The sequence below is a fragment of the Phoenix dactylifera genome, unplaced genomic scaffold, assembly GCF_009389715.1.
Source record: "Phoenix dactylifera cultivar Barhee BC4 unplaced genomic scaffold, palm_55x_up_171113_PBpolish2nd_filt_p 000138F, whole genome shotgun sequence".
NCBI lineage: Eukaryota > Viridiplantae > Streptophyta > Magnoliopsida > Arecales > Arecaceae > Phoenix > Phoenix dactylifera.
In genome coordinates, this window is record NW_024067694.1 from 283,352 (window position 1) to 355,223 (window position 71,872).

The 71,872-nt window shown below is 43.0% G+C and overlaps 3 protein-coding genes across 4 annotated transcripts; 2 read left to right on the top strand and 1 right to left on the bottom strand.

Moving 5' to 3' along the window:
* The first annotated feature begins 5,448 nt into the window (after positions 1-5,448).
* LOC103697051 (diacylglycerol kinase 1-like) lies at positions 5,449-11,532 on the top strand. Its single transcript, XM_026801112.2, is given in 2 exon segments — positions 5,449-5,652; positions 8,079-11,532. Coding segments are annotated over 2 exon segments (1,377 nt in total). The 5' UTR covers positions 5,449-5,508; the 3' UTR covers positions 9,312-11,532.
* Positions 11,533-17,958: 6,426 nt separating this feature from the next.
* Positions 17,959-38,784, top strand: LOC103697050. 2 transcript variants are annotated; one of them, XM_008778818.4, is made up of 9 exons: positions 17,959-19,101; positions 22,038-22,226; positions 26,991-27,083; positions 27,218-27,400; positions 27,476-27,578; positions 27,662-27,832; positions 32,339-34,764; positions 37,019-37,605; positions 38,126-38,784. In XM_008778818.4, exons 1-9 carry the CDS (start codon positions 18,871-18,873, stop codon positions 38,133-38,135), a joined length of 3,993 nt encoding a protein of 1,330 aa, XP_008777040.2. In that variant the 5' UTR covers positions 17,959-18,870; the 3' UTR covers positions 38,136-38,784. The 2 variants fall into 2 exon arrangements, with proteins under 2 accessions (XP_008777040.2, XP_008777039.2); XM_008778817.4 differs by having other exon boundaries at positions 38,148-38,784.
* A 1,039-nt stretch (positions 38,785-39,823) lies between these two features.
* Positions 39,824-43,849, bottom strand: LOC103697049 (flavin-containing monooxygenase FMO GS-OX-like 9). Its single transcript, XM_039116760.1, has 7 exons — positions 43,132-43,849; positions 42,601-42,671; positions 42,217-42,375; positions 41,925-42,007; positions 41,646-41,781; positions 41,272-41,445; positions 39,824-40,202 (listed from the first exon to the last, which is right to left on the bottom strand). Exons 1-7 carry the CDS (start codon positions 43,682-43,684, stop codon positions 39,999-40,001), a joined length of 1,380 nt encoding a protein of 459 aa, XP_038972688.1. The 5' UTR covers positions 43,685-43,849; the 3' UTR covers positions 39,824-39,998.
* Between the last annotated feature and the right edge of the window lie 28,023 nt (positions 43,850-71,872).

Consider the following 71,872-nt stretch of genomic DNA (forward strand, 5'->3'; position numbering starts at 1 on the left):
CCCTTTGTCCTGGGGGTGGCCACTCAGGCTGTAGAACTCCCAAAAAACATTCAGAGTGGCGGGAATCTCGTGCATGCGGCAGAGAACCTGGAAGACCGTCAGGGCACGCCACGAGTTCGGCACCAGTTGCGTCGGCGCAACTCTTAAACCCCGGAGTACCTGCACGACTAAGTCCGAAGGGGGAAAGCGGAACCCGGCCTGGAGAATGCCCTCATTGATGGCGATCTTCCCTGGAGGAGGATGGGACATCCTCTCCTCAGGCCCCGGGAGCGTAACGTTGCAGGCCTCGGGAAGGTGGTACCGAGCCACGAGTTTGTCTAAGTCTTCGGCGACCAGCTCCGACTTAATGTGGTCTGCTCTCACTTCGCCCATTCCTAATGGCCAATAAACCTACGGTTAGGACGGGGACAAGAAGGGGGGAAAGACCGGGACGACTGGGGTACACTAGTACAAAAGGAGAAAGTATGGAGAGCCCTAAGTAGAAGAATGGGGTAACTCACCGGAAGAGAAGGAAGAACGGCTCCGAGAGCGTCAAAGGAGAAGCAAGCGAACAGTCCGACGGCAACAACGGCAGCGCAAAGGGGAAACTCGAAAATGTCTGTAAAGAGGAAGACGGACGGGGGAGGGCCCCCGGTTAAATAGGCGGAAAGGCGGGTGATGCCTCGATGACGCCAGAGGACGCCTGGCCGCCGAAGGGTCGCTCGCGCCCCAAAGGCGAATCGACACCATTAAGGAAGGATGTCCGCCGAAATCCTCAGACTGCCAGGTCAGCAACAACCGCCATACGCCATAAGGAAGGCGGGGAGCTCGAAGCGCGCGCGCCTATCCGAGGGATGGCGGCAATCTCGAAGCATCACTCCCTTCACCCGTTCCCCTTCTGGTTCCAGGCTCGGAAGTGGGGGGCTACTGTTACGGGGGAACTAAGCCGCCATGCTCCACGTGACCGGCACGCGCGCCCATGAAGACTACGGCTGTCCTTTGATCCAGCAATCCGACCCCGAGTCGGACATCTTCGGCTCCACAGCCCGACCTCGAGTCGGCTGCCCTTCGATCCAGCAGTCTGGCCCCGAGTCGGACATCTTCGGCTTCGCAGCCCGACCCCGAGTCGGCTGCCCCTTAATCTAGCAATCCGACCCCAAGTCGGATATCCTCAGCACCGCAGCCCGACCCCGAGTCGGCTGCCCCCTGATCCAGCACTCCGACCCCGAGTCGGAGATCTCTTGATAACGACAGGCTGCTTCCCAGAGGCACGCCGAGGCCTCCTGCTCCACTACTCCCTGCAACGGCTGTATCCGATGCTGTTCCACGATCTCCTGTATCAGCCGTACAAAGCGGAACTCCACTACGCCCTGTCATGGCCGTACCCAGCGCTGTTCCACGACGCCCTGTAACGGCCATGTCAGTGGCCACTCCATCGCGCCCCATGATGACAAACCCCCCTGAGAGACCCCCCAGCCAGGTATATATGCGGCTGGGGGGAGAAGGGGGGGTAAGCAATATCTTCCAGAGCACTCTCTTGCTTGCTATTATCATCTCTCCTCCTCCTCCAATCTCCTCTGACTTGATCGTCGGAGGGCCCCTACTACCCCAGTGGTGGTGCGAGGCTTGCCTGCAGGTTTTCCGGTGGAAAGTGGAGCACAATCAACATCAACCAAGGCAGCTCAGACGGAATCCCGTTCACACCGCTGTGCCAATCGTCCTCGGTTTGGACCACCAGCAACAGGACCCAAATCAATTTGGGCCTAATTTGGTTCGGATTTGACCCAATTTGCAGTTTGGGCTCGTCCAGACTTAGCACAATCTGATTGAGCTCGGATTTAAACTTGCCCAGTCTAATTGGGCTTAGGTTAGTCAAATTTGGCTAAACCCCCTCTTTTTATATTTTCTTTCTTTCTTTCTTTTTCTTTTTCTTTCCCTTTTTCTTCCCTTTTTCTTCTCTTCTCCTTCTTCTTTTCTTCTCCTTCCCGAAGCTTCCTCTCCTCCCTTCTCTTTCATCCCGATCTCCCCCTTCCTCTCTTCTCCGACGATGGGAGCACGACGAGTGGAAAGGCAGGACGGCGAGCGGAGGGGGACGGGCCACGACCGGCGGCGTCCGCAGCCAAGCCCCGCGGCATCCCCGGCCGAGCCTGCGGCACTCTCGGCCGCGCCTGCGTCGACGGTGCTCGCGGCCGAAGCCGGCGGCCGCCGCACACGACGACGAGGATGAGTCCCCTCTTCCTCTCTTCTTTTCCCTCTTCCTTTCTTTCTTTCATTCTTCGTCTTTTCTTCAACCTCCCTTCACCAACCCCCCATATTCTCTCTCTCACTCCCAAACCCTCTCTCTTCCTCTCTTCATTCTTCCCCTGTGAAGGAAGAAGGGGGGTTTGGGAGGGCCGAGCCACAGTCGGCGGTGCCACGGCCGAGCTCGCGGCGTCCACAGCCGCGCCTGCGGCTGAGCCCACGGCCGCGCCTGCGGCGGCCTTCTCTTCTCCCACGGGGAAGAGATGCCGGGAGAAGCCGGCGGCACTGCGGGATGCCTGCGGCCGCTCCCTTGGTCTGCCAGCAGTCCCCTTCCTCCCTTCTTTCTTTGTTTCTTTGTTGTCTTGCACAAAACAGGGGGAGAGAAGGCAGGGGGCTTACCTGGCTTTTTGCTGGTTACCGTTGGGCAGTTCTTCCCCCTGGTAGTCCCTCCTTCCTCTTGGAGCTTTAGGGCTCCTTCGCCTTCGGCTCCAGGGCTTCCGCTCTCTCTCTCTCGTTCAGTGTTCTTGGGGGTCTGTGACTTAGGGTTGCCGGCAGAGGCTTAAACAATTGTTTAGAGGATGAGACCCCCCTCTGAGAGGTCCCATCCGCTCCATTCCTCCCCTCTCCGGGACTGGCCGCCGCCCCCCTGTCTCCGGTGCGCCGGCATCGGCTGCCAGCAGGGGTGAGGGTCACCCTTCCCTGTCGGTCTTATCCCTTCGTTTTTTTTTTTTTCCTGATAATAATTATGCTGGCTACAGTGAAATTTGGGCCCAACCCTTAACTGGGCCTATTTCTTATTGGGCCTAGTAGGTTCTGGGCCCGGACATTACATTTATTATGTGAACTTTAGAAATTTATGGTTCGGATTGAATTAGACTAACTTAATGAATTGAATTGAAAAAATCATGATCAATATCATCTAATTTAAATATATGAAGCCTGACACATAGTTCTATGGTAATTTTCTACAATCTGGACTCTGGAAAATCTGTCGCCGTAGATCCTTGATGACCCAAGTCTAAAACTTGAATCAAGTGTGGGCTTAAATGGAGCACAATTTAGATACACTGCACAATAAATTTTATATTTTCACTAGAAAGAGAGCATTATACATGATGAATGGATGTAATGTGCAACAGATATTTAGATTTGAGTTCAATCATCACTTTGAAAACCTTCTTTGCATGCACAAAATATGATTTCTACACTATGGCATGTATTGAATTTTAACTCTCATCCAAACTTGAGATAATGCTGCGTTTTGCATTCCCGCAATCGCTTATGGGAGAGAGAAGATCTACCACAAATCCGAACAACTCAAACATCTCCACCTGGTCATGTCTAGGTTGCACGTTGTTCATTTCAATGCACCATGCCATCAGGCCTAAGAGTGTTATAATGGGAGACCAAGTGGCTCCGCACACCCAAATAAGGCTGAGCTGCTATATATTGAACTTAACCGATAATTTATTTGGTTAGCCTTAGAAAATGTAAGGAGTGCTACAAGATCCATACATGGTAGAAACAATGAAAAATAAAATAAAAAAAAATCTATACCAAGTAGCATAAAGAGATTGGTGCGACTTATATATTTAAATATGTGTTCCTAATTCTTTTCTGACTTGACTTTTTGAAACCAATTGGTTGGTGCGACTTATATATTTAAATATGTGTTCCCAATTCTTTTCTGACTTGACTTTTTGAAACCAATTGGTTGGTGCGACTTATATATTTAAATATGTGTTCCCCGGAAGAGTCCCCCAATGAGACCGGGAGCAAACAAAGAGTCTCTCTCTCTCTCTCTCTCTCTCTCTCTCTCTCTCTCTCTCTCTCTCTCTCTATATATATATATATATATATATATATATATATATATATATATATATATATATATATATATATGTGTGTATATTTGGTACATCTGCATTTTATACTAAACATGTATGAGTACAACTGGCCGCATAAAAAAAATATAATTAAAAAAAAAGATCATAGAACTTTAAGTCCATAGAAACTCCCCAAAGTGATTAGCCAGCAATTTTGTTCATCTTACGATAAATATACACGGCTTAAAAGGTATTACACTTTCTCACGAGGTACCGTATATCGCTAAGGGTGTTCGGATTCCCCCACCCTGCCTTCTGTATTCATCATTCACCATAGCGGAGTCCCCCTTATATTCAGTTATCTTATAGTAAACTGTCCTGGTTACGGTTTAATTGAGGCTTACTTCATACACCAATACTTCTTTCTCAAAGGCGTTCGTCACCGAGAGTGGTAATCGAATCATCGAATTAATATAAGGAGCGTTTGGTATGGGGTGATCGTTCTAGGATCAAGAGTGATATGGGTGGAGGTGATGAGATCACCGCGTTTGGTTGCACCACGGTGATCCTATGTGGCAGTGATCTTAAATCACCTCCACTCCTCAAATCACCCCCCAACTCAGTGACGGGATACTCGTCCTTTAAGTCGGGAATCCAAGATCACCCCAGGACAATAATCCTGGGTTGAAAGTTAAAGACAAAAATACCCCTCAAATTAGCAAAAAAATTGATATATCAATATACCATCAATATATTATGTCAATGTTATATATATATATATATATATATATATATATATATATATATATTATGTTAATATTATATATTATATTAATGATATATATTATATTATAATATATTACTAATCATATTATTATCTTATTATTATTGAAGAATAATTTTAAATTCTAGTAGAAATATATTATTATATTTTATATTTATATAATGAAAATATTTAATATATTACCATATTACTTCTATTTATCTTATTTTTCTAATCAAAATAATTATTAGTATTAAAAAAATATTTTATAAGTATAAATAAAATATTAATTCTAAAATGAAAATAATATATTTTTATAAGATTAATAATTTATAGGAGTAATAAATATATTTTTATAGAATATATTAATAATTAATATATTGATAAATATATTAATATTTTATTATAATATATTTTATATGATTAATAAATATATGATAAAGGCTACTAAAAGTAGACTATGTGACAAAATTATGGAGGTATTATAAGAATTAGTATATTGACTTATATTTTTAATTCATGGGAATTAAAAATATATAAAAAATTTATCTAAGATATATCAAGGGTATTTGTAGTATTATGTAGTGATCTTGAATTCTTGTAGCCATGTAGAACATGGCTTACCAAACATATTGATATCACCGGGATCAAATCACCCCAGCATTCGGATGAGATCTTAGATCTCTTCCAAACGCCCCCATGAGAGCGAGAGAAAGAGGGCGGAGGGGGACGGGGGAAAGCTTGGGGTGTTTTATTTCCAACGATTTTGATTTCGATTTCGGGGACATTTCCGTCGAATCCATCTCCTCCAAAAGCCTTTCGGGGTTTTCTCCTATAGTTTTGGTAAGATCTCTTCCCTATTTCTCGCCGTACCCTTTTTTTGTTTTGTTGTTCCTTCAGTGAAGCCATTGATTTGTGCTGTTTTTGAGGTAGAAATCAGTGACAATGATTGGATTTAGTGATGGATCCAACTGGCTTGTTGCTTTCCTCGACCCTAATTAAAAAAAAAAAATCCAATACCCATTCCTTTATATGTGCTGTAGTCGCACTTACTAGTTAATAATTTGGTTTCAGATCAAATTACTGAAGTTTTGCAAATGTTATGATTATGGGAGTTATCTGCGTTACGGTTAATATCTTGATATACCAGTAGAAAATGTCTATAATGGTTTATAGGAGGAGATATCATTCTCATGGCTGTTAGATGCTTATATCTTCAGTTAGTGGAATCGGATAAAGGTTCTAGGCTTCTAGCTAAGAAAGAAGACATAGGTGTATGTAAGTCACTGTTTTAAGAAAGAGAGCTGTGGAGAGGCTTGGAGAGAATAGGAAGGATGACCCAGTGTTATGAAAATATTTTAATAGAGAGAATAGGAGAGGCTTGGAGAAGGTATGCTTGTTTGTTTTTGTGTGTGCTGTGGAAACATTGTGTGTTTCACTGAGCTTTTAGATAATCTCTCATCCGCAAGGGTCCTAGTGAATATAATCTTTGTGAAAGCCTACATGAAAATAATGACAGTGAGAAGGATACTCAAGAATGTAGAATACATTGTTTTAGAAGCTGCCAACTTGGTTGCCCAGGTGAGGCAGCCTAAGAACTGTATGGGTGCATGCCTTAAGGTGCTTCCATTAACTTCATACATCTTATTTGACATTCATTTTTTGGAGTATAAGCATTCCTTTTTTTGCATGTTTACGATATTTATTGGTTTTGGAATGTATTATTTTTGGCTACCTTGACCTTTGGGTGCCTGCTATCAACTGGGCTCTTGGCAGCCCCCTGGCAGCCTGGCCACTTGTCTATCACCTACATTGTCTTAAAATTTTGGTATCACAAAGGCAAAAGAATGTCCTGAGTGTCCCCTGATCCACCATTCTACATGTTGGAATCGTTTTTGGAGAGCCAATTGGTATTCTCGGGGATAATATAACCATTTTACCTTACAATGTTAACCAAACTTTTCTTGAACCTGTACAGACCACTTTATGCCTCTTGGACATGGTCTGGAGTTTTGCCTTTTCAAAATTCTGAAATTGAAACTAAAACATTTTAATTTTGATTTTCTCTGGAACCAGTCTAAAACTATTGCACTTTTCAAAAGTTGTGGCCAGAACTAACTTACGGGGCCAAATTTGTTGTTTACATCAGTTGTTTATGCTAATCATTGCCATTTTTCTAGATGCCAACATGCATTTTCTTCACATTAAATTTGAGGTTTGCATATTTTAACAAGATTTGGAAGTAATGACATTAGAACCTAAAGAGATTAGGTGGGGAATGTAAGATTTTGATAAAATATAAGATTTTTGATATAGTTTGGCTATTATAGATCTCAATGTCATAGGCATTTGTATCACCATAGACTACGTTAAACTAGAACAATATATTCCTTCTGAACATGATCTTTTAAACATTTAAAATTGAATTTATAATTGTTTTAGTGCAACACAAAGAAATGATACATCCACAAATATTAAACTATGATGTACTCTATAATGTTGTCAAGTTATCCTTTTTTTGACTTGTTTAATTTTCTTTATTTTTGATTTTTTTCCTAATTTTAATCAAAACTTTTTTATATTGAAACTGCTAAACTGTAATATATCTTTTGGTCCAGTCAAAATCAAAACTAAAAGCTTTAAGCTCCCACGAACGGCTCTTTTGGAATTTATAACAACTTCGCTCATAATTACCTTATTATGGAGGAGCGGAATTGTTAGTCCATATAGTTATTTAGAGTGTAGAAAGCTTCCATCCATCATGTTGATTTTGATCCTAGTTGGAGATATAAAGAAAGTACCCTGCATAATGGCTTAATGATTCTTTTCTTAATTCTCTTTTTTCTATCCCAAGTAGTTTTTAATTTCCTGGGAATGAAAATGAGATATCGTTTCATAAAATCGAATGATTTTTTAAATGTGTGATGTTGAATTTGGAATAGCTTTCATGTTGGCACACATACTTTAGAAGAAAAATTGTGTATCTTTAAATTCTACGGATTTAACCAACTAATGTGTATACGGTGGATAAAAAAATAATAGGAAGATAAATGGGAATTGATGGTTGATTAACTGTAATTTTATCAAAGCTGTTAATTTTGATTAAGACAGTTTCTGTATTATGCTTATATCTATAACTCATAAAAGAATTTGGCAATGATAATTTTGGCTTCATCTTCATCCTGGTTTACTATAGCTATGATCTTTGTCCTTTGATTCAGAAATTCTTCAGCATTTCTCAAGCACAATTACTTTCTATATCATTTCAGCTGGTGATTCTCTTGCCTCTGAGTTTTCTGAGGAATGACCATGGAGAAAAATATAGGATGTCGCATCATAAATGGAACATCATCCCATCTGATGCAGCAGAATCTTGGATCTTCTTTTTTGCTTGCCTTATTGCTGCCTTAGTTGGAATTTTAACGATTTTCTACAGTATCAATCAACTGAAGCGAAATTTTACTTTAAGCTTGATGAAAGCTATTAAAGCAAGGTCTAGAAGGAATCTGAAATCAAAACATAAAGCTCTTGTTGCCACCCATTTCTGGAAAATAGAGTCTGCTTCTTGCGTAAAAGGTCTAAAGTGCTGTGCATGTCTAGAGACCATTTCACCATCACCATTGCCTGGGCAGAGCATTCACCGCTGCGATGTTTGTGGTGCAGCTGTGCACTTGAATTGCTCTTCAAATTCACATAAGGATTGTAAATGTGTGTCTATGGCTGGTCTTGAACATGTCATCCATCAATGGGCTGTGCAGTGGATAGAAATAGCTGACTGCCCTGAAGAAATTTCATTTTGTAGTTATTGTGAAGAACCTTGTACTGGATCTTTCCTTGGTAGCTTTCCAATTTGGTCTTGTATGTGGTGTCAACAGCTAGTACATGTCGATTGCCATGCCAGCTTTACAAAAGAAACAGGTGACATTTGTGATTTGGGTCCATTTAAATGGCTTATCTTATCACCTCTTTTTGTAAAGGACTTGAACAGAACTGGAACTGGTGGGCTTTTGAGCTCTATAACGCATGGTGCAAATGAGTTGGCATTAACAGTACGGGAACGTACCAGGAGTCATAGTAAAATGTATAAGCAAAGCTCTGAATTGACTATTGACTCAGCTCACAGTACTGGTGCCACAGACTCATCCATGGAGAGCGGAGGAGATGGTCATCAAACACTAAAGGGCTCTCATGAAAATGATGAGCACTATGATGATGTAACATAATCTATACATTAAAGAGGTGAAAGTGATGGCAATGTGCATGTAAGATCAATTACAGGGAAAAACACATCATTCACTCAATGCAATGACGCTCGGGTAGGAAGCAATCAGAGATATGAACTGAGTGAGTTGCCTCCTGATGCTAGGCCATTACTTGTTTTCATCAACAAGAGAAGTGGTGCCCAACGTGGAGATTCAGTAAGGCTCCATTTAAACATTCTTCTAAATCCTGTACAGTTTGGTGTTCCTAACAATCTTCTTCATCTACTTGCAGAGTCATGACATTTTCTTTCAACATTGGGACATTCATTAGTGTATAGATGTAAATTACTTTCTTATGCATATGTTCCAGTGGTGGCTGGTGAGTTGATTTCCAGTTCTGTAAATATGCTACTTACATTTTTGGACGGATTCTAGAACCAATTGTGTATAATTGCCTCTTGGAGGTATATAAGTTTTTTTTTCCCTCATAATTCGTGTGTTATGTTGTCTTTTGGTTTAAATTAACTATTTAATTGCATGATTGTTGACTTTCCAAGCAAAAAAAAATTATAATCAAATTTTAGTTCAATTAATGAAAAAAAATTACTTTGCAAAGCATTTTTTGCTACTTTTTAATTTATATTTTCTTACTTATGTATCTGTATGTTTTTATGCATGTAGAATTTAGCCAGAATTTACCAGTATAATTTAGATTGAATTCTGAAATGCAAATTCAATGATGTCAAATTAAAGTGAAAATTGACACCATGGCATGATCTCCAACATATATAATGCTTAGAAAAATCAGAAATTCAAAATTCCTCCTTTGCAGGTTTTCTACATAAGCATTGATTGGTCATAGAAAAGATAAGGCTTTTAGGTTAAGATACTATATTTGATGTAATTTTTGGTTTAGGAGCATAGATACCTGTTGAATTGTTTTATGGATGAGTTTATTTATTAGAGCATGATCAGTTGTTTGGATGCTTGATTTTTTTTTTTTTGCCTACTATCTAGTTTTTTGCCTAACGCAAAAATCATTATCCATTTTATGATCATTCGGTGCATGCGCAAGAAACTTGAGCAATGTATCATTCTTAGTTCATGGGTATTTTAAATATTATAGAGCATGGTCATAGGAGTGGATTCTCAGTTTGAATAATGCAACATTGAGAAAAATCTAGTTTCAAATTCTCCCAGTAGGATATTAGCTCAACACCCCTCCTTCAGCATTTTTCCTTTCTACTTTTCTCTGTATGTGTGTGTAGGTGGGATATGTATATTAAGAATCTGCAACATTTGTTAAATTGTATGAAGTTCTTTATGGGTCAGTCAGACATAAAATCGACCATTTAAATTAAGAATCCACAGAATTGATCATGATTTAAATCTTAAATACATAAACTGGAATTTTTGTAGGATGCTTTTGACTATAAATCAAAATCAAAACATTGTATGCCATACATATTTTTGCTGACTCTCGGTCTGCGTGTCTCTCTCGATATGTATTATGGTAGAAAAAGGTCATTCATTTGCCTTTCAGTGGCTTTGTAAAGAATTTATTAAGGTATCCTCTTACCTATGCTCAAAACAACTCAGCTCAAAGCAAGTCAACCTAGAAATTGGAGTTTGAACTTTTCACTGACGAGCTCCTATTAGCAGATACGTGGGAACCTCACTTTCTAATAAAGATCTGAGATTTGAGTTTGATAGTATGAAACCCTGCCAGCCTGAACTGATTCAATCAAGTCTTTCTGTCATTGACTTCTTTTTCTTTCAGGTATTTGAGTTGAGTAGGGATCAGGGACCGGAGATGGGTGTCTCTTTCTTCAGAAAGGTACCTTGTTTCAGGGTTCTTGTTTGTGGTGGAGATGGCACGGTGCGTTAGGTTCTAGATGCGATTGACAAGCAAAAATTTGTATGCCCACCCCCTGTTGCAATTCTTCCAGCTGGTACTGGCAATGATCTTGCAAGAGTGTTATCTTGGGGTGGTGGTCTTGGTTCCATTGAGAGGCAGGGAGGTTTATACACAGCTTTGAACCATATAGAACATGCTGCAGTCACCATTCTTGATAGATGGAACATAACAATTGAAAGCATGCATTATGACTTGAATCTTCATTATGAAGCTGGAATGTTGCTTAACGACCCAAACATGAGGTAGTGGTTCGGTGGCTAGATTAAAAAAAGCAGTTGATTCAATGTACTTCATTCTTTTGTGAAAACTGGATTGCCATCAACTGGAATATCACTTCAGTTATCCTTGTTGTGGTAGTAAATCTGATACCCATGTTGAAGAGAAGGTGACACTGTTAATGACCTCAGTGCAATTGTAGTCTTTAACTTTGCTCAGCTTAATTTGCAGTGAGATACAATTGTCATTTTTATTAGAGTTAAGGTGAATTAATGTTTGTTATTTCATGAGTTGTTTTAAGTATTTGAACCCTTTGGAACCAACAGATTGTACACATATTAGGAGCTTATAAGATAACCACGGCACTGAGTGATGTTCTTGTTCTCATTGCATTGGTTGGCACCGTGTGGATTTGATGGATGAAATAGAAAATCTTTTTCGTTTATGCTAAGGTGTAGTTAATTTTTTCATTGGATTGGTTTGCACCTTGTGCACTGGTGTACTTTGAGGGTTAAGTGGAAGCTCTGCTTAGCTTTATGCTCTTTATGTGCAACAAAGAAGAGGAACCTAATGCATGCTTTTTTGTGCATCCATGAATTCATTGCTTTATGGCTCCCAAGTATGTAGTTAAAAATATCAAACTGTTAGTGGATATCTTTTAGCTGACCTAAAACAGAGCTGGACACACATCTACCTTTTCTTGAGAAATATAATGGCGAAAGAAATGGAACGCCAAATTCTCCTCCATTTGGAAATTTTAGGTAGTCGACCTCTCTCTCTCGCCTCTTGCATGTTGATGGTGGATCATTCTAGGGCTAAACTTTGGTTGAGTTAGTGCATGCAGATAATATCGCTCTTCATTCAATGCCAAGATATCCCTCTTCCCTGGCCTCATCCTTAATTGCTTGAGTTGGCGCACGTAGATAATATCGTTCTTCACTCAATGCCAAGGTATCCTTCTTCTCTAGCTACATCGTTAGCCTCATTCCTACTCCTTCTCCTTTTGCCGCTTCCTCAGTTGTCTCTCTGTCCGATATCAAACTCTTCCTTATCCGTGATCATGTCAGCGGCCCTACCCCCCTCCCTCTTCCTTGATGCCGGCCCTTATTTTCTTTTGAAAAAAGAAAAAAAATTGAACCAAACATTTTTTTTCTATTGTTAGAAATTTTAAAAAAATAGAAATAGAATTTTTATTTTCAATTTTTTTTCCTAAAAAAAGTGACAACAATGTCAAACACAACTTTAGCAGGTATATTACACGCTTTAAAACTTAACAAGTGAGCAAGTGAGGGGGCACAACTTCAAAACACCAGAATTTTGGCAATTGAAAATCATGAATTAGCTGAATAAATTGGGTTAATAGGATGATGCATTTATCGGAGAAACTTCTCCCATCCAAGCTTGATATGCGCGTTACAAATATTCAAAATAAAATCCTCTCTCTCTCTTATACTTTAAAATTTTTTAGACCGTGGATTTTTATGCAACATTTTAGTAGGATAGATCACTGCAAGTAAATGGTTCGGTTGGCCAGGAAGTTTCGCTTCAAAGATCATCTATATACTAATCCAAATTTTTGAAATTTATTAGCTGTCCAGAAAGTATGTAACGTAATGCGAAAAGCGCATTGTAGCCGGTGTCGAAGGAAAAGGCCAGGAGACCCAAACAACTTGACAAACTCCATATAGGGGTGGCAAAATATGACCCGACCCACCAACCCGACCCGTGTTCGACCCGCCATAAACAGGTTTGGGTTTGGCTTAAACGGGTTCGGGTCATAAACAGGTTGACCCATTTAACCTATTTATTAATTGGGTCGGATACAGATTTAAGATGTCTAACCCGTTTAACCTGTATAACCCGTTTAATAACCTGTTTAATATATGGGTCAGATTGGATAAAGGCCACAGCCCACAAAGACCCATCAGTCACCCATTTAAAACCTTCTCTGAGTTCTCTCTAAGTTCACTGTTCACCTGGGCACCGCTGCCCTTTTTTTTTCGGTTCAGTTCAACCTGAACCCCACCCTCGAGCCCGCCGCCTCCGACCACTCCGACGGCGCCGACGACCCCTCCCGCCTCCCCGACCTCCTCTTCCGCCCCCGCAAGCCGGCTTCCAACCTCCTCCCTCCCCTCGGCATTTCCTTTTCGGCTTTTCCGTTCCGCGTGGGGATTGGGGATCGAACCCTAGAGGCCTAGATGCATTCTCCGCTCTGCGATGGCCGATGGGGATCCATCTCTTCGACAACTCCGCGGCCTCGCCGGCAACTCCGACGACTCCGACGAGGATGAATCCTCGTCCGACGACAGCAACGACGATCCCATCGACTCCGGTAAGAGGGACCTCTAGTTCTTTTGTTTTTATTGCCAAAAGGGGAACTTCTAGTTCCGGCTCTCCCCCACCCCCCACCATCGTCCTTCCCCTCCACCCATCGTGTCTGCCCCTTTCATCATCACCGACGCAACGCAAAATGGCGATGTGGCGGTGGCGCAGCACCGCACCCTTCCTGGAGGCCGCCGCCGCCGACCCCAGCGTCGCCATTCACGGCCGCGAGCGGCCCCTCCTGTCGGACCCCGGGCCAACCCCACCAGTTCCCTCTCCGTCCTCGAGCGCCTCCGCTCCCACGCTCGAATCCCTCCTCGCCACCCTCAAGACCGTCTCCTTCCTCCTCGACCAGCAAATTAATGGCAGATCCCGAGCTCAATCTAAGCCCCCGGTCGATAGCAAGGAGCAGGAGAAGGGCCTCAACTCTCAGTCAAGGCATTTCTGGAGGTGGCAGAAAAAGAGGAGGGCAAACTGCAAACAGGTTAGTAGGTTACCTGTTTAACGGGTCGGGTCGGGTTAAACATAATTCCTGACCTGTTTATTAAACAGGTTAAACGGGTCGGGTCGGGTTACCCGTTTAATAAACAGGTCAGGTTCAGATTGTAATTTCCTGACATGTTTAACAAACAGGTCGGGTTCAGGTTTATAATTTTCTGACCCGACCTGCATCTGACCCGACCTGTTTATGTCCAACCCGACCCGATTGCCACCCCTAACTCCATATGATATGTAGTTTGATGTGACATTACATCAATGAACCATCACCCTGCCGATCAAATCTATCCTCTCGTTTCGCAGCTATATTCTCTTGCCTTGCCAATTGGGAAACAATTATTGATACTTTTGGTTGAGATTTTTCACCCTTCCATTCCCCAGGATGCATAGCTAAACTTCTTTGTCCAGCATTGGAGGTTGGATGAAGTTCGGGGTACAACTTGAGCATGGTTCAGCATAGCTTAACTATGTGCTTTTATAGCTTTCTAATGCGGTTCTGGTATGGTTTGTCACAACCGGCCGAAGCATAACTTGAACTCTTTACCTAGTAAGCTCATGTAATTTTTCTTTTATACGATTGCATTGCACGGAAATCTAGAAAAAAGAAGAAAACTTGAAGAACTCCAAATTCCCACCACCCTCTCGATGATTTTTTTTTTTCTAACTAGTCACCAGTGTTATTTCTAGTATAGCTCAAATAATTTTCATATTGCATATTGAAAATAGAATTTTCGAAAAATCATTTGTTATCTTATGTAGCAAAGTCGCTATTATAATAAATCACTTTAATTTTCATACGTTCACCAACCTTCTTACCCTCCACTTTTCATTCCCCTTATTTTGTGGAAACAAAAATGAGCTATGTGAGAAGGATGATGGTGCACATCTTAGAAAGGTGAAGAGGGAAAGACACTTGCACAATTTAAAAACAAAAAGAAAGGAGACTGTGTAGGCTGGATAACTGAAACATAGCCTCCATCTTAATCAGTACATCTTATAGCTTATTTGGACTGGATAACAGCCATGGATTTGAGATAATGAAATGATAGCATGACAACCAGTATCTATTATATCGGTACCGAGCTCCGGATCAATTGCCTAACAGCAGGAGTCGATACAAGGCGCACCATGCTGTGCCGGGCCTATACTGACACAGTAGAAGAGGCAGGAGAGAGCAATAACGAGAGAGAGAAAAAGAGAGAGAAAAGAGGAGGTCGAGGGAGGACGGTAAAGAGCCAGCGGAGGGCCGAAAAGCCGCTACGCAAGAGGCAAAGGAGAAGTTCTGCTTTCGGTCCCTTGTTTTGTTCTAAACAAGGACCTGGAGTGGTTTTTTTTTATTTTATGATTTTTAAGTAAAAGTCAGCAAACCCATTGTTGACTTCACTAAATTTTTATTTTTTTTAAATAAAAAATTAAGTGGAGCCAGCAATGGATTTATCGACTTTCACTTAAAAATTGTAAAAATAAAAGAGACCACCACCCATGTTTCGAATGAAATAGGAGATGGGAAGGAGAGCCCCTCTTCCGTAGCTCAATGGCCTCCACCTCGTCCGTGCGGTGGCTCTCCGACCTCCACCTTTCTCTCTCTTACTGCCTCTTCTTCTCTCCCCCGCTCTTTATCTCTCTTTTTCTCTTTTTCCTTCTCCTTTTTTCTCTCCATTGCTGGTCTCGTTTTCATCGGAGCTGTCCCGGTCTGCAGCCGGTACGGCTCGGAATGCCTCCAATCAAGCAGTTCGGGATGGTTTTACCGACCATAATGACAACAAAATTAAAAGCTTAGAATGGGAGAGTTGCGTACCTATTATATTGATATTATATTTAAAGAGATTATCATTACAAAGAAGGTGGCCCTTTTAATGGCACGAAAGCCCACTTTTATAATGTCCATTCGTTAATAAGGATGCAAGAGGATGTATAGAAATTTCTGATCCTATGGTCTCCTCATATTCAACTTACCTAGATTGCTGTTGACCTTTTTGAGGCTATTACGCTTGCATATACTTACTAATATTGAATAAGATGATGATAAATGTGGTGGTAATGATAAGATTGTTGCCAACAACGGTAATTGCATTGCCATTTATGTGAAGAATGTTCCTATGACCCATATAATTGGTGGATACAACATAATCATATAATTAGGTTGCATTAAAAATAATAGGTCATGTGTTCAGATTGTAGACCTAAATAAAGACAATTTTTGTGGGAAACCATAGATTACTTACATAAGTTTCTTAAAAAAGTAACATGATAAAAAAAAAAAGTTGAAATAGAAATTTTGTATACATAAATCCGACCCGACCCAAATGATCCATTGGGTAAAAAACTTTAGCCGTAGACTCGATTCGATCCGACTCGATCTTCTATTGGATTGGATTTGAGTCTAACATTAGGATCTGAATGAAGATGGGGGTTACTCATGCCCCGATCCAATCCGACCCATCTTATTTTTGTATTTCTACGGTCTTATTAAAAAAACAAAAACTATTATTAAAACAATATATTTTTTAAAAAATGTGCAATATATTAAATAAGCATATAGCTCTTATAGTGCCATTTAAATTTTGCATTTCATCGCAATTACCGTGTTATTAGAAAGCGTTGGTTGTATATAAAAAATGTGTATAAACAAAAAGAGACAAAACATGGATTTAGACAACAAGTATGCTGGTCTCTGTCACATTATAGTTCATTTTCTAAATACAAGAATCTTTATTTACCATTGGTTTCTAGCATGCGTCATGCATGTAAGAGGGATATGGACCTTTAACAGTATAAAGAAAGGATAGACTTGATACGTATACTAATATATACAGACAGATGGATAGCTATGTAACCAAACAGATGAGTAATCAAAGATGGCAAAATTTAGACATCTGAGATTGAACAGCCATGACACATCATTTAACCTGTAAACCTTTTTTTTTTTTTTTTAACTTGGTAAACCTCGCAAATGGTTTGTAAGAGGAGCTTCTTATGGGGTGGTTCTATATACACCCCCCCTATTGCTCAGGACACCCCCCAAAAATTAAAAAAAAATTAAATACTCTCCACACCCCCCCATTTGCTAAGGACACCCCTAAAAAATTAAAAATTCCTAAATTACCCCCCACCCTCCCCACCCCCTCACCTAAATTGCTCTCTACACCCCCCAAACCCCCCCACCCCGCTCTTCCCCTCCAAAACACCTCGCCAACGCCCAAAACCCCCCCGTTCCCCCTTCTCCCTCTCGTCGCCGGCATTCTCCCGATCTCCGACCACCTCGCCGGCTTCTCCCGGAACCACCTCGCCGGCTTCTCCCGAAATTTTTTTTTCACGGTTCGTGCTCCGTTTGGCACTGGATCGCCGAACAAAAGGCTTCTGTTCGGCTGAACAGTGCCGGACAGAAGCCTTCTGTTCGGCACTGTGCAGCCGAACAGATCTGTTCGGTTGAGGGTTGCCGAACAGAAGGCTTCTGTTCGGCACTGTTCAGCCGAACAGAAGCCTTTTGTTCGGCGATCCAGTGCCGAACGGAGCACGAACCGTGAAAAAAAAAAATTTCGGGAGAAGCCGGCGAGGTGGTCGGAGATCGGGAGAATGCCGGCGACGAGAGGGAGAAGGGGGAACGGGGGAGGAGGGGTTTAAGGGGGGTTTGAGGGGTGTTTTTTTTTTTCTTTTCAAAACGAAACGGAGGAGGAGGAAGGGGGTGTATGAGAAAATTTCAAGGGCAATATGGTAATTACACTAAAGGTTAGTTTGGGTATTTTTTTTTTGGTTTTTGGGGGGTGTCCTGAGCAATAGGGGGGGTGTATATAGAACTACCCCTTCTTATGTGGGATTTTGTGGCCTTTTTTACAGATCTACCCCGAGTTGTCAGCCCGAGACCCGCTGCCGCTGCCCGATCCGACTCGGCCACCGACTCGGGCGTGCCGTTCGATAAGGCCCAAAAAGTCGAGGGGGGAAAATCGAAAGTTGTGTCACGTATATAGTTGTAATTTCTCAGTGAGATTTTACCCTAAACATTGGAAATCCTTTTCGCCCGTCTCTCCCGTTTCCACCGATTCCTCTTCTCCTTCCTCCCTTCGTTCTCTCCTCCTCCCTTTCTCTCGATCGCACCCCCAAATCCCAACGGCGGAAGAGAAAAAAAGGGAAAAACTTTTTCCCTCGGTTTCTAATATCGAGATTCTCTCGCGAGCCCCATCGCCTGGAGCTCGGATTCGTGCGCGAACTCGGGCGCTCTGAGGACCGAGACGCCGCGCTCTTTCTGGGGTTCTGTGCCCTTATTTTCTCTCTTATTTTTAGTTTTTTTTCTTCTTCTGATCGGTAGTTGCTTGCGTGTTTCTTGACCGGTTTACTCGAATCCTGGCGGCATTGGCGATATCTTGGTTGTCTCCGCGGTTCGCGAAACCGAGGGCTCGGATCGGGTGAGATCGATTGGATTGAAGGGCTTGGAGAAGAAAGACGGGGTCTTGATTCTTGGTCCCTTCGTCACGGTTTCTTTTTCATTGTTCCCTTGCTGCGCTTTATTTTCCCAGTTCAATCTCGCGGCAATCTGTTGAATTTCAAGAATATATGTTCCTTTAGTTAGTTTGGTTCGTTAGGATTAGGGTTTTGGTACCTGCAACCCGCACAAGAAAAAGATATCATTCTTGGGTTATAGCATTTGGGAGATTAATTGCCCTTGTAAATTTGACCACCTGTGGGCTTATTGAGAAGAAGGCGTAAAAAAATCTTTATAGGCTAAGGGTGGTTTTTGGTGTTAGAGGAAAAAGTAGCAATCCTCTTCTTCTTCTTCTTGTTAAAAAATTGAGATAGGAGGGGCTGATTTTCTTGGGAGAGAAACTGTTTGAGGTTGCTCTCATTAAAGAAGGGAAAGGAATCATTTTTTTGAGACAGAATAGGTTAGTTACTTTGCAGTAGCCTTGCATGGGCGATCATGGAGGACGGCCGCAGACAAGTGGCCTGTTGCCTAATGGCCTTTTGCCCAATGAAGTGGCCAGTGTGACCCGAGTTCTTGATGTGGAGAGGTGGTTGAAAGCCGAGGAAAGAACTGCGGAGCTTATTGCTTGCATTCAGCCCAACAGACCATCTGAGGATCGAAGGAATGCAGTTGCTAATCATGTACAGAGGCTTATAACAAAGTGTTTCTCCTGCCAGGTGAGTCTTCAAACCTTTTCATCAGAGATGACAGTTCTTCAAACCTTAAGATTTTCACTTATTCTGGTATTTGAAAACAATAGCTAGGTGTTGCCAATTTCCGTCTCTTAACCTCGTAATTTGTCTGAAGTTAGGCTTTTTCTTGTAGATTGAAATGACTTTTTAGCATCCTACTATTTATTGCAGACGTCTGAGTCATATGCTGCAACTATTATCTTTTGCTATTAAGTCATCAAATCTCGAGCAACCATTTCTATGGACTGTTCTGTCTAGTTTTTTTCTAGCCATTTTGATTTTACTTGCCAAAAATATCCTGAGTTGTTAAGCAGGATGCTTGCACTTTGTCATAAAAATATCTGGTTTTTTGCTAGGTTTTGTTTTCTGTTAGAAAGTTTTGTTTTCAATTGCATTTAAAGGTATTGAATTAAAATGGATTGGTTTCACATGAGGGCAGGATATATAAAAGTTGATTTTCAGATACTAGAAAGACCGGGTTACCAAAATGATTAACAAACACATTGATCATAAAGGGGCACAACCACATTCTTCTATTTATAAAGGACATAATGCTTATTAATGATGGTAAGAAGTAGCGACATCTTGTTGGGTTAATCGAAGGAAGCATGAGAGAATAGAGTTCTGAATTATTTGAAGGGAGCAACCAAGTTCAGGTGCCATATAACATTACATGTTGGCTTGGCATAGGCATGGTTCAAGCCATGCTGTTCTAGTGCTTGGTAGATGGTATGCACTAGCATGCATGGGTGTGCACTGGCATGGCCATGCTATGTGATGGTCTAGGCCTAGCATGGTACATGCCGAGCTACACACTTGCACAACCAACTTCTCAATCCTTGGGTAGCCAAAGTAATATATTCGTGGAATCTATTGAGTTTATATCTATTTTGTAGATGTTGGAAATGTTATTGATGACATTTTTAATAACAACAGAAGTGTTTATCGAGGTGGTGTTGTGCCTTTGAATGTTGTTTGTTGTGTGAGCAATACTTTCCTCTAGATAGTTAGGGCTAGCTTTTTTATGGACTAGAATATTCTCTGGTAAGGAAAGTCTAGGAGACTAATGAGTATGAGAAAATTGATGTGGTACATCAGGAAGGTAGAAAAGCACCAGGCTTGGGCGACCTTGATGTGAAGTGGGTTATGAATACAAGTTTAGTGATTGAAACAATAGGATGAGGCTAGAAAATACATAGATGGAAAGTGTTTTGAAATGATTTTAAGATTTTTTATTTTGTGGTAGCTTTGGATGGGTATTAATAACAAACTGCTTCTACGAACATGTAATGAAATAGTGAAATCAATATCTACGGAACCGTCTCAAATCGCCCAGTTCGGAGCATTTCGGGCTATATCGGCGGCGGGCTGGGACAGTTCTGCCATTGATATCGAGACGGCTTGCCGAAGGGGAAGAAGGAGAAGAGGAAAAGAGAGAGAGAAAGTGAAGAAGGGAGGGAGAGGAAGCAAGAGAGGTTGGCTGACTGCCCTCTCTCTTCTCTCCTTTCCCTCTCCCTCTCTCCCCTGCTCTCTCTCTCTTTTCCTCTCTCGCTCTTCCTCTCCCCCGTCGTAGAAGATGTGTTAGTACGGGCCGGCACAGCATGACACTGTATGGGCCCGTAGCGACTCGTCTCGCCGGGCAACCGGTACGCCCGGTACCGATTCTCCCATCCTTGAGTGAAATAGTAGCTTTGCTTTTTAATGTAAGGGCAATGATGTGGGTTCAAGTCCTAGGGCCGCCACTTTGTGCAAAATATTGTCAAAAATTAGGTCTGCCCCCATTCCACCCCTCTTGGATTGCCGAGACCATAACTGGATAATGGCTTCCCTTTTTTGGCTTTTGCTTTTTGTTAGCTAATGACAGATGAATGATTGAGTCATATTTGCTAATTTTTCTTGGTGTCATTAAACTCGCATTTTTCTTTCCTTGAAGGTTGGTCTAACCTAATAGCAGCTCAAAATGGATCTGACTTAGTCAACTAAAAACTGGGCATTAGAATCATTTTTATGTTTATTTTGTAGTTAGCATTTGGGTAAGGATAGAGTGTAGCTACTACTAAAATTTTATACCTTGGTAGGGTTATCTGGCTGGTTGGGCTGTTTTAGAGATGGTATTTCTGCTGGCACTGCCTAAGGCTTGGCCTAGCTCGCTCTCATCCCTGTACTTAGTGGTAATAGTATAGATAGTTACACTTTTAATGCCTATTATTTGGGGGTTTACTCATGTGACTTCCTTTAGATGAATTATGATTTCAGCAATCCATCAGGCTACCGTCATAGCCTCTCATAATATAATCAGTTATACCTTATCTGATTCCCCCATTGCCATCTTAGCATGTTTGTGGGTCTTTTTCACACAAACACTTTTGTTTAATTATTGTTTTGTTAATTCCTGACATGTTCGAGCTTGTGCCTTAATTGATAGTGTGGTTCCAACACCTTGTCCATTTCTTATTTATCCTCCTCGTTCTTTTGATAATGTATCTTAGATGCTTGCCTGGTGTTATACGTGACAGCTTAATGCATTCTATTGCATGTGGTGGGTTATTTTTAAGTTGTCATTATCACTAGGTGCCATGCAGATCTTGCTTTTTAATTTTTCACATTTGCAGTTAAGTTTTTTTCTGTTAGGTTAAGTTCTGTTTTTCTACCTCATTTTTTTTTAAAAATAAGTTGGTGAATGTAGCTTTTTGGAAAGCAGAGTAGAAATAGAAAGAATGAATTCTGCAAATGCCATGATATTCTTTTCCCAAAGCCATATAGTTTCTGTTTATTCTGTAACTAATCTTATTGATGTAAATATGCCAAATTTTATCGGTCACTTTATTTCTCTTTCTTTTATGATAATTTATTGGAATTAGGTAACATTTTGTTTAAATACTGTCACATGACTCAGTGTCTTCTGTCATGATGCTTGTTAGGTTTTCACATTTGGTTCTGTACCTCTGAAGACATACTTACCTGATGGAGATATTGACTTGACTGCATTTAGTAAAGATGAGAGTTTGAAGGATACATGGGCCAATGGAGTCCGTGAAGTGCTAGAGAATGAAGAGAAGAATGAGAATGCTGAATTTTATGTAAAAGAAGTTCAGTATATTCAAGCAGAAGTATGCCCTTCTAACCTCATGCATATTTATTTTGTGTCTTTTTGTTCATTTGCCTGAAGTATGCTCCAGTACACACTTTAGGCAGTGCAGTTTTTGTTTGTGGTAGTTGTCTCAAACATGGCATATCTTTTGCTGAATTTATTGGATAAAGTTAATTATGTTAACCATGCCAAAAGAATGGCAAATATGTGATTGGCTAAAATGTGGTTCATATTCTCCAGTACTTGCACTTGTAGAACATGTAATGTGGTAACAGAATGAGAATTTGTAATTTGTTAGGTTTGTCATGTAATGATTCATTATAGATGAAGTCTTTTTTTTTGTTGCTGGGAGAACTTGATTAATTATTTCGATTCTTATTGGAAAACCAAGGAATGAGATGTGTTAATGGCAGTAATTTTTATTTTGGGCAATATTTGGTCAGGCTGGTCCATATGAAAAGATATAATCATTGGTAATTTAAACAAGTATTGAGAAATTATGTAATTATTCAGATTATACAGATATTTCCCAGAAGTTCTTGGAGAATTCAACTTCTTAGGGCCTGACCAATAAATGCCAGGTTTGAATGCTATTTTAGGAATATTTTCTTGACGCAGTGGAGATTCAGGGTATTCAAAAGCTATGTTTGTATGTGGTAAAAGTCATGCAGGAAGTTTACCTGATGGGGCTGTTTGGTCAAAATTTATTTACTCATTTTTCTAAATCTATTTTTTGGTAAATTGAACCAAAATAGGTTCTGGTTTTGTCAGATGCAAATCAAAGTTTTATTGTTCAACTGGAAGGCTCTATCATGTTACAACACTATTTAGTGTGAACATAGTATTAAATGCTGTTTGGTGGGGAGTATTGTTGTGGATTTTGGAGGTATAATATGGTGAACTTCTGCTCAAAGTCACAAAAAAACAATGTGGAGTTAAGATAGGAGTGACAATTAAATAAATAACATTCTTGTAAACCAAATAAAGCCTGCCAAGACCCATGTGCTCATCACGGGGTTCAAATTTTTCTTTAAAAAAGAGTGAAAGGAGCATCAAAGGGGTAATGATCTGTTTTCAGTACTGTAGATGGCCTGCAACACATAGAAATAGTCAAATAGGGTAGAGATCAGCCAAAACCCCAAATTGATCATCTACAAGATTTGTAGCTAAGATCTAGAGAGGAAAAAAAGAAAAAAAGTGATCATATAATTTTGTCATGATCAAGGTTTTCCAGAGCGGTCACACTGTACTATATTGGGCGTACCTTACCGGTACCAAACTGGTGTGAAGGTTATACATTCCAATGCATAACTGGTATACACTAAATTTGCTTGTTATGGCACAACTGATACTATTTTGGTGTGAAAGTCATACCATTCTGATTAGAGTTGATCATGGGCTGGGCTTGGGCACAGAGAATGTCAAATTTTAAATAGGCCCGGCCCCAAGCTCGACTAAAAATGAATATAGTTTAGGCCTAAGGCCCACCCAATGATCGGCTCTAATTCCGATGCAAAACTGGCATTGGTACAGGTGTTGGGATGTCGAAACAGCTGTATCAATACATACTAACCATAATGGTCTGTACTGGTTGATACTGATGGTTTTTCCATTTACATTAGTTTCAGTACGTACTGTTGATATTGCTATTATACCATTTCGATGGAAAAAGGGTATAGGATTTGATGCCAGTATTTAAAACCTTGTACATAGTTATGTATGTGCATGTTTATGCACTTGAAGCATTATGAAGGTCGATATGAATATATGCTAGGAATAGGTTGAGATACAAAGTGAAATTGCTTATGGGAAGTTCACATAGGTGCTGACAAGAATTTTGTCAATTTTAAATCAATGATCAATGATCTGTAGTTTTTATAGTTATTTAAATATTAGATGAATTTGATGGATGCATTAAAGACTTGAGAACGATGGAAAGTTTAGAGAGATAAGTTTGTAAGGTGTGGAGATGATCTCATGTACGATCTTTATAATGGATCTCTTAAGCTTGAGCTAATGTTATTGGCAAGAAAGAAATGCATGCTAATGAGTCAACCAAGCCTGTGAACGAGGCTTGAGAAGTGGACCATTAACAAAGTGGACTGGCCAACAATATTATTGAAGGGGAAAACTCTAGAGGCCACACGAGGACATTTTTAATTAGGCTGGAGATGGGAATATGGTCGCACTGACTTCAGAAAGAAGTACAAATACCAAGTGGATAGACTGTATTTTTTAGTTGAAAAAGCAAAAGATAGGATTAGGTACACAACAGGGATGGAAAAAGTAAGTGGACATTTTAGGTGTCCATGCATGTATGAGCTTGAAGTATTTATTGCTTTTATTGATCATATAATTTATATGTCATCATACATTTTATAATGAAATACTTAGTAATGCATGTTTTTGTCTCGTTCATGGTGCAAGGGAAAAGAACTCAATGCTCAAGTTAATTATGCTAACTAGTCTAAAGGTCATCTATGGATATGATTGGTTGTTAAGGCTAAGATGAACTATCTATTTGCTGCATTTTTTCACTTAATTATGTTAGGAATGTTCTTGAAAAAAGGGCATATTTCATACAACTATGACTTTTATTTCCAGTTGTGGATGAATGTTTTCATTTATGAGATTTTATGTAAAACCTTGCATTTAGTAATCATCAGCAGTTTTGTGTCTAGTCTAATATTTATATTTAAATGTTAATATTTAATATTTATAGCAAGGTTTAAGATACGGGTCCAAAACCTGTACTAGTACTTTACTTGAATGGTATAGTGCCAGGATGGTCCTCTCCTAAATCTTTGAACAATCCTTCATTTGGGTACCTTATCAGGATATTATTTTTTTGTTTTCCATTAAATTTTTTTATCTTAAATGAAGTTTTAGTGACCATTGTGTTGTTTTTTGCATGACTTCCCCGTTAATTTTTGGCCAAATTAGTAGTTGAGAAAAAAGGGAGTGGTAACTTACTAGATGTGCACGATTTTTGGCATCGAGGAAATTGGATCATTGTGAAGGGATGCCGGATTTGCCCTACTTCCCCTCCTTTCTCCTTTCCCTTTCTCTCTCTGTTTCTGCTTGCATACCCCACCTCCATAATCAAAGGAATGAGAAAAGAGAGCATGCCCCCCACCTCTATTGAACTCTCTCTCTTTTCTTTGAGAATTAGCTAAATTAGTCAGGTTGCACCTTCGATCGCTTGGTTCTAACCGGTTTGAACTAGGACGGGCAGCAGGACATTCCATCCCACGTAGGGACCAATGTCGAGCACCAGTCCTGGGTGTTGGTTATTGGTTGAAAAGGTATAGTTAGTGTTTAAAAATACGGTGTATAAGGTTGCCACGCAGCTGCATATGTGTATGCATTCTCCTAGCTGCATCGCACTACCTATATGCAGTTATCATATGTTGTCATATCGCATATGAGCTAAGAAGAGAGTCAACTTGGCACTGTGCAGCCATATGTATGCTCAGTTAGCATTATATGGCTACATATATGACCCGCTTAGCATTATGAAGCCAAAAGTATTCTGCTTTTTTATGGGCATATGCGGATGAAGCATATTAAAATTGATGATCATGTTGATTGTGGGTTTGAATTATATAATAAGAGTCACCATTAGTATTAAGTACTAAATAATAAGCAATAACTGTTAGTTGTTACTGTTATTAATATTGGATATTTATTATCGGGAAAATATTACTATTTCCGGCTACATATATGACCCGCTTAGCATTATGGAGCTAAAAGTATTATTCTCTTTTGTGGGCATGTGCGGATGAAGCATATTCAAATTGATGATCATGTTGATTGGGGGTTTGAATTATGTAATAACAGTCACTATTAGTATTAAGTACTAAATAATAAGCAATAGCTGTTAGTTGTTACTGTTATTAATATTGATATTTATTATTCTGAAAATATTACTATTATTATTGATGTTTGTTGTACTTAATATATTTTATGTATTTTTATATGGTTTAAGAATATTAACCATACATGTGCTTGCATACCGGATATGTGTTTTGTAGTCCTTTGACTGCCTTAATTCTGCTGCTGCTTTTTAGAATACTGGGTATAGTATTGGCGGTACCAATCCAACCTGCTGGTTCGACAATCCTTATTCATTAGTTTTATACATTTAGCAATTGGGAGCTGGATCATATCCATGTTTTTCTTGCTGAAAGAATAGTTCTGCCATTTTACTGTGATATTGCTATTAGACAATTCTGCATCTGAGCATCAACAGGTGTTATAATAGAAATGACAACATTAAAGTGAACAACCATATGAGCTATGTCTCTGCATCATTTAAAGGGTGATATAAATCTCTGGTCCACAATTAAGAGGCTGAGATCCCAGAAGTTTTTTTTGTGCAATCTGGTAGTTTAATATTCTTTTTTGAAATGGTTTTTTGAGTATGTTAAATACCACACGTAGTTTCTAAGTCTTCCTTGATCTAGTATAAGAATACTCTGTATTCATACTTTTGTCAGTTATTTTTTTAGTTACTGTCTGTATTATCTGGTTGCATGGTGTAAACATAATTATCAAGCCTTTTTGATGCAGTTCTCTTTCTTCATCATCTGTGAATTTCATCATAAATTTAATCCGCATTAAGGTTCAGATTCAGATGATGCCATTAGCTGTGATAAAGCTGCTTTTTTTTCAATAGGATAGTACTTCTAGCTTTCTTTGTGTTTCTGCCATTAGGATGTTTCATTAATGCTGTCCACATTTCATATGCAGATTTAACCTCCAATTTTATATATATTTGCAGGTAAAGATTATAAAGTGTCTCGTAGAAGATATTGTGGTTGATATATCATTTAATCAGCTAGGTGGGTTATGTACGCTCTGTTTTCTGGAACAGGTGAGCTACTGGTGCCTTAAGTATCACTCAAATTTATGTTTCAAAAAAAAGGTGAAATGTGATATTTAGATGCATTTGTGAAGTCTTTTGAGCATTTATAGAACCTTTTTCTAATTAATATTAAATTTCTACAGATTGATCATATGATAAATCAAGACCACTTATTCAAACGGAGTATTATATTGATCAAGGCCTGGTGTTACTATGAGAGCCGTATATTGGGTGCTCATCATGGCCTCATTTCTACATATGCTTTGGAAACTTTGGTTCTATATATATTTCATGTGTTTAATAATTCTTTTGCTGGACCGCTTGAGGTAATTTCATTTATTTTTTTTTCCTTCTCGTTATTAGATTTTGAATCTAATGGTACTTATCATTGTGAATTATAGGTCCTATATCGTTTTTTAGAGTTTTTCAGCAACTTTGATTGGGATAACTTTTGTGTTAGCCTCTGGGGTCCTGTACCTATTAGTTCGCTTCCAGATATGGCTGGTGAGTTCAACCATTTTACTTTTACTAATGGGACATAGATATAAGTGCCGGTTCTTATTTCTGACCTTTGAAATATCATTCAGTGGAACCTCCTCGAAAGGATAGCGGTGAACTGTTGCTCAGCAAAGTCTTTCTTGATATGTGTAGTACGGTATATGCAGTTATGCCAGTTGATCAGCCTTTTGTTTCAAAGCATTTTAATATTATTGATCCCTTACGCATAAACAACAACCTTGGACGCAGTGTTAGTAAAGGTATAATGCACTTATATTAGCTCAGCTCTTGTTTGATGTTAATTTTCTTTCCTTTATATTGGGTGAAAACTGCTTAATTGGTGCTTATTTGAAAATGAAATCTATAAAAAAATTATCTTTTATGTTGCAAGAAAAAAATGTATTGTTGTTTTCTTCACAATCTAAACAAGATGGATCTGTTTCTCTATGCACTTTGGGTGAAAGTGTATTTTTGTTTTGAGGGGGCAGGGGGAGGGAATAAGTTCTTGAGCAAACAGATCTGATTTGCTGTCTTAAACAAGAGAACCGCATAGTAGCTTAATACACACCTAGAGAGAGAGAATTTTGAAACAGTTGACCTTGTCTTGTCCTAATTGTCTGAAGCAATTTAAGTGTTTTAGTTAAATTATATTTCCAGGAAATGCACAAATATTTTTAGAATATCAATATCCCTCTAATTTTTCGTACAGTCCTTGAGCATCTTTTTTTCCCCCATATTCCAAAGTTTTATCATTTTGCTTGAGCTTAAACCTGCATTCTTTAAGTTTAATAGCTATTTCTCATGTTTCTTTCTGCATTATTTTTTTCGTTGATCACAGGATTATCCTTAATCTTTTAACTCTTTTCTTCTTTAAAAAAGAAACTTTGAGCCTATGGCTTCTCTAACAAAGAAATTTTAACAAAGTTTTTTGCATTTTACATAGCTTTATCTGCACCAAGGGTCCAATATGGATTTACAGTTCTAGCATTGGTTAGCTTTTGCCTGTTATCTTCTTAATCATAATATCTTGCTTATACCAGTGGTGTTTAGAATGATATATAAGGCAAATGCCTTTGTGCTTCCATATTTCATTTTCAATGATTTCATGTAGACCAATTACTGGTTATGTGCAGTGTAAAGCTGTGTATTATGATCTAGTTCGTTTCTTTTTCAAAGGGAAATATTTGAACTGTTTTATCTTAATCGAGCCTGCAACTTCTAAGCAACACATGTGTGCATTGACCTGAGTTGGTTAAAAATGCTGAGCTAAAAATTTTCTGGGAGTTGATATTTGAGATCTTTTGCAGTAGGAAAATTCATAGTTTGAGCTCTCTCTCTCTCTCTCTCATGTTGTTATTACCAATTTTATTATCTTTTTCTTATTGGACCATGAAACTAGCATTTGAATGACTTATTGTAGATTTTATCACCCTAACATTCTTTCGAATTAAATATTGAACAATAAAGTGACCAACCATGTTTTAAATGTTGCTGTTTTCAACATGGAAGAAGCTGTAAGTACATAGAATGACTTTACCATATAAAAGAATGCTTGGTTTGGTTTTGAGTAGAACAAATATGTTTGAGGAAGATTGGAGTTTTGCATATGATAAAATTATAGGGATTGATGATAGGGATTTAATGGGGATGCTGTAGTCATGCACTGTGATGATTAGAAGAGGTTCTGAACAAGGAGTGTTAGGCTTTCTATTATTTGGAAAGGTCAAAATGAAGGGGAACTAGATGCTATTTGTTGGAAAGGTCAATCACATTTTGTGATTGATTAAGTCTGGTTAATCATTGTAATCGAGCATACATCATACTTTAGTATATAAGAACATAATCATTTGTTGAATACCAATTAAGTAAGAGTCCTGGTTGGTATATGCCCTGCAATTTATATCATCGAGCAAATTTTAGGTAAATAACATGCTCTAGTTTTAATGAAACATCTCTCCTTGTGTATTCTCCTTTTGGTATATGGTCTTCATTTAGCGTTTTTTAAATAATGTCAAATGTATTGGTAAGGAATTAATATTTGTTCCCGTTTCCCCTTAAGACTGTCAGTTACCAACCTAAAATGTTAATAGCAGTTATTTATGATGTAGCTATTGTTGCTAGTCATGTTGCTTGCGGTTGAAGTGTTTTGCCATATGGGAAAAAAGGATCATATTCTTGGATACGAGATCGGTGGGGATTTTTTGGTAGGTGCTTAAACCTAATCCTGCAGTTGATGTGTACTTGTTAACATTAAAAATCATGTTGCTGGAATTTTTGTTTAAGGATGAGAAGAAAACCAAAACTGAAATTTGGTTTTGCTCAAGGTATATGGTCTTCATTTAGCGTTTTTTTAAATAATGTCAAATGTATTGGTAAGGAATTAATATATGTTTCTGTTTCCCCTTAAGACTGTCAGCTACCAACCTGAAATGTTCATAGCAGTTATTTATGATGTAGCTATTGTTGCTAGTCATGTTGATGTTGCTTGCGGTTGAAGTGTTTTGCCATATGGGGAAAAAGGATCATATTCTTGGATACGAGATCAGTGGGGATTTTTTGGTAGGTGCTTAAGCCTAATCCTGCAGTTGATGTGTACTTGTTAACATTAAAAATCATGTTGCTGGAATTTTTGTTTAAGGATGAGGAGAAAACCAAAACTGAAATTTGGTTTTGCTCAGGTACGCCATACTCGGTACCCCCCCCCCCCCCCTCTTAGATGCCACAGAATGGCCCGAACCGGCTGGTATGGGCCAGTTCGGCTTTCCATAGTTTTGCTTTTCTCAATCTGGAGTCAAATTTAAGGTTGCTTTAAGGGTTAATAACCTAAAAGGTGGAGAAATTGGTATGATTATGAGCAAGTTTAGATCAAGAATAACAAAGTTTCATTGACTTAGTCTGCATGCATAATATTAACCATGCTAAGGATTCAAATTTCATGAGCCATTAGTTTACATGTTTGAATGTGATTGTGTTGCATAATCAAGTTGACACCACTATTTTATGCTATAAGATGCTGGCATTGCCAGACAATTGTGCATACAATATAGTTAAAGATGTTAGATCTAGACAAGTGCAGGTAATTAAATAATCATTTTGTATGGTTATGACTAGTTTTAGGACCCATACTTTCACAAGCACAAATGTTTTAAGGTCTTCCACATATCAATTAAAGTGTTGCTGATGCGGGGTACATCTACAGGGATTGATCTGGATGAGGATAAATGGAAGTGAATATGAAAGTGAAGGATGAAATTTTAATTAGGAAAATAATAAACTTTTGGGTTAATGACAATAAGGTTCCATGCTGCCAGATAGACCATTATAGGACAATTCTGACAATTATTGAAGTACAGGAAGGGTCAGATTATGGATCTAGTTTTTAGGTTGTTTTAGGCTGATCGAAATATAGTTGAGATCAAAGGACTAGCTTGTAAAGATGATATTAAGTATGAAATAAGAGCTTGTTGAATTTCTTTCTAGTCTCTCTTGATCTCTAGAGGCCTTATACTGAGTTAAACCCTAGAAAAATGTAGAATGCACTATGCATAAAACCTCAGAAATTGGAAACTGGCTACTTTTCATGGAACCTTAAATATATATTAAATAAATGTGCCTGTGTATTCCTTGTTGGGAATTATCTATCTGGTTGTATAGAAATAATTTGCAGAACCCGACGTATGGTGAAAAAGTGTGATTTTTGTTACAACTCCTATATGATGTCCTCTGGGTGTCCTTCTGTTAGCGTATATTTTCTCAGTGTAGTGTAAGTGGTCAAACAGTTTGTTGGGTGTGTTGGTTACCGTACAATCAGATTCAGTGATAAAAATCTTTGTGATATGTGCCTCCGTTTTCCTAAAACTTTAGTGGACTAATATAATGAGATTTTGTAGAATCTCCAATGCATTTGGCTTTTCACCTCAAGATTTATAGAAAAAGTAGTAGATAATGTTTCTTTGAGATGCTAAGAAATGAATGATAATTTTTAACAATTATTAGATAAATGATTAGTTGAAAGGTTGCAAAATAAAAGAGAAAGGTGCTTGATGGTTACCTAATCTCGGTCTTTAAAACACTATAGGGTGCTCTGCTTGTTTATCACCCAACACTTCCAATATAGCTTGGCCTGGTCTGATGCATATACACTTCAAAAGTGTCTCTCACGTGCAACATGATTTTCTAAATCCCTCAAGCTCCAGCCTTTATCTATCTGAGTGTGGAATGCATGCATGAGCTCTCTGTTTTGTAGCTGCTATATTGTCAGATCTCAACAGAATGTGTTGTATTTATATTTTAAGACTTGGATTATTCTCTGTGCTTGTGGAAATCCAAAGACAAGAAATTTTGCTAAAATCACATATGAATTCAAAGACTGCTTTGTGATGTTATGTTTTTTTTGAGGGGATGATATGTTTCTATGTTATAATTTGATTTGTGGTGCTGAAGTTTATCAATAACCTACCAAACATTGTCCCAACTATCAACAATTGATGGCTAATCACAATAAACAATTTTTATTTAATTATGTGCTTTTAACCCTGCAAAAATTATAAGCACTTGCATGCTTATACAAAGATACACAACCATTTTACTGATTTCCTTTCTTGAGGTTCAGAGAATCTCACCTGATACTGGTGTTAAACACCATCAGTTTGTAAACCCCTCTTCTCCGTGGTTATTGGCGTCATAAGGAAACAGGCTTTTTTTTTGCATCATTCTATATCATTATACTTTTTCAGGAATCATCTAATTTAGTTGTACTTTTGCAGGCAATTTTTTTAGGATACGCAGCGCCTTTGCATTTGGGGCCAAAAAGCTGGCAAGGTTACTAGAGTGTCCAGAAGGGGACCTGATTGCTGAACTAAATCAGTTCTTCATGAACACATGGGAGAGACATGGCAGTGGCCATCGTCCTGATGCTCCTACCCCAAATTTGTGGCACTTGCAACCTTTAAAAGGTGTCTCAATTGAAGAATCAAACAGTTCCAGAAGCAGTTCAAGCATCAAGAAAAGGAATGAAAATGTTCTGTTGCCTGCTACTCATGATTGTCAGACTGATGGTAGGCTTCCTTTTTATGGCACCTCATCTCAGATTCTAAAGACCATCAACCAACACTCTCAGAACATACATAGGAGAAGTACAACATCTGCAGTTTCTCATACTCAGAGCCAGAAAAGTTATGGAAGCCAGTTTAATTCTAGGGTTTCTGACGACATTGAGACGAATAATGGCTCCAGAGAATTTGTTCAAGCTGACAAGAGTCACAAAACTTTGAGGCCTGACCACTCTGTGAATGACCATGGGGGACCTGGCAGGTTTCAGTTTGCAAGGACACACTCGAGTCCAGAGCTAACTGACACATCTTCTGAAGTTTTATCTAGAGGGAGTTGTAACAGAGCTCCTGACACAGGGAATAACTTGATTGCCTCATCAAAGTTGGATCATGGTAGTAGAAGAAAGAACATAGGTTCTGTTGTTTCAAGGAGCCAGGATGCAAGATATTTTGATTCATCCCAGCAAAGTCTTGAAGCTGCTGATTCAAATAATGTTTCAAATACTTATCATCATGATGATGGCTTCGCAACTGTCATGGAAGAACATGCATCTGTATCTGAGGCATTGGATATGCACCAGGAAGAGCAAGATTTGGTTAATATGATGGCATCTTCAAGTATACATAATTTAGTTGGGCAGGTTCAAATGCCAATTCATTTGGGTTCTCATCTACCTTTTTCATTACCTCCCTCTGTTCTAGCTTCAATGGGTTATAGTCAGAGAAATTTGGCAGGTTCTGTTCCCACTACCATTCCTGTGATTGAGTCTCCATGGGCATCCGGTATACCGTTTCCTCAAGGCTTTGTTTCTTCGCCTATGTCACCTTATTTCCCAACTCCTGCTTTCAGTTCGAACTCAGAAGATGTGGTTGACCCTACTTATGAGAGTTATGGCATGGAAGAAATGAACACTGAGGAAAGTGATAGCTGTTTGCTTGAACATGATCCTAGCTCTGATCAGGGGTTTGACCCTGAAAATGGAGGTTTTCAGGTACTTCATTCTGAGGACAAGCAGCATGAAACTCCAGGAGGATTTAACCATGTTTCTTCATTACGAGCCAGTAATTCTGGTCCTTCTAGACGAGGACATCACAAGTTTACTAAAGAAACTAGTGTAGTAAGTGAAGAATGCAACGCTGCCTTCCAGAATCAAACCAGCAGAGGCAATGATATTTACTCTAGTGACAGAAATGGGAATATGAGGTACATTCCTGCGTCACAGGCTAATCATTCTAGGAGCAAGCCTGCCTCTGAAAGTTCATCTGATGGATCTGCAAAAACCTCCAAGTCAACGAGGGATAAATGGGGAAGAAGAACCACGCCTTCTACAGTTTTGGCATCATTTCACGGGAAATCAAAGGGTGACTGGCAGCTGGAGGGCTCGTCTGAGCATTCTTCAGCACAGGCAAATGATGAGGCTTCAGCGCATGCTAGAACCCAGCAGTTATCTGGATATGAACCAGCACAAATAAGTGGATCAGAATCTGTGATTCCTGCTGCGCCAATGATTGTCAATGGCTCAGGACAGAGGGTTGTAGAGAATTCCAGGGTGTTGCCATTTGCATTTTATCCTACTGGTCCTCCAGTTCCATTTTTGGCAATGCTCCCACTATATAATATTCCATCTGTGAGAGGCAGTTCTGATGGATCAACAAACCAATTTGACACGGATGAAGGACTAGATCATGGTCATATAATTCCATCTGCTCAGAATCATGATTCAGCCGATAGCCTCGATCAGTCCGAGCCTCACATGAGTTCAGGCGCTTTCAGAAGTGACGATCCTGAGCCCTCTGGGGAGCATAAGTCAGATATTCTCAATGGTGACTTCCTTAGCCATTGGGAAAATCTGCAATACGGGCGATCATGCCAGAATGCTCATTATCATGGGCCTTTTATGTACCAATCTCCTGTTATGGTGCCGCCAGTATACTTACAGGGTCATTTTCCATGGGATGGTCCTGGTAGACCATTCTCAGCCAATGGAAACCTCTTTACGCAGATCATGAGTTATGGCCCCCGACTGGTTCCTGTTACACCTCTTCAGCCAGGGCCTCATAGGACTTCTGGTGTTTTTCAACGTTTTGGAGATGAAGTCCCTCGATACCGTGGTGGTACTGGAACCTATCTGCCAAATCCTGTAAGTACATTTCTCAATATCTATATTGCTTGTTAACTGATGAAGGCATAACTGTGCTGCAGTGCTGTGTCATTATCTAAAGTTGAGAATTAGATTCCCCTTAAAACCAGAATGTCGTATGTGCGATGCATGTGTTCTTGTATATTTAATTAAAAAAAATTATATAAATAAATAATAAATGCTAGAAGGACTCAAACATTTGACCTTGTGGTTAACACAACCATGTGGAGAAAGGGGAAGTGCATCGAACTTAAGATGGAGGAGTGGGATGAGAAAATGCACGGGAGGGAAAAAGCGTGGTGGAAAAATGCGGATGGTCAACCTCAAGCATAGATACAACAGGGATGTCGGTTTTATACCATGGAGTAGATAGAAGTTACGGAGCGAGCAAGGACGCCTTAGATGTGACTAAGTGGCCCGGCCATGCTCTCTCTCTCTCTCTCTCTCGCTCTCTGTCGCTCTTGCTCCCTCTCTCTTGCTTTCCTGCTGTGTGTGTGTGTGTCAACTTTTATCTTCATGGATGTTGGTGTATTTACCACCTCAAGGGACCAAATTCATTTCTGCTTCTGTTTTCTTTTTACGTATGTTAATGAGTACTCCTGTCAACTTAGGAAAGGGGCCTAAGAGGACCCCATATAAGCTGGTCATTTTGTCTTTTCAGCCATGAGGGTCATTTCCTTTCCAAGGAACTCATTTGAAGTTTAAAAGTAAGATATTTTTCTCCGTAGGACTCCATGCAAATGGAGCAATTTCCTCAACCCTGGCAGTGGAGTTGCCAGTTTTCCTCTTCAACATCACCTTTTTCTGTAATAATAATTATTCTTTTCGGTGTATTATAACCATGGCTCACTGTGCTATTATATTATTTTGCTTTAGGGAGTCTTATGTGCATAGTTTTAATTTATTTAAGAATGTATAATTATGTCAACTGTTTCTTAGTGTTCTTGTATTTCTGAAATATGTTGTGATTATCTATTGCTTTTACATAACAAAAACAATGGGAAGTTTCAGGGTTGTCGAGATTTGCTTTGTAGACCATTTCTGTCTTTGTTGTATAAATCAGAACTCTGTATATAGAAGAATTTTGCAAGAATTGGTTTTCATACATGCATCAATACGTTCAAAAATAGTACTTTAGGCAGATAGAAGAATCTGGGTATCATTTATGGAAACACGAAGATGTATGTGTACTTTCGACTACCTGCTTTTGTCAGGGTTTTAGCTTGTGGGAATGTTTTTTGCTTGTTATTAGCCTGCTGTTCTTCTAAAGACCTGGAATTTTGGTATGGATTTTGAGGCTCTGATTAGGGAGGGTGTTATCTTAGGAGGCTGATATCCATCTTGTCTGTTGCTAAGCTGTAGGTAGAAAGTGGGCATCATTTTATGAATTCCTTTTATATGCGTTTTCACTCTCTGCCCGTTTTACCATTTGGCAGTTCAGTCATGACCTTGATATTTGGTTTGTTTCTCTGGAGTAGCAAAAATTCGTTAAGCTAGTCTTCTTTAGCCTCTGAAATCTTAGCACCAAGAATGCTGGAAGCTATTTACTTATTTTGATCTGTTGCTATTTGGAGGGCCTCTACAGAAAAGATGGAGTCAAATATAAGTCCCAGTTTAAGCTTTCAGCATTCACGTTGGTATCATAGTCAATGATTCTCAGGAAAAGATCGGTGGCAGAGTTTCTACTCTGACTGCTTATGTTTTCTATTTGTGAATTAATATGTTGAAGAACCATTATGGCAACATATGCGCCTAAAGCCTGTGATTAATTGTTATGAATGTATGGGCACATTCTCAGAGATAGTAATGCTGTATTTGCTTATGGTTTCAGGGTGACGGTTTTACTTTATTAGTAACATTATGCTTTCAAAAGGCACCATTGATATTCATGCTAACACTGTAGCAGTTCCACAATTGTTGTTTGTTGTTTGAAGGAACAATACTCAAGTCATGGGTGTGCTTTGTCTGTTACCTGACCTTTGCATTTTGCAGCATTTCTGCTACTTAATTCTGTCACTAAGGTTCTAGTCTTCTAAATCTTTGCCTATAGTTTTCTTCTCAATACTTTTTGTCATCCATGTAGAAGACCATGAAAATCTTCTTTGTGCATTTCGAATTTAAGACTCTTGGATCATCTATTTAGAAAACAGAAATGTTGTTGTTTTGTGTATTAGAAACATGAATATTTGGCCTTTCACAAGAATATCATCCCTGGTTGATACTTGGAACTGATTTTGCTTCTCCTTTTCTCCAGAAAATTTCATTCAGAGATCGACAATCAAGTACAAGAAACCACAGAGGGAATTACAATTATGACAGGAATGACAAGGCTGACAGAGAAGGCAGCTGGATCTATGAAAAATCACGAGCCTCTGGGCGCAGTTATGGCCGCACCCCAGCTGAGAAGCGCCGCTTGCGATCTGACCGATCATCTACAACCGACAATCACGTTGACAGATCATGGGGTCGGCACAGGCATGAGCCTCTTGCCTCAGACCAAGGCCAGAGCAGATCTTTTGGGGTTGCAAACTCCTTGCCCAACTCACCAAATATGGCATACGGCATGTATCCAGTGCCCACAGTGAACTCAAGTGGTGTCAGTCCAACAGGTCCTGCAGTTCCACCTGTTGTCATGCTGTATTCATACGATCAAGGTATTGGGTATGGTTCGCATGCTGAATCCCTCGAGTTTGGCTCTCTTGGTCCGGTCCATTTATCTGGTACGAATGAAGTTGCACCATCCAGTGATGCAAATCCTGTCAGGGGGCCATATGAGCAGAGGTATAAGGGAAGTTCTTCCCGCCCTTCTCCAGATCAGCCCTCTACACCCAAGCTACAGAGGTAGTGTTAGCTCTCATCATTTACCGTTCATTTTCCTTTTCTATTTTATTTGTTTGTAATCTATATGGAAGCAATTGTAAAATACTGCTGCAAAATGCAAATAGAGATGTCTCTACTGACAACTGATTCATCTAAAAGGTCAAACTTTGTTCATCCCATAATGATCGATGAATGGGGAAACTTCACCAGTTCCTGTGGAATTGTATGTCAATGCTTAAAACATTGTTATGATTGCTTCCTAAGTAAGGTGATAAATATTACTAAACATAATTGATGATCAGAACATTAGATTCTTCTAGATAATTGTTGATGGTTATAAGCCATCCACTTAAACTTTATAGTTCGAGTGATCTAGGGTAGCTTGAAAGTTATCATTTTTTAAAAAAATTAGAGTTTTTTAGAAATGATCTTGGAGTTAATGTTAGATTTCTTGTAAGTTCTTTCTTTAACTTTGTTCAGCTTCTATTGCGTATTATTCATTGGGATCTTTTGTGATGCTGCTAATTTATGATCTTAACAGGGCACTTTAATTATTTTTCCAGATCAATGGTCCAGAGGAATTATCAGTTGAAAGACGAGGATTTCCCACCGCTGTCATTTCCAAACTAGGGATTTAGTGGTGGGGGGAACAACTATAACAGCAAACCTTCTCAACATCAGTCATTCTTCTTCTCCCCTTTCTCTTGACTGAAGTGGGTTTCACTTTGCTGTTGTTCCTTTACTTTTTCTTGTGTACCTTAACATCATTTTCCTCTACATAGGATTTTGTATGTACGCTAGAAAATGATTCTTGATCCACCTATTTCTTCAAAGTATGGCAGAGAGATGACGGCAGTGTAAAAAGGTGGAAAATTTTGCCTTCTAGGAATACATATTAACATCCAAAAAATGCTCTAGGACTAGATGTTTAGCTATTAAGGTTGACTTGTTACGTAGAAGTTCATTCTAGGATTCCTAATTACAAAGATTTTGTTCTTTAAACCAAGGTTTACTAGTTCATTGTTTTTGGTAACATTGATATTATAAAGTTCGCAAAAATAAGGAGATGAGAAATTACTCTTATCTTCTTGATGTGTTGAACTCTCTTTTGTTTCCCTAGGAATGTATGTTCTTCTGATGTAGGAACTCTGTAAATTGTGGTTCTCCGTGTTTTTGATTAGTTAAATTATTTTCAGTCTACTCATGTCTACAGCAGCCACTTTTAAAGTTGTCTTTTTTCAGTAATGCATGAATTTAGCTTTTGTTCAACCAATAATGCTTTTTCTTTTTCTTTTTGGTGTATCAAGACCATGGCAAGGTAATACAAGATCCAAACATTAAAAGATAAAGGGTGTGAGGGCAAGCCAAATCCTGCATTTAAAGATCTTTTTGTGCAAATTGATTCCTGTTAATTGGAGTGTATAACAGTAAGCCGAGGAGGGCTGCCTATGGCTTCAACCTGTAGTATGACTGCTGATGGAGATTTCTTTCCACCTCAATCCTGGATGACTGTGATTACATTGCAGTACTGGACACGTCATGGTTTGTTTTTTGAGAATGAAACACCGGGGACTACATTCCTAGTGTGAGAGCAAGTGCTGGAAAAAAATAGACCCGTATTTAGAGATTACTTAAATAAATACATCAATAACCCTTTTGCTCTATATAATTTAATAATCAAAAACGGTCCCTTGTGTGAGAATGTGCTGGGGAAAAATTGCAATATATTCCACACCATCAAGGAATACCATTGAAGATCCCAAAATGAGCACATATTAAATCACAGATGGCTCCATCTGTTCTGTCACTCATTGCTTAATGGAATCCTAGCTAGTTGAATGGTTCAAATTGAGCCACTCCCACCAATGTAACCATCCGATAACTGGAATACACAATTTTAATCGAAAACAAGGAAAGGAAATTCTATAGGGCCGCATAATTCCAACTAGTTAGCCATCAAGCCAGGTCTCAATTGTTTAGAGTTTATTAGTTCTTTCAAATGCTTCATTCATATGACTTGCTCTGTTTTCACTGCAAGGTTTTGCCAATCCTTCTATAATAATCTACATCAATGTTACCTTGGAGTTGGCCTTACTGTTTCTTCTGGCTAATTGAGACAAATTCATAGAGATCACTAGTGAGCCCAAATTCAGCTGTAGAAGCTTTTCTGTTGGTCGTGCAGGTATCTATTTCATTTTTTTCTTAGTACAAGAGATGTTGAAAATATATGGAGCAAATATGAGATAAATAGGACAACATCAAAGTACTGCTTATTGGTTATAAATATGTGATTACATGATAACTTTTGTTTCTTTTTCTCTAATCCTTCATAATGGATCCTTGGTAGATACATTGGAGAAAGAGAAGCATATAAATGAAGAATAACTTAATCAAAATAGTCCCCCAAAACGAAGTTACAGCGCAGCACCATTTGCTTTGTCTAGCTGGGTGAAATGATGACTCTGGTACGCCACCTGAAGCAGTTCATTATCATAATCCCATTGATCACGATAAGTTTCTAAGTTGGTGATGCCATTTCTTACGGCTGAGATGCAGAGTATTTTCCTCCACTCCTCCAAGTGTGGGAATCCACAATTATCTCCATACATATCAGTGTACTGCAAGCACAGGGTTGAGCATTACAACTAAAGTGGTTGAGGATTAAATTGCAGTCAACATGTTTTCCTGAGAGGAAGAAAATGTATGCTTCTCCTTTTTTTTTTTTTAATTTTGAATAAAACCTATTCAGAGAATGCCAAGAAAACATATAAGAAATGACCTGCCACATTTACTTGGAGTTTTGTTAGTTGACTAACATAATTACAAGCTTGGTATCCAGGAGAAAAAGTTTCAAAATTTAGGGAAAATACAGAAACTACCTTAAGTTGACGCCAACCGAGTGTTTTTAGAACCTTCAGAGTTGGTCAAGTCATGGGGTTTAATTTTTGGTGGGATAAATGTAGAAGTCTTTTTTTTTCTTCTTCTTCTTCTTTCTCTGTCCCTTTTATCCTCTCTCCTATCCAAGGAAGTAAGCCTTCACAACCTCCTTGAAAGTTGATAGGACCAGAGCAATTTGCGGCCTAGTGGTAAAGCTATATATGTAGTCCCCTCCTTTATCTCATATAACTATTCAAAGAATAAAAACTATAAGATGTACCATTTTACTACATTTCTTTTATCAAGCAAGCCTGGTCGCATGTTAAGCCCATAGAATGATGCTACTGATGAAGAAGGTTGGCATCTAAATAGTTAAAAAGGAATGAAGTGCAATAAAAAATAAAACAGTGAAAATATTCTTATAATATCATGCTTCAATACCACTAAAATTCCTAACAGTCACCAAGCATCGTCGAGATTGAATCATCTTACTGTTAGGACTATATACAATTATAATTTGTAAACTGAAGGTGCTAATTAACAGGATGTTATTAGCAGTCATGACACGACAATACGTGAGATGAGAAACGTGGCATCTTGTAGGACAGTTAGATGTTGTGGCTGAACTAATGAAGCATGGAGCTATCATTAGCACACAGGTGTACCAGGTTGATGTACTATAAAACTAAAACGAAGAACATCTTATAGATTCTTTTGAGGGGCACCCATCTCGTAAATCTTGATCACCCATTTCATCTCAGCTCATTCCTATTTTGTTCATTAAGTTTTCAAACTATGCGAAATAGATACCTCAAAGTTGGCGATATCATGTGTTCTGTGCTTTGGTATGGCTGCAATCTCCCTCGATTGATAGAATTCCTCAATGGCCTTCATCATATCATCTGGTGATGGCAATGTTCTTTTACCAGATAGCAGTTGTGCTATCCATTTTCCTTGTGATTCGAAGAAGGGAAACCCTATGATCTGCAACAAGGATTTAAGAAAAACTCCTAGCGATATTAAGCACACAAGATTTAGTAAATGTAAATTACCCGCTTCACAATATTGTTATATTTGATTTAATCAAAGAAAATCAATTGGAATGAGTTGGTGAAAGTTCTTTTTCAACCTCTAAAGTAAGCAAGCAAACATGCATAGAATTCAGAATATCGATAATGACTCACCTTCCTCGGAATGCCCACAAAAGAGAGAGATGGAGCAAGTAATGGAGGGAATGTATGCTCATACAAAGGGCCCACTCTATCATCATCTACCACAACCATTCCTTTAGTGTCAAGAAACGGCAATGAATAGGAATACCTGCAAAGGAACATAACAAGATCATCATCATTGCTAAATGGCTGTTAGATGTAGCATAAATTGGCTGGTCAAAGTTATGATCGATCCATATTTTGAGAAATTGCATAGAGTTTAAATATGCCATGGGATTAAAGGAAACTGACCCTGTACAGTAAATGATAGAATCAGCAATCACAGAGGAGCCATCAACAAATAAAACCTGTCCATCTTCACAAAGAGACTCTATCTGCAATGACACAGTCTTAGCCATCAGCACAGTCATTGTACCACATGAAGCATATCACCAACATATATTGCATGTATATGTATGTATGTATGTATGTATGTATGTATGTATGTATGTAGAAAGGTGTAATAGACATCATTGCAAGCACTTAACTGACATGATCAAGAGCTTACGCTAAATGTGTACTCGGCAAACCTGTGTATTTTTACCTGTAAATGTAGGTGTAGGTTTTGATATTTGGAAATGACCTTTGATAAGCCCTCCGTGATTTCTAAAGATTTGGAACTAATATGCACTTCTTTTGCTACCGTTGCAAGTTCCAATGATATGTCTTGGCCGCTTAGTGAACTCCCAACTACTACCACAACCTGTGTACAATTTGGAACAGAATGAAAAATGTTTCTAGTAACTGCTCGGAATTCATGGAATAATTCTCTCTCTGTGGCTTGTATAGCTATCAGAAATAATTACCATCTTGTAATGATTGTCATGCATCAATTTTTCCTAATTTATGATATATAATTTATGAGAAATGTCTTCTATGTCTATTAGGATGAGGAGATGATACATAGCTTGAGAAAGATCTATCGAACCTCATCACGGTGAGGCTCAGGAACTCTGTATACATGGCTATGTATTTGCTTCCTTGTCCAAACATCCATTCCTGCAAGAGAAAACAATGTCGATAGTACCATATCGAGGAAAAAAACTAGAAAAAGAAAAAGATGTTACTACTAGTTATGGTCTTGACAATCTGGAATCCTCAGAGGGATAAACAGAGAATAATAGACCTAGATTTTAGCCTTTTTTTTTTTTTCTTTTTCTTTTCTATCAAGAGCCCAAGCATTTACCAATTGTACCAAGCAATAGCTCCTAGAAAACAAACTGAATAAATATAATAAAATTTCCCCGCCGTTACCAAATGACCTTGTTCTATATGAAGTTGAGAATGCTAATTATCATCCCAAAGTCCAGAAGGCCTATGTTATCTACACTACTAAGTTTTGAGTCCATGAATGCAATAGTGTGTATCACATCATGTTCAAAATGTTTCTTTTGCCCCCATACAAAAAAAAAAAAAAAGGATAAAGAGGTCAACTTTCTGTCAGAGAATTAGCACCTACCTTTGATGTTTGGCATCCTTGGCTGAGAATAATGCCCAGTGGCCACAACTACTGCATCAAAAATCTCTTCCATAACCTTTCCACATTTCTTCTCTTTGGATCTAACAATCCACTTCATCTTGTCGCCAGACTCCGCAGAACCCACCATGCCAACATAGTCTACTCGAGTATTGAATCTTATCAGCTCCCTCAACCCAAACCATTGACAGAATTCCCTGAGATACAAGAAGAGTTCCCTGTGACCAGGAAATCTTCTCATATCGCTTCCCTTTCTTGTCAAAAATGGGAAATCAGAAAAACCCATGGTCTCTCTAGGGGAAATAAGCCTAAGGGAGGCATAGACACTGCTATGGACCTTCAATGGAGTGACCCTACCCAAGGCATCTTCTTCATCCACCCTTGGGTCGTACAGCCACTGCCCTCCAACATCATGGTTTTGCTCCAAGACCACCACAGCATGTCCTTCCTTCTTCAGCTCCCTAGCAGCAACCAACCCTGAAGGCCCTGCACCAATCACGCAGACATATGTCGACTGTTTGATCTCAGGAATCATGCTGGATCTTTGGAGCTAGATTTCTGAGCAGAGGAGGGGAGCAATTTGTGAGCTTTATAGATGATAAATGGACAAGTAGGACAATAGGTGTACTCATTTAGAGTGCCTTCTTTATGTCGAGTTCTCCAATGGATATGGTAACTTGTGGGGAGACAGAGGACCGTACTCATTATGGGGGGGATTTGAATGAATTGGTATGCGGTCTACTAGGGACGTGAGAAATACGAAGCGGCTCAAATTCTTGAAAATGCCTTGAAAGTTACCGAGACAAGCTTTTGGCAAGAATAAGGTAATGTATGACACCTTCGAAAAAAAAAAGAAGAAAGAAAAGGTGATGTGAAGCTCAGCTCGCGCAGCAACATGCTGTCACCTTTTCTATTAGGCTGCACAGTTGTGAATGGAGGGTTAGTATTTCTCAAAAAATACATGGAGGGTTAAGGCTGTAAGAAAATTAGATATGGTCAAAAAGAGAGAGCTGTGTGCAAATACTCATCATTGCAATATAGTATCAAGTTTTCTTGGAGTGGCATTCACATTACATCATTATAGCAAGTGCATGACCTTAGGTGATTTTATAGATGTTTGAGATTGGCACACAGAAAGTTGCATGGGAGAAAAATATGCCATTAATACATTTTACCTATGCTGTTTTTTTTTAAAAAAAGAATTTAGACTACCTTAATGACTTAGTCTGTGCATGGACTGGCATTTTGGACTTTGTAAGAGGGCTTGGGCTGACATAGTCATTGTTTTATGTGGAACCGACAACGTCATGAGATTAGGTTCGATGGGTCATGTTTGTCCTTGAAGGAAATCACTGGGAAACAGTTACCTATGTTCTTAGGTTTCTATCTGAAAAGATGAAAACGGAATACTTAAGATCTGGTCGGCATTTAAAGGAATTTTGATTCAGTAACTGCAGATGAGGTTTGAGCAGTAATTCTCCTAACTGAACATGCATCAGATTTTGAACTCAACTTCTGTATATAAATTTTTTATATTTACTCTTTCCTTCTTTCTTTTTCCTTCCCTCCAAGCGCAGGATTCGCGCAATATTTTCTCGGTTCCTCTGTTGTCTGAGTGGCACGCTATGGACATTAGATTAGATGTATTTTTTGATGATGAATCATGACCTCCCAACTTTTTGTGTCCCAACTTTTAGATTTCCCCTTCTTCAAGCCATGGAAACCTACACGCCAGGAACAAAATATAAACATAACATGGAGTGGTTATCATGTTTTGGCCTCCCACTGCTCCCCCACCCCATCCTTTCCGGAGGAAGTTCCTTCTTCCTCACAAACTGCATCAAACCTCTTCCTTTTGACCCATTATATATTATGTATATATACTGCGTTCGCCATCAGGAACTGCTAAGAAGACACTTAAATAGTTTGAACTCAGTAATCAATCATCTCTAGGAATTTTTATTAACTGTAAGTCGCTGTGGTTGTTATATGTCATCATTGATTACGTGTGTAATATATATATAAATGAAACAAAATACCATATTATTTGGCTGAAACGTGACGCTTGAACCAACGGTTCTAAGTACACAGCCAGAACCACCATAAATAAAATATAAACTTTCATACTTCTGGGCCAAGAAAGACAAATGAACACGGAGGACCGTGCTGTTTTTGGCGTAGAAACCAAGTTGACATAGATAAAGGAATGCCTGGTAAAATAAGAACATGATATGAAACATGAGTTACATAACTTGGAGGGGATGAGGACTGATAATTGGTGAGAGAGAACATTGAATGAGGTGGGGAGAAATGGGGACAGAGGAAAAAAAGAAATAGAAAAAGAAAAGTTGATGTGACTTCCAAAACATGGCCAATCTCTTATCAATGTATTATGAGATTGAAGTGTAATGAATTTTCTGAATACTAATAATAATTCCAAAACAGTGGACCATTTGGTTTTGGCTTGTACCAATTTGATTTGCAATATCTAATCTAAAAGTATATATATTATGGAGGCCCGGGTTACCGACATGCATATATACTACACCGGAGGGTTTGAGATAATATCTATTACTATGGCCTTTATTTTAAATGATATATGTATATACCTTTATTTCAAAAATAAATTTTAAATTAATTTATTTCTTGATTTTATGTTTACTTTTCTCGAAAATGAAAAGGTTACGTTTTAATTGTTTGGAAAATGAAAAGGCAATGTTTTGGAAAAATGAAGAGACTATGTGTTTGAGTGTGGGGTTTGGATCTGGTATATAAAGTTTGTGCAAGTATATTACCGAAACCGTGGCCAGTTAGCATCCCGGTAGGAGGCAGAAAGACCATCTTAAGATTTTGACTCCTGAGATTCATGAACCTTAATTTATTATTCTTGATTAAGGTCTTGATATGATTCTTGAATTTCATGAAGAGAGAGTCTCTTGGTATGATGGTTTTGATCTATAAATACCTCTTTTGGTCCTACAAATGAGGCATGCTGGAAATCCAAGTCTAGTTGAACGGAGCAAGCCAATCGCCTGTAGGTATTATTTTCTACTAAAGAATTTCTGGCATCAAGTCAAGTATGCAAATTAATATCATCAAATTTCTTATGAAATTCATGGATCGATAAATGAGTATTTGTTTAACAAATTCGTAAACAGGTAATAGTTTGGTCCTGTTGGCCGAGTCCCACCTTATGTGAGGTGGGACCCAGCAATTTAAATAAAGAAAAAAAAAGAAAAAAAAAGGGGAAACAAAAAGAGGGAAAAGAGGGGTTAGGGTTTATTATTCTATTAGAGGGTGGATGAGAAGAAAACAAAAAGAGAGTAGCCATTTTGGGAGAAGTGCTTGTGGAATCCATCTCAAGGAGGAGGTGAAGATCTTATTCAAGGCATTTCAAGAGGAAGAAGAACCTTGTGCAAACCTACACTCGGTGAGATTGTTCTCATTTTATTATTGGAGTCTAAACTCTTTTTCATATAAACTCTTTGTTTGTGATCCAAGGAAGAGATCCTTGATGTATGTGATCCTCTAGCTTAGCCTAGAGAAGATACTTTGTAAGCCCATTATTGTTGATAGTGGAGGTTTGTGGTGGACTTAGGTCCGGTGGTTTTTTTCCCTCATATTGGAGGGTTTTCTACCTAAAAATTATTGTCTCTTTCTTGTGGTTTGATTTTTGGTGGTTCTTACATTGATTAATTATTGTGGTATTCTCATTCTACTCGCACAAAGATAGGAAAGTTTTCATCTAGTGAAGGGGTCTTTCCTAACAAGTGGTATCAGAGCAAGGTTTTGTGCCTACAAGGTGTTTGATAAAATTCTTGTGTGACTCGAATGGAGGATTCTATGGGAGGCATGATTAAATTGACATCTTCCAACTATGCCATTTGGAAACCTAGGATGGAGGATATCCTTTATTGTAAGGATTTGTATGAACCTATCCATGGAGATGAGGCTAGGCCAAAAGAGAAGACTGACAAGGAATGGGAGATAATGAATAGAAAGACAGTTGCACAAATTAGACAATGGGTTGATCAGACTGTATTTCATCATGTTGCTCAAGAAACCAATGCCTTCTCTTTGTGGAAGAAATTAGAGGCCATGTATGAGAGAAAGACTGCACAGAATAAAGCCTCTTTGATTAGGAGGCTTGTCAACTTGAAGTATAAAGATGGGAAAAGTGTGACAGAACACTTGAATGACTTCCAAGGCTTGGTGAATCAGTTGACTACTATGAAGCTTGTCCTAGATGAGGAGTTGCAGGCTTTGTTACTTTTTAGTTCTTTGCCAGACAGTTGGGAGACTCTTGTGGTGTCTCTAAGCAATTCTGCACCTGATGGCAAGGTCACTTTGGATATGGTAAAGGATAGCATGCTAAATGAAGAGCTTAGAAGAAAGGAACAGGGAATATCTTCTGAAGCTGAGGCTCTTGTGACAGAAAGAAGAGGTAGAAGCAAAAGCAAGTATCCTTACAATAGAGATAATCCAGGGGCAGGTCAAAGTCAAGGAAAGGCATAAAATGCTATCATTGTGGCAAACTAGAACACATGAAAAGAGAGTGCAGAGCATTGAAAAGAGAGCAGAACACAGAAAAAGTGAAGCAAAGATAGAGAAAAAGAATGTTACAGCAGTTGTAGCTGATGCAGATGTCATTGTTGTTAGTGATGGTTGTGTCAACCTTGCATATGAAGATAGTAACTGGGTGATTGATTCTGGTGCTTCTTTTCATATCACTCCACATGGTGGTTTCTTCACATCCTATACTTCTGGTGATTTTGGTTGTGTTAGGATGGGAAATAATGGTTTATCCAAAATTGTTGGCATGGGGAGTGTATGTTTAGAGACCAATACAGGGTGCAAGTTGCTACTCAAAGATATTAGACATGTTCCGGATATCCGCCTCAATTTAATCTCCACCGGCAAGCTTGATGATGAAGGTTATAGCAATCATTTTGGTGAAGGAAAATGGAAGCTCACAAAAGGCTCTTTGTTGATAGCAAGAGGAAAGAAAAATAATACTCTCTACATGATGCAAGCAAAGCTAAAGAAAGGAGAGGTGAATACAATTGATGATGATTTCTCTACAAAGCTTTGGCACAAAAGGCTTGGGCACATGAGTGAGAAAGGACTTCAAATTCTAGCCAAGAAGGAGTTGCTACCAAATACCAAAGGTGTGTCTTTGAAAACTTGTGTTGATTGTTTAGCCGGAAAACAACATAGAGTTGCATTTCATAGAACACCTATATCTAGAAAAATTAACATTCTAGATTTGATACATAGTGATGTATGCATGATGGATAGTAGAACTCTTGGTGGTGCACTTTATTTTGTTACCTTTTGTTACGGGGGAACTCGGCCACCATGCCCCACGTGACCGGCACGCGCGCCCAAGAAGACTACAGCTGCCCCTTGATCCAGTAACCCGACCCCGAGTCGGATATCTTCGGCTTCGCAGCCCGACCCCGAGTCGGCTGCCCCTTGATCCAGCAGTCCGACCCCGAGTCGGATATCTTCGGCTTCACAGCCCGACCCCGAGTCGGCTGCCCCTTGATCCAGCAATCCGACCCCGAGTCGGCAATCTCTCGACAACGACAGGCTGTTCCCCTGAAGCACGCCGCGACCCTCTGCTCCACTACTCCCTGCAACGGTCGTATCCGGCGCTGCTCCACGATCTCCTGTAACAGCCGTACAAAGCGGAGCTCCACTACGCCCTGTCATGGCCGTACCCAGCGCTGCCCCACGACGCCCTGTAACGGCCATGTCAGTGGCAACTCCATCGTGCCACACGATGACCAATCCCCCAGAAGGACCCCCCAGCCTGGTATATATGCGGCTGGGGGGAGAAGGGGGGAGGTAAGCGAGAACTTCCAGAGCATTCTCTTACTTGCTACTATTATCTCTCCTTCTCCTCCAATCTCCTCTGACTTGATCGTCGGAGGGCCCCCACTACCCCAGTGGTGGTGCGAGGCTTGCTTGCAGGTTTCCCGGTGGAAGGTGGAGCGCAATCAACACCAACCAAGGCAACTCAAACGGAACCCCGTTCACACCGCTGTGCCAATCGTTCTCGGTTTGGACCACCAGCAACAGTTGGCGCTAGAAGGAGGGCCCGAATCTCAGAGCGATCGTAATGGCACGGCGAGGTGGTCGTGGAGCTTCCAATGCCTCCGGTTGCGGGGCCTCTCGCGCCTCCGGCCGGGAGGCCGCTGCGTCTCCAACACATTCTCAGCAACACTCCACCGTTCCACCCCCCATTCAGATGGTCGAAGCCGCTCAGTTCGACCAGTTAGCCCAGCAGGTTCGCACCCTCGCGGAGGCAGTGCAGAACCTGCAGGGTGTGATGTCTCGGGCGCCGCAGCGGGCCCAGGAGCCGCTGCTCCCTGAGCGCTCACCTGTCCTCCTCAACCCGCGCTCCTTCCTCTCCCATGGGGAGGAGCGCCGGCGCGAGGAAGATTCTCGAGCACGGTCCATTCTGCAGGGACCTTCCCATCGGAGCTGCGCGGGGTACGAGAGGCGGGCCCGGGCGCGCTCTCAGACCTCCCAGTCCTCAAGGAACCCGCGCTCCAGTCGGTCCCCCTCTCGGTGCTCCTTGTCTCCCACCCATCGGTCGCGCTCCCTGGACCGGCGGGTGGACGATCTCCACCAACAACTCCAGGTCTTGAAGGGCCACTCCAAAGATCCCTTCGCCGACTTGGAGATCTCCTCCCAGCCGGCGCTTGCCTCAAGGATCCTGCGGACCCCGAATCCGCCGGGGTTTAAAATGCCGGCGATCGAGCCCTATGACGGGGCGGCGGACCCGCGGGATCACGTCGAGAGTTTCAGGACCCTTATGCTCCTCCACGGAGCATCAGATCCTCTCCTCTGCAAGGCCTTCCCGGCGACCCTCCGTGGCCCGGCAAGGGCGTGGTTCGCCGGCTTGGAGGCTAACTCAATCCAGTCCTTCGACCAGTTTACTCGCCTCTTCATCACCCATTTCGCCGTCAGTAGCCGGCGGCGACTGGTCTCCGACTCCCTCTTTGATGTCCGGCAAAACGAGGGAGAAAGCTTGCGGGATTATCTTACCCGCTTCAACAAGGCTACCCTGGAAGTCCGGAACCTGAGCCAGGAGGTGGCTCTTTCAGCCCTGAAGCGTGGCTTCCGAAAGGGCAGACTCACCTTCTCCCTGGACAAACGCCTGCCGCGGAGCTTCCCGGAGCTGTTGTCCCGGGCGAACCAGTATGCGGACGCCGAGGAGGCGGCCGCCCACCGGAGCAAGGAGGCCGCCGAGATCCCTCCAAAGCTCGGGAAGAAAAGGCGAAAAGAGGCACGCCAGAGGAGGAGCCCGACGCCTCAATGTCGGCGCAGAAGCCTGTCGCCGGCGAGGAACCACGGCGCCCTACGCCCCCGTTCTCCGCCCCGACGTTTCAACCGGTACACTCCTCTCCTGACTCCCCGGGCCCAGATCCTCATGGAAATCAAGGGGCGGGAGGACCTCCCGGTCCCGAGACAGATGAAGAAGATCCCTGGGAGGAGGCCCTCTCGGGCGTACTGTGAGTACCACCGGGACCACGGCCACGACACCGAAGACTGCTTCCAGCTTCGGGACGAGATCGAGGCTCTCATCCGCCGAGGGCGTCTCGGTCGATATGTGAACGACCGACGTCCCCCCGCAGACTCGCGTCCGGCCGACCCGGCCCCTCCGGAGCCTCGGGAGCAGAATCGACCCGTCGCGGGCGTGATCCACACTATCACTGGGGGCTGTCCCCGGCCCGAGAGGAACGCAGGGGGCTCGACTGAAGTGTCAGGGGCAGCCGTCGCAAAGAGGCAGAGGGTCGGTAATGTAATCACTTTTTGTGATGAAGATGTAAAGGGGGTTCAGACCCCCCACGATGACGCCATGGTGATCTCCCTCACTATGGCAAACTATGATGTAAGGCGTGTTCTTGTGGATAGTGGAAGCTCAGCTGATATTTTGTTTTACGAGGCCTTCCAAAAGATGAGCTTGTCCAGACAATTGTTGCACAAAACATCCACCCCCCTCATAGGATTCACTGGTGACGCTATCTCGGCCGAAGGTGTCGTTGAGCTGCCTGTGACTGCGGGCGTTGCACCCGCAGAAGCCACGGTGCGGCTCGGGTTCTTGGTCGTCCGTGTTCCCTCGGCCTACAACGCTATCCTCGGACGACCCGGACTGAACGCCCTTCGCGCGGTGGTCTCTACGTACCACTTGCTCATGCGGTTCCCCACGACGGCCGGGATTGGAGAGGTCCGAGGTGACCAACCGACCGCAAGGCAATGTTTCCTAGCAACTCTCAAAGGAAAGAAGCCCGTAGAAGCCTTAAGCGTCGAGTCCCTCGACGCCAGAGACGAGGTGGCCTTGCGGCACGGGGAGCCGGCCGAAGGTGTGATCGAAGTTCCCCTCGAGGAAGGTCGCCCGGACCGGACGGTCCGGGTCGGCACCAATCTCGACCCGGGAGCTCGGGCTCGGTTGGTGGAATTCCTCCGAGCCAACGCCAATGTATTTGCCTGGTCGGCGGCCGATGTACCTGGGATCGACCCGGAAGTCATTTCTCACGCCCTCAACGTCGACCCAACCCACCGACCAGTAAAGCAGAAGAAGAGACACTGTGCCCCGGATCGGATCCGAGTGGTTGACCAGGAGGTAGACAAGCTCTTGGAGGCAGGATTCATAAGGGAGGTCAGCTACCCCGAATGGCTGGCAAATGTCGTACTTTTCCGGAAGGCGAGCGGAAAGTGGAGGATGTGCGTCGACTACACCGACCTGAACAAGGCATGCCCCAAGGATAGCTTTCCGCTTCCGCGGATAGACCAACTGGTCGACGCGACTTCCGGATATCAGCTGCTGTCTTTCATGGACGCCTTCTCCGGCTACAACCAGATAATGATGGCTCCACAGGACGAGGAGAAAACTGCCTTTATAACAGACCGGGGGCTGTACTGTTACAAGGTAATGCCCTTCGGTCTGAAGAATGCTGGCGCCACTTACCAGCGCCTCGTCAACAAAATCTTCAAAGAGCAAATCGGCCGGAACATGGAGGTGTACGTGGACGATATGCTGGTGAAGAGCTGCCATGCAGACCAGCACATCGCGGATCTGGAGGAGACTTTCGCCACCCTGCGGAAGTTTCGCATGAAGCTGAACCCAGCGAAGTGCGCCTTTGGCACTTCGGCCGGGAGGTTCCTCGGTTTCATTGTCAACCAGCGGGGGATCGAAGCCAACCCGGACAAAATCAAGGCCATCCAAGATATGTCCCCTCCGACCAAAGTGAAGGAGGTTCAGGAGCTCGCTGGGAGGGTCGCCGCGCTCGGACGATTTGTGGCAAAATCGGCCGAACGCTGCCAACCTTTCTTCAAGGTGTTGAAACGCCCGAAAGACTTCCTCTGGACGGCCGAATGTCAAGCAGCATTCGACCAGCTCAAGGAATACTTGGCGTCTCCTCCCCTGCTGTCCAAGCCGCAAGAAGGGGAGATGCTCTACCTCTATCTGGCGGTCTCCCCAACCGCAGTCAGTGCGGTACTGGTTCGGGAAGAGGCGAAGCTCCAGAAGCCTGTGTACTACATCAGCCGGGTCCTACGGGATGCCGAGACGCGGTATACGAAGGCTGAAAAGATCGCCTTCGCGCTGCTGACCGCGACCAGGAGGCTTCGCCCCTATTTCCAGGCCCATTCTGTCACCCTCTTGACCGATCAACCGCTACGGCAGATCCTCAGCAATCCTGAGAATGCGGGACGGCTGGTGAAGTGGGCAGTAGAACTTGGTGAGTTCGACATCCGCTACCAGCCCCGACCCGCCATCAAGGCCCAGGCGCTCGCGGATTTCCTCGCTGAGTGCACGGTGCAGGAGGCGGAACCTAGGTCGCCGGAAACACCCAGCCTCGACCTCCCGATTTGGACGCTTCACATCGATGGGTCGTCGAACCCCGAAGGTGGAGGGGCCGGGCTGGTCCTCACCAGCCCTGATGGAGTGATAGTCGAGTATGCCTTGAGGTTCGGATTTTCAGTGACCAACAACGAGGCGGAGTACGAGGCCCTAGTCACGGGACTCAAACTCACCAAGGAGCTCGGCATCCGGCGCCTGAAGGTCTTCACCGACTCCCAGCTGGTGGTCGGGCAGGTCCGTGGGGAGTTCGAAGCCCGGAACCCGACCATGCAGAATTACGTCCGGAAGGTGCAAGCACTCATTCCCGACCTCGGCAGTGTCGACATCCAGCAGGTCCCAAGAAGTGAAAATGCCAGGGCCGACAGGTTGTCCCGCTTAGTGAGCGCAGACGCGCACAACTTGTCGAGGGCGATCTACCTGGAGACCCTGGATGCCCCGAGCATCGGCGAGGCTGGAGCGGTGATGGCGATTGATCCGGAGCCGTCTTGGATGGACCCGCTTGTCGCCTACCTCGCCGAAGGGATCCTCCCTGAAGACGAAGATCAAGCTCGGCGACTTGTTATGAAGTCCGCCCACTAAGTACTCTATGAAGGGAGGCTGTATCGGACCTCGTTCACCGCCCCCCTCTTAAAGTGCCTCCGCCCCTCGGAAGTGGCCTACGTCCTCGGCGAAGTCCACGAAGGCGTTTGCGGATCACACTTGGGGGCTAGGTCTTTGGCGCACAAGATCATGAGGCAAGGCTATTATTGGCCTACCTTGTTGGAGGACTCAAAGCATCATGTACGGAAATGCGACGCCTGCCAGTGCCACGCCAACGTCCAGAGAGTCCCTTCTGTCCCCTTGGCACCAATCACTGCACCCTGGCCCTTCGCCCAGTAGGGAATGGATATCCTCGGACCATTCCCCGTCGCTTCAGCTCAGCGGAAATTTTTGATTGTTGCAATCGACTACTTCACCAAGTGGGTGGAGGCAGAGCCGCTGGCCACTATCACGGAGGCGCAAGTCCGGAAATTCGTGAAGAAGAACATCATTGTCCGATTTGGGGTACCTCGGGTCCTCATCTCGGATAATGGCCGACAGTTCGACAACAAGCATTTCCGTGACTTCTGCGAGGAGTTCGGGATCGAGCATCGGTTCACATCTGTGTCGCATCCCCAAACCAACGGCGAGGCCGAGGTCACAAATCGGACAATCCTCCAAGGAATCAAAGCGCGAATCGGTCGGACGGGGCAAGCTTGGGTCGAAGAACTCGAGAATGTCCTTTGGGCGTATCGGACCACGCATCGGACCCCTACCGGGGAGACGCCTTTCAGCATAACCTATGGCACGGAAGCCGTTGTCCCCGTGGAGCTCGGACTCCCCTCACCTCGGGTGGCCGCGCACCGACCCGAGGCCAATTCGGAGCAACTCCGAGGGAACCTGGATCTCTTGGAAGAAGCGAGGGAAATGGCGCAGGTTCGGATGGCGATGTATCAGCGGAGGGTGGCCCGATATTACAACTCCAAGGTCCGACCGAAGCTTTTCAGAATCGGAGATCTGGTGCTAAGGCGAGCTAAAGCATCTCAACCTGCGGAAGGTGGGAAGCTAGCGCCAAATTGGGAAGGCCCGTATAGGGTTCGCTGGGTAAACCGACCTGGCTCCTACCAGTTGGAGGCCCTAGATGGTCGAGAAATTCCAAGGAGCTGGAATTCCGCTAACCTGCGGATGTATTACCAGTAGAACGACAATGCCAGAAAGACAGTTCAAAAATGTATAACACTTTTCATTTCAATAATTTCTGGTTACAACGGCGTGCTCGTGTGATTACAAGGAATTCCCAGAGGGGAATTAGGGTGTAAAGAAAGTAAAGAAGAGGTGGAGACTCCGAGGAGCTGAAGATCTGGGATCCCGAAACCTCCATCGGAAGCGGCTGCAATCCCGCCGGAAGTGGGTGCTTCCAACCGGAGGCGCCATCGGCGTCTCACGAAAAAGACGAAGAGCCGGCGCGGATGAAGAAGAAGTGGACGAAGGAGAAGTCCACACTGCCTCCAACCGGAGGCGCCATCCACGCCTCACGAAAAAGACGAGGAGCCGCCGCAGACGAAGCTCCCGCTGCCTCCAGGGGAACGCCACCTCCAAGGGATATTCCGGTCCTCCCCAGTGTTAGGGGAGAGAAGGAATACAAGGGAGAAGAGCATATGGAGGCGCGGTCCCGGATCAGGCGCCTGGTGCGGAGCTCAATCGGGAGGCCGAACTTCAAGGAGGGGAGACGTGATCCCGGATGAAACGCCTAGAGCGGAGTTCCGCCGGAGAGAACCTCCTTGTTGATCCCAGATGAAACGGCTAGTTGGCGGAAGTCGCGAAGGGCGCGCCTCCCGTTCCTTCGGTAGGGGTCTCTCAACCATGCGCCGGAGAGGAGGCCCACGATCCATGGCAACTTGAACAGCTCCGGCTTGGCAGGCTCCATCGCACCTGCACCTATATTTATAGCCAAACTGCGGCCCCCCGGTCGTTCCGATGCGGGTGGCTCCAATAAATGCGGGCGCATTGAATCCGGAGCCGATCCGGCTCTCGAGGCGTATCTTCCCGCGATTTCCTAAGCGTCATTCTCCTTAATCGCATTCTTTGTGCAGGACACTCCGGGTGGCCTGTACCCCTAGGTCCACGTATCTCCGCTCGCGCCCAGGCCGCATCCGCCTCGAAGAACGCGCGTATCGCGGCCGCTTAACTGACACTCCTCGCAAGCAGCAACTGGCGATCCGATTTCCCAGGTAACCCCTCAATTAGCATTTAATGCCCATCTGGTGTTCCCCAGGCAACGCTTGGAGAGGAGGAGAAACACGATCGCAGCTGGCCACGGAGAAATCCCGTCGGGCGGCAAGCGACAGGCGCACGACCAGCGAGCGGAATTTTCCGAGGCTCGGCCCTCGGATGCCAGGCTAACCCGATGATCATCCCGGGAGCAGACTAGCCTGAAGCCCCGACCGGTCGCCTCGGCTTGCGCCAGCCTTGGCCGACCAACGAGCGGAATTTTCCGAGGCTCGGCCCTCGGATGCCAGGCTAACCCGATGATCATCCCGGGAGCAGACTAGCCTGAAGCCCCGACCGGTCGCCTCGGCTTGCGCCAGCCTTGGCCGACCAACGAGCGAAATTTTCCGAGGCTCGGCCCTCGGATGCCAGGCTAACCCGATGATCATCCCGGGAGCAGACTAGCCTGAAGCCCCGACCGGTCGCCTCGGCTTGCGCCAGCCTTGGCCGACCAACGAGCGGAATTTCCCGAGGCTCGGCCCTCGGATGCCAGGCTAACCCGATGATCATCTCGGGAGCAGACTAGCCTGAAGCCCCGACCGGTCGCCTCGGCTTGCGCCAGCCTTGGCCGACCAACGAGCGGAATTTCCTGAGGCCTGACAACCCTCGGATGCCAGGCTAACCCGATGATCATCCCGGGAGCAGACTAGCCTGAAGCTCCGACCGGTCGCCTCGGCTTGCGCCAGCCTTGGCCGACCAACGAGCGGAATTTCCCGAGGCTCAGCCCTCGGATGCCAGGCTAACCCGATGATCATCCCGGGAGCAGACTAGCCTGAAGCCCCGACCGGTCGCCTCGGCTTGCGCCAGCCTTGGCCGACCAACGAGCGGAATTTCCCGAGGCTCGGCCCTCGGATGCCAGGCTAACCCGATGATCATCTCGGGAGCAGACTAGTCTGAAGCCCCGACCGGTCGCCTCGGCTTGCGCCAGCCTTGGCCGACCAACGAGCGGAATTTCCTGAGGCCTAACCCTCGGATGCCTGGCCTAGCGCCGGAAGAATTTCCTGAGGCCTAACCCTCGGATGCCTGGCTTAGCGCCGGAAGAATTTCCTGAGGCCTAACCCTCGGATGCCTGGCCTAGCGCCGGAAGAATTTCCTGAGGCCTAACCCTCGGATGCCTGGCCTAGCGCCGGAAGAATTTCCTGAGGCCTAACCCTCGGATGCCTGGCCTAGCGCCGGAAGAATTTCCTGAGGCCTAACCCTCAGATGCCTGGCCTAGCGCCGGAAGAATTTCCTGAGGCCTAACCCTCGGATGCCTGGCTTAGTGCCGGAAGAATTTCCTGAGGCCTAACCCTCGGATGCCTGGTGTTGCCCAAAGATGGTCACCCAAGAGGGGGGTGAATTGGGTGTTTTAAAAAACTTTTTGACTAATTTAAGATTAAAACACACAAATATATAAACTAAAGCAAGGATAAAGGGATAAGAGAAGACAACCACAAGCACACGGTTTTATAGTGGTTCGGAGCCTTCACTGCTCCTACATCCACTCCCCAAAGCGCCTTTGGGTATTTCCACTATAATCCAAGATTACAGTACGGTAGTTTTGCGAGTTCACTACCCAACTCGTTGTTTTACACCGGGCTCACAACAAACCCTAAACCCCCAATTTCTCTTAGGCTTGGGACGCCTTTCCCTTGTTCCAAGTCCCTTGACTTGAACAAGCACCACGATAAAAGAGTGTACAAAAGAATATAAAAGCTCTAGAAAGCAAATATAGCACTTATGAACAATGAAACCCGGAAGAATCTTTTTGCCGTTGGAAGCGTGGGAGATGTTGATTCTTCCAAGGTAGACCGCGTAGGGTTGAGTGTGAGCTTTGATTCCCGAGCGCGCGAGAGTGGTTGAGCTTGAAATCACTTGGGAGACTTGAAAGTACTTGATTTCCTTCCTTGGATGCACTCACTCCCTTGAGCTTTTCTTTCAAACTTCTCTCTTGAATGATTTTGCTTTGGGTTGGTGAAGAGTTGTTGAGAAGCACTTAAGACCTCCCTTTTATAGCCCAAAAAGCAAATATAGCCGTTAGAGATAAAGTAGAGAAGATTTGAAATTCAAATCAAACATGAAAAGCTGTCAGTCGCGTCCCAGGCGCTCCGGGGACGTCTCCGCTACAGCGAGAGACGTCTCACCTACAGGATTTTACTTTTTACTTTATCTGGGGTCGACTCGGCACTTTACGGGGATGTCTCGCCTTGTCTGTGCTTTTTGAGTGGGGACGACTCCGCTTCTTTGGGGACGACTCCGCTTCTTTGTCTCTGAAAAACTTGCCCTCTGGAATTCCCTGAGAGAGTCGTCTCCGCTCTTTCAGGGGACGTCTCCGCTTGTGTCCACTTTATGCGTGGGGATGACTCCGCTATCTCAGAGTCGACTCCGCTTCCTTATCACCGCAAAAACCATTCTCTGGAAAACCCTGAGAGAGCCGTCTCCGCCATCTTGGGGACGTCTCGGGGAGTCTCCTTGAGAAACGTCTTTCTGCCGCCACTGAGAGAGTCGACTTCGCTTCTGAGAGAGTCGACTCCGCTAACGCGGGGACGACTCGGCAGGTGCCGGGGACGACTCCAAGTGTGCCAGTTCTTCCTGTTTGTGCCAGAGACGTCTCTGAAACTATCAGGAGACGTCTCGGCTGTCCCTGAACTTTTTCTTTAGCTCAAAATATTCTTCAATAAATTCATAAAAATTGTGGGAACTTGCCTAGACATTTCTTAACAATTTTCTAAGTAAAACACATGAATTCCTCAATCGAATTGTTAAGATATAATGGAATTTTACTCTAGTGTTTTGTATTCATCAAAATCCATTAGGGGGTCAACAATCTCCCCCTTTTTGATGATGACAAAACACTGAGTATATGCAAAATTTGAAATTTAAACATATACACAGTATTGATCAGATATACAAGTATAATGTTTTGATTTGAACTAGATACGATGTGCATCACTTAAATTTCCTTGTGCATAGGATTGATCTTTATAGTTCTTAAATGATTTTATCATATGAACTGAATTTGAATCAAGTTAGAATGATATATTGATGCTGAAGATAATTTAAAAACTAGATTCTTTTTGACTCCCCCTTTCTTTTCCAGAAGGGCAATTATCTTAAAATTAATATTCTTCAATAACCATATTCAATATTCATTCTATACCCCCCTTTCAATATCCATATCTTTCAATATTCATATTTCAATATTCTATTCCCCCTTACAATATTCTACTCCCCCTTTTTGTCATCAACAATGAAGGGGACAAATGATACTCAAGGTGTGCTCCCCCTGTCCAATGAGTTCAGTCATTCATATTACTCCCCCTTTGTTTGTGGAATTCATTTCATACTCATCGTTTAGTTTAACATAGTTATCACAAGATGTGCTCCCCCTGTTTCTTTGTATCACACAATCAAACACATACACAGAATTGGCAATGTACACAAGATTTTAAAAAGAAATTGTATTCATTCATATGTCATTGTAAGTCTTTGAAGTTAGTACATAAGAGTATTGATTTCAAGTACAAAAGGAAGAGTCATAACAAGTATTGATTTCTAGTACAAAAGTGTTTCACAATGGCCTAGGATTTACAAAAAGAAGATCCTATAGGATATCCATCATCGGCGTCGTTGCTCATGGGGCATTGTACTTTGTGCATAAGCCTTACAGGCTGCATCTATGAAGCCATTGATAGAATCCATGAGAGTCTTAAAGTGATCTCCCTGTGACTTGTGGAAACCTGCCACAAGTGCTTCAAACTCTAAGGTTGCCATCTCAATTCTGCCTCTAAGTTGGGCAACTAGGGTGCCCACATTGCCATCTGGCTTTGTCAACTCTTTGAGACTCTCGGAAATGGCCTTCAAGCTGTCTTTGAGCTCTATCGATCTGAATGTTTGGGTGGCACCTACCCCAACTATTTGCTGCTCTGTGGCTTCAATTTGAGCTCTAATTTCCTTCAGCTCTTGTCTGATGGGGGCCAGCTCTGCAGTCATCATGGATCTCATCTCCTCCCTCATCTGCTGACAAATAACAGATGCTAAAGTGTGCATCTGCTCCTCTGATAGGAAGGAGGTCCCACTGACTGGAGGAGGTTGTGGCATGGATGTGGAAGGTCCAGCTGAGCTGGAGGGAATATCAGGGATGTCCATGTGGCTAGGTGGAGGAGAGTGATGGTCAGGCTCATGATGTGGGATTTCAGGCTCTATGGTTTGTGCTTTTCTTTTTGGAACCTTGACCCACGACCCATCTATCTTGTGAAATTCCATTCTTCTCATTGAGCCCTCATTGTAATAATCGGTGTTTCTTAGGGCCTTTGCAGGTTCATTTGGTGGAATGGGAACCTTGAAGTGTTTAAATATTAAGGTAAAGATCATGCCATAGGGTATACTAAACCTAGAATACCTATGACATTGGGCAATGTAATCTAGCATGAGTCTAGGGAGGTTTAGGGGGATCCCTAGTAGGATATGGTGCATTATGACTAAATCACGCTCCGAAACAAAATCGAAGCGACCGGTTTTGGAGAATAGAACCCGATTGACAATGCTTAAAAGAAGTCTCATTTCTGCATTTAGGTCCTGGGAGTAGACAACATCAAGAGGGCCGCAGTCCTCTCTTCCTAGAATCAAGTTTAGGGCTATTTCCCTTTGGGGATGTGAGGTCGGTGCCTCACCGTCCTTAGGAATTTGTAGGACAGTGGATAGGACATCCTCATTAATTTCTACCAATGTCCCTCGGACATATGCAGTGTACCCTAAGTCCCCTAAGGCCATATCACTAAACATTTCTCTAACAAGGCCGGGGTAGGTCGAGATTTTGAGGGTGCAAAGGTGCTCCCACCCTTGGGCTCGGAGTCTCTCTCCAATAGAGAACCCCTCATGATCTAGAAAGGAAAAATCGATGTGCCTGCCAGTCGTGACTGTGCGATTTGCACAGGAAATCGTCGTGGTCGGCGGAGCAACCGGAGGAGAAGGCGCGGAGGGTTCTTCCCGCCGTTCCTCGCCGTCGCCCGCTACTCTAGGTCGCCTCCCACGGGTTGTCCTAGCTTTCTTTGGTGCCATGGATGCTAGGGTTTGCGATTTAGGGCAAATGGAAGCTAGGTTTTGAAGTGGAGAGCAAGTGGAGGCTAGGGCTTTCCGTTTTGGTCGGGAATGAGGGAGAAAGCTCGAGTCGGCTCGAGCGATTTCGACCTATTTAAAAAGCCCTCATTCGGTCCCCGAGACGTCTCCGCCACTAAGGCGAGACGTCTCCCCCTGGGGGGACGTCTCTGCGACTTGCCAGAGACGTCTCCGGCACAAAAAATTTCAGACTGCAGTTCCAGATTTTTGTTTAATCACCCTAATCAATCGTGATTTCTTTTGATAGACACAGAGTGAATTTGTTTGTGATCCTCCCCCTTAATAATACATCCTATAATGATTTGATAATGACTTTTAGATTATTAAGATTGAAATGAGGAATGTTTGACCAAATTTCGAATACCCATGTTATAGGCTCTGAAAATATCTCTATGAAGAGTCCAAGGGAGGGTAACCATCCTCCGGAAAGTCAAACAGTTCGTCATTTAGTTTAGATGAATTCATGTTTTCACATATGTTTGCCTTGAGGTGGGTTACTAGTTCGAGTAGCAAAGTAAAGCAATACAAGTTCACTTCATTTGCTAGGATCATACAAGCTCAACGCATTCCTTAAGAAATTGAATCTATCTTTACAAAGGGGCTTTGTAAAGATATCAGCTAATTGATTTTCAGTACATACATATTCAATCATCACATCATTTTTCATCACATGATCCCTAATAAAATGATGCCTAATCTCTATATGCTTTGACTTAGAGTGTTGAACAGGATTTTTTGTTAAGTTGATTGCACTTGTATTGTCACACTTAATTGGTATATTGTCCATTTTAATACCGAAGTCTTCAAGCTGTTGCTTAATCCAAAGAACTTGGGCACAACAGCTTCCAGCTGCAATGTACTCAGCTTCAGCTGTGGACAAGGCAACTGAATTTTGTTTCTTGCTAAACCAAGAAACCAAATTGGCACCCAAGAATTGACATGTCCCACTTGTGCTTTTTCTGTCGAGTTTGCACCCGGCAAAATCAGCATCGGAATAAGCAATTAAGTTTATGTCAGACTGTTTAGAGTACCATAAGCCTACATTAGATGTCCCTACTAGATATCTAAATATTCTTTTAACAGCTTGCAAGTGTGATTCCTTAGGACATGCTTGGTATCTAGCACACATACAAACACTGAATAATATATCTGGTCTACTAGCAGTAAGGTAAAGTAAAGAGCCTATCATACCTCTGTACAATTTGCAGTCTATACTTTTACCTTTTTCATCCTTATCAAGCTTGCAACTTGAGCCCATGGGTGTGCTGATTTCTTTTGCATCCTTCATCTTGAATTTCTCCAACATTTCTTTGATATACTTGGACTGACTGATGAATATGCCTTCCTCTGATTGTTTTATTTGCAGCCCAAGGAAGAAGTTGAGCTCACCCATCATGCTCATTTCAAATTCTCCCTGCATAAGCTTGGCAAACTCTTGACAAAGACTATCATTAGTAGCACCAAAAATTATATCATCCACATAAATTTGTACAAGCAATAAGTCATTTCCTTTTCTTTTAATAAAGAGGGTTTTGTCTACATTTCCTCTCTTAAATTTGTTTTCAATTAGGAAATTACTTAATCTTTCATACCATGCCCTAGGAGCTTGCTTAAGTCCATACAATGCTTTATGCAATTTATACACATAATCTGGATGTAAGTGATTTTCAAAACCTGGAGGTTGTCCTACATAAACTTCCTCCATTATATAACCATTTAGAAATGCACTTTTTACATCCATTTGATAGAGTTTAAAGTCCATGAAGCATGCATATGCCAAAAGTAATCTAATAGCTTCTAATCTAGCAACAGGAGCAAAAGTTTCATCAAAATCTATTCCTTCCTCCTGATTATATCCTTTGGCCACTAGCCTAGCTTTGTTTCTTATTACTATTCCATCTTCATCTAGTTTATTTCTATACACCCACTTGGTGCCTATAATTGAAACATTTGGGGGTCTTTTCATTAGAGTCCAAACTTCATTTCTTTCAAATTGGTTTAATTCCTCTTGCATAGCGTTCATCCAATTATCATCTTTTTCAGCTTCTTCTAGTGATTTAGGCTCTATTTGTGAAACGAAAGCAAGATAATTACTAGTGTTTCTTAGAGAAGATCTAGTTCTTATACCTTGTGAAGGATCACCAAGGATTAGATCCTTTGGATGACCATGTGCATACCTCCATTCTTTAGGAAGATCTTGATTGTTTGATGGAGGTTGATCTTCTTCATCTTGCTGATTTGTATCTTCCTTAACCTCATCCTCATGTTGTTTGTCTTGTATGGAGAATTCCTTGATTCGGTCTTCAAGTATACCTGCATCAACATCTTCTTCTTTTCTAGAAGAATCTCCATTAGTTTCATCAAAAACAACATGAATGGATTCTTCAACAACGAGAGTTCTCTTGTTGAAGACCCTGTATGCTCTACTAGATGAGGAATAACCTAAGAAGATCCTCTCATCTGATTTGGCACTAAATTTACTGAGATTGTCCTTTCCATTGTTCAAAATAAAACATCGACAACCAAAAACATGAAAATAACTTATATTTGGTTTTTTGCCTTTTATCAATTCATATGGTGTTTTCTTTAAGATAGATCTAACTAAAGCACGATTTAAGATATAACATGAGGTACTTATTGCTTCAGCCCAAAAATACTTTGGTAGATCCGATTCGCACAACATGGTACGAGCCATATCTGCGAGTGTGCGATTCTTCCTTTCTACCACCCCATTTTGTTGGGGTGTCCTAGGTGCCGAGAAATTGTGATTGATACCATTTTCGTCACAAAACTTTTCAAAGTGTTGATTTTCAAACTCGGTACCATGATCACTCCTAATTGCTTTTAGCTTAAGATTGAGTTCATTTGAAACTTTATTATGAAACTTGATAAAAGCGGGAAAGGACTCATCTTTGTGTGCAAGGAATGAAACCCATGTAAAACGTGAAAAATCATCAACAATGACAAGACCAAATTTCTTACCCCCTAGACTAGCAGTTCTAGTGGGTCCAAACAAATCCATGTGAATTAGTTCTAAGGGTTTTGACGTTGAGACTATGTTCTTAGACTTAAAAGAACTTCTTGTTTGTTTTCCTAATTGACATGCCGCACAAATTTTATTCTTTTCAAAGTCTATTTTCGGTAGTCCTTTGACTAGATCCTTTGTAATCAATTTAGAAATTAAATCCATGCTAGCATGCCCTAACCTACGATGCCATAACCAACTAGTCTCATTGACTTTAGGATTCATGGCTACAAGACATTGGCCATCCTTCATGGTGAGATCATCAAGATCTACCATGTAAACATTTCCATGCCTATGTCCTGTGAGTATGATCTCATTATCAATTGGACTACTAATTATGCATAGTGACGATTCAAATGATACTTTAAAGCCCTTGTCACAAAATTGACTTATACTTAATAAATTATGTTTCAGTCCATTAACTAACAATACATTATCAATAAATGAGGAGGATGATATGGAGATTTTACCGACACCAATGATTCGGCCTTTAGCATTGTCTCCAAATGTGACTACTCCTCCTTCTTTTGATTCCAAGGTGACGAAGAGACTCTTGTCACCGGTCATATGCCTTGAGCAACTGCTATCAAGATACCACATTCTCTTTTTATTTTCGGCTGCAAGGCATACCTGCAAAATGATCATGTGAAGCTCTTAGGTACCCAAGTTTTCTTGGGTCCTTCGTGGTTAGTGTAGTTGGTTCCCTTAGGCACCCATACTTTAGTTATGTTTTTGGCTTTCACAAATGTACTCTTGTTAGTTTGGATTTTTCTTTGAATACAAGAGTAGACTTTATGTCCAGTCTTTCCACAATGAAAGCATGTAGGTTTTTCAGTTTTTACATCTTTCGCTTTTACAAAGAAATTCTTTAGATACTTTTGTTGTTTATTAGTTTTATAACCTAATCCGGCTTTATTAAAAACGGCTCTTTGATTTGAAAGAATGAGATTTAATTTTTCAGAACTTTGTGTGAATTTTTCAACAATTGGTTTGTACTTATGTACCTCATTCTTAAGATTCAAATTTTCTTTGACTAGTTCTTCCTTATCTTTTTTAAGAGATTCAACATTTTGTGCAAGTGAGGTATTAATATCGAATAGGGATTTTAATTTTAGATTTAATTCCTTAATTACTGTTTTTCCCTTTTCATTTTCAATACTAAGTTTTGAATTCTTAATTTCTAGGTTAGTAGTATTAATATTTTTAACGCTCTCCTTTTCAATTAATAGGTTTTCAATGTCTTCCTTTAGTTTTTGATTGGAGGCTTTTAATTCTTTATTTTTTGCTCCTAACATACTACAATCACCCATAAGTTCTTGAAAAGCTTCATACAATTCTTCTAAAGTAAAATTTATGGTTGGGTTTTGACATACCTCGTCGTCCTCGAACGCCATGAAGCATAAATTGGCGGTTTCTTCCTTCTCTTCCTCGGAGGATGATGTGTCACTATTATCCCATGTTGCCTTCAATGCCTTCTTCTTCTTCTTTCCAAAATACTTGTTTTGTTGAGGGCATTCGGAACGAATGTGTCCCGGTCTCTTGCAATCATAGCATATGATTGGATCTCTTTCTTTTTCCTTTTCTTTTTCCCAATCATTTCTACCTCCAAATTTCTTTCTTGGGAAGGGTTTCTTCCTTCTCATGAATTTCTTAAACTTCCTAACTATCAACCCCAAGTCCTCATCTTGGCTTTCTTCTTCACTCCCACTGCTCTCTTCTTCACACACACTTGAGGTAGCCTTGAGTGCGATTGTCTTTTTCTTCGGCAACTCTTCTTCATGTTGCTTCATCGTGAGCTCATGCGTCATCAATGAGCCCAAGAGTTGCTCTAGCCCCAAGGTGTTGAGGTCTTTGGCTTCTACGATCGCCGTGACCTTTGCTTCCCATGCTTTTGGCAAAGACCTGAGAATTTTACTCACAAGTTCCGGATTAGTGTAGGATTTACCCAAGCTTTTTAAACCATTAATTATATCCGTAAAGCGTGTAAACATGCATGTGATGGTTTCATTGGGTTCCATCTTAAACAACTCATATTTGTGAACTAGAATGTTCACTTTGGACTCCTTGACTTGATTTGTACCCTCGTGGGTAACTTCAAGCTTATTCCATATTTCCTTAGCGGAACTACATGTGGAGACTCTATTAAACTCATTTGCATCTAAAGAACAAAATAATGAGTTCATGGCTCTAGAATTGAGTTGAGCCATCCTATCATCATTCTCATCCCAATCCTCTTCAGGTTTGGGAACTCGAATGCCATTAACTATGTGTGATGGTTCTTGTGGTCCCTTGACTATAACCCTCCACAAGGCATAGTCTTGTGCTTGAATGAAGATTTTCATTCTAGTCTTCCAATAGGTATAATTTGTCCCATTGAAGAGTGGAGGTCTATTGGTTGCTTGCCCCTCGGCAGGAACATTGTTAAAGGGTGTTCCCATCTAGATCTTTGGCTAAGACGGTTAGGTCTTTCAAGAAATATAAGAGCACCTGCTCTGATACCACTTGTTGCCCAAAGATGGTCACCCAAGAGGGGGGTGAATTGGGTGTTTTAAAAAACTTTTTGACTAATTTAAGATTAAAACACACAAATATATAAACTAAAGCAAGGATAAAGGGATAAGAGAAGACAACCACAAGCACACGGTTTTATAGTGGTTCGGAGCCTTCACTGCTCCTACATCCACTCCCCAAAGCGCCTTTGGGTATTTCCACTATAATCCAAGATTACAGTACGGTAGTTTTGCGAGTTCACTACCCAACTCGTTGTTTTACACCGGGCTCACAACAAACCCTAAACCCCCAATTTCTCTTAGGCTTGGGACGCCTTTCCCTTGTTCCAAGTCCCTTGACTTGAACAAGCACCACGATAAAAGAGTGTACAGAAGAATATAAAAGCTCTAGAAAGCAAATATAGCACTTATGAACAATGAAACCCGGAAGAATCTTTTTGCCGTTGGAAGCGTGGGAGATGTTGATTCTTCCAAGGTAGACCGCGTAGGGTTGAGTGTGAGCTTTGATTCCCGAGCGCGCGAGAGTGGTTGAGCTTGAAATCACTTGGGAGACTTGAAAGTACTTGATTTCCTTCCTTGGATGCACTCACTCCCTTGAGCTTTTCTTTCAAACTTCTCTCTTGAATGATTTTGCTTTGGGTTGGTGAAGAGTTGTTGAGAAGCACTTAAGACCTCCCTTTTATAGCCCAAAAAGCAAATATAGCCGTTAGAGATAAAGTAGAGAAGATTTGAAATTCAAATCAAACCTGAAAAGCTGTCAGTCGCGTCCCAGGCGCTCCGGGGACGTCTCCGCTACAGCGAGAGACGTCTCACCTACAGGATTTTACTTTTTACTTTATCTGGGGTCGACTCGGCACTTTACGGGGACGTCTCGCCTTGTCTGTGCTTTTTGAGTGGGGACGACTCCGCTTCTTTGGGGACGACTCCGCTTCTTTGTCTCTGAAAAACTTGCCCTCTGGAATTCCCTGAGAGAGTCGTCTCCGCTCTTTCAGGGGACGTCTCCGCTTGTGTCCACTTTATGCGTGGGGACGACTCCGCTATCTCAGAGTCGACTCCGCTTCCTTATCACCGCAAAAACCATTCTATGGAAAACCCTGAGAGAGCCGTCTCCGCCATCTTGGGGACGTCTCGGGGAGTCTCCTTGAGAAACGTCTTTCTGCCGCCACTGAGAGAGTCGACTCCGCTTCTGAGAGAGTCGACTCCGCTAACGCGGGGACGACTCGGCAGGTGCCGGGGACGACTCCAAGTGTGCCAGTTCTTCCTGTTTGTGCCAGAGACGTCTCTGAAACTATCAGGAGACGTCTCGGCTGTCCCTGAACTTTTTCTTTAGCTCAAAATATTCTTCAATAAATTCATAAAAATTGTGGGAACTTGCCTAGACATTTCTTAACAATTTTCTAAGTAAAACACATGAATTCCTCAATCGAATTGTTAAGATATAATGGAATTTTACTCTAGTGTTTTGTATTCATCAAAATCCATTAGGGGGTCAACACCTGGCTTAGCGCTGGAAGAATTTCCTGAGGCCTAACCCTCGGATGCCTGGCTTAGTGCCAGAAGAATTTCCTGAGGCCTAACCCTCGGATGCCTGGCTTAGCGCCGGAAGAATTTCCTGAGGCCTAACCCTCGGATGCCTGGCTTAGTGCCGGAAGAATTTCCTGAGGCCTAACCCTCGGATGCCTGGCTTAGTGCCGGAAGAATTTCCTGAGGCCTAACCCTCAGATATCTGGCCTAGCGCCAGAAGAATTTCAAGAGTCGGGAGTCAGCGAGACGCTACCAAGAGTTAGAAAAAAGAAGGACGAAAGTGAAATGAAGAAACTCTATTTGCATTAACTTTCATTGTTTCAGGGCCGAGACCCATACAACTTGGCAAAACGCCAACACACAAAGAAAAGTACAGAGGGTCAGCTTGGAGGAACCCCCGGGTCGGGAACATCCGGCACGTCTGCAAGGGGTAGGGAGACGGTTGGAGAATCAACAGGCAATGGCGCCGGAGGGGAGTCGAGAAGGGAGATCCCACTCAGGTCAATTTCGGGGTACTTAGCCGACACCCTTGCCAGGCCTTCCTCAAAGCCTAAGACAAAGGAGTCGGACCCCGCATCCGACATGTCACGGACGAACTCGTCAGACTGACGATAGGCCTGTACCGCCCCCGACATGTCACGGGTGAACTCGGCGGACTGACGATAAGCCTGTACCGCCTGACGCCCGATCTCCGCACTCTTCTCGGCCAGCGCCGCCTCTGCTCGCTCCATAATCTGAGCTTTTGCCTCCAAGACCTTCGCCACAATCCGGTCATCCGCCTCGGAGGAGGAGACCCTCAGCAGATCAGCGTGGGCCTCCTTGTGCTTCGCCTCGGCAGCGATGTGAGCAGCCTCAGCCTCCTCCAGGCGCGAATGAAGCTCCTGGTCGCTCGCGCGGGACTTCTCCAAGGCCGACTCCAATTCGCCCAGCTTGGCTTCAAGAGACCGGGTCCGGTTGCGGGCGTTGTCGGCTGACCGCTGGGCCTTCTCCCACCTCTCCCGGTAGTCGGCAGCCTTCCGGGACTGCTTCTCGGCCCGCTCCTCCGCCTTCTTGATCTCGCCCTCGAGACCCGAGGCAACCTTGAGTTGCTCCCGAGCCTCCAACAGTTGCTTCTCGAGGGTGGCGAAGCCGAGTGCCCGCTCTTCGGCCACCTGGAGCCTTGTCTCGAGGTCCCTGGTCGTCCTCCCCGCCGCAGCCTGACCTCCCTCCTCTACTGCCTTCAGTTGGCTCTCGGCCCTCGCCAGAAGCCTCGCCTGTTCCTCGTAGCACTCCTCTAGGCGGATCATGTACTGGGCGAGCTAAGAGATAGGAAAAACGAGGGCGTCAGGCGGGGATCAACAGAGCCTATAAATGATGAAAGCGACCGAAAGAACACTCACCGACATGAGATAGACGCAGCTGGCAGCCCCAACGTCAGGGACCCTCATCTCCCGGACCTGCCTGCGGTCCTTCTCCAGCAGTACCGTCTCGATGAGGTTTCGGGCGCCGGCGAAAGTGAAGGCCGACCCCGACTTCTCCCCGAAGTCGGACGGTGGTTCTGCAGCCTTACCCTTACCCATCGCTTGGGGAAGAGTCATGCTGACCATGCTCGGGGCGGGGACCGCCCCTGGAATTGACAGGGTCCCGCTCGGCCGGGGCCTCGGCGCGTCCCTCCTCGTATCATCCGGAGCCGACCGAGTCGAAGGCTGGGCTGGGGACCGATCACGTCCGACCCGTCCATCTCGGGCGCGCCCGGGTGATGCCTCCGGAGAAACGGTAGTCTCGGCATCGGAGGGCTGATACAGCGTCAACTCCCGGTCCGCGCCCGCGGCGTCCCCCTGATCGGTGGGTCCGGACCCGTCTGTCGGCGTCGGAGTCGCCTGCCGGCGGGACTTCTTCGCCGGTGGGGCCCCGCTCGGAGGAGCTCGTTTCTTCCTCCGGACTGCTTCCAGTAGGGACGTCCTACCAACAGCCGTTGCCTTGTCCGACCGCATGACGTCGTCGATCTCTGCAAAAAGGACGAGGTGGTCAGAGGTTGAGAAACTGAAGGAAAGAACGAGACGAAAGAGGAGAAAGGAGCTAAAAAAGAAATGGTGGCGGGCTCACGGTCAGCGGGGACCGAGCTCAGACCGACGTTCACCAAGGTATCCTCGGAAATAAGGCGAGCCACCGGGGGGAGCCGGCCCTCGGCAACCAACTCCTTCAAGACGGCGACGCCATCGGATTCCTCCCTCGACAACCTCGATAGGCCAATCGGGGACTTCATCGGCGTCTCCCAGGTTGCCCTGATTCCCCAAGAGGGATCTGCGTCAATGAAAAAGAAGCGCCCCTTCCAGCCGTGAATGGAGGTAGGAGCCTCCTTGACGAGGCCGCACCCTCGCCGCGCCGCAAAGCACCACCACCCTTTATCCTGGGGGTGGCCGCTCAGGCCGTAGCATTCCCAAAAGACATTCAGGGTGGCGGGAACCTCGTGCATGCGGCAGAGAACCTGAAAGGCCGTCAGGGCACGCCATGAGTTCGGCACCAGTTGCGTCGGCGCCACTCTTAAACCCCGAAGCACCTGAACGACTAAGTTTGAGGGGGGAAAGCGGAACCCGGCCTGAAGAATGCCCTCATTGATGGCAACCTTCCCTGGAGGAGGATGGGACATCCTCTCCTTAGGCCCCGGGAGTGTAACATTGCAGGCCTCGGGAAGGTTGTATCGAGCCACGAACCTATCTAGGTCTTCGGCGACCAACTCCGACTTAATGCGGTCTGCTCTCACTTCGCCCATCCCTAATGGCCAGTGAATCTACGATCAGGACAGGGTCAAGAAGGGGAAAAGGACCGGAACGACTGGAGTACACTAATACAAAAGGAGAGTATGGAGAGCCCTAAATTAAAGAATGGGGCAACTCACCGGAAGAGAAGGAAGAACGGCTCCGAGAGCGTCAAAGGAGGAGCAAGCGAACAGTCCGACGGCGATGACGGCAGCGCAAAGGAGAAACTCGAAGATGTCTGTAAAGAGAAAGGCGGACGGAGGAGGACCCCCGGTTAAATAGGCGGAAAGGTGGGTGACGCCTCGGTGACGCCAGAGGACGCCTGGCTGCCGAAGGGTCGCTCGCGCCCCAAAGGCGAATCGACGCCATTAAGGAAGGATGTCCGCCGAAATCCTCAGACTGCCAGGTCAGCAACAACCGCCATACGCCATAAAGAAGGCGGGGAGCTCGAAGCGCGCGCGCCTCTCCGAGGGATGGCGGCAATCTCGAAGCATCACTTCCTTCACCCGTTCCCCTTCTGGTTCCAGGCTCGGAAGTGGGGGGCTACTGTTACGGGGGAACTCGGCCACCATGCCCCACGTGACCGGCACGCGTGCCCAAGAAGACTACAGCTGCCCCTTGATCCAGTAACCCGACCCCGAGTCGGATATCTTCGGCTTCGCAGCCCGACCCCGAGTCGGCTGCCCCTTGATCCAGCAGTCCGACCTCGAGTCGGATATCTTTGGCTTCACAGCCCGACCCCGAGTCGGCTGCCCCTTGATCCAGCAATCCGACCCCGAGTCGGCAATCTCTCGACAACGACAGGCTGTTCCCCTGAAGCACGCCGCGACCCTCTGCTCCACTACTCCCTGCAACGGTCGTATCCGGCGCTGCTCCACGATCTCCTGTAACAGCCGTACAAAGCGGAGCTCCACTACGCCCTGTCATGGCCGTACCCAGCGCTGCCCCACGACGCCCTGTAACGGCCATGTCAGTGGCAACTCCATCGTGCCACACGATGACCAACCCCCCAGAAGGACCCCCCAGCCTGGTATATATGCGGCTGGGGGGAGAAGGGGGGAGGTAAGCGAGAACTTCCAGAGCATTCTCTTACTTGCTACTATTATCTCTCCTTCTCCTCCAATCTCCTCTGACTTGATCGTCGGAGGGCCCCCACTACCCCAGTGGT

Coding starts and splice junctions, on each gene's coding strand:
- LOC103697050 (XM_008778817.4), top strand. CDS start 18,871: ATGGGCGATCATGGAGGACGGCCGCAGACAAGTGGCCTGTTGCCTAAT. Junction 27,401..27,475: donor CTTTTGCTGGACCGCTTGAG/GTAATTTCATTT, acceptor TGTGAATTATAG/GTCCTATATCGTTTTTTAGA. Junction 34,765..37,018: donor GAACCTATCTGCCAAATCCT/GTAAGTACATTT, acceptor CCTTTTCTCCAG/AAAATTTCATTCAGAGATCG.
- LOC103697049 (XM_039116760.1), bottom strand. CDS start 43,684: ATGATTCCTGAGATCAAACAGTCGACATATGTCTGCGTGATTGGTGCA. Junction 41,782..41,924: donor TCTATCATTTACTGTACAGG/GTCAGTTTCCTT, acceptor GTTCCTTTGCAG/GTATTCCTATTCATTGCCGT. Junction 41,446..41,645: donor TTGTGGGCATTCCGAGGAAG/GTGAGTCATTAT, acceptor TCCTTGTTGCAG/ATCATAGGGTTTCCCTTCTT.